Here is a 71,507-nt window from a genome sequence, read left to right as displayed (position 1 = left end):
ACTTCAGGGACGCAGGGATCCTCCGGCTGTCACCGCGGCGGCAGAGGATGGCGGAGTGTCTCCCATTGCTGTCAATGCTGCCGCCAGCCCCATGCGAGATCACACAGAGAACAGGCTGCGATTTGTTTCCCACACTCATGTGAATGACCCCACACAAAAGATCGTATTTGTGCGTCCCGCAACGCACAGTTCTCTCGCGGTTTTCTTGGCCGTGTGAAGCCGGCCTTAGAGGCATGTTAACCCTTTCCAATGCGGTTTCCCAGCTCTTATTTACTTTGGGTGGGAATGAGCTTTGTGGAATCCTTGGAATTACTCAACAAACACATAAAGGAGCCGTCGTGGTGAGGTTATTAGCAAGTCTTATAAAAGGGAGGTCTGAGTGTTTCACATCGGGAAGATATTAGTAAGGACCGTACATGTATAGTGATAAGACTCTGCAGCTCTACCATCTGTGTCATCTCTTCTGCAGACCTCGGCCGGCAGGTCCGACACGGGACTGGAAACGATGATGTATGAGCAGATATGGGACCCTCTCCCCAGCGATACACCTGAAGATACTCATCTAGGCCTTCCAGAGCCTCGTGTGCATTTACAGGGCAAGGTGATCGCTCAAACGTTGAGCGGAGGATGCAGAAGACACATGAGGTGCCTCCGTGTGGGGGAAATTACCCAGGCCCCCAGCTTTTGGGATATTATTTTAGATTCTTGTAGTAGCCTTAGGCCTTGGTAGAATGTCAGCTTGACAACCAGCAATAAACCATAACTGGTGACTAGTCAGGAGATGGGTGATTGATAAGAGAGAGCTACAGAAAGATAGCAGCTGAAGTGACAGTAATGGATAGGTCTAAGCAATATGCTTACCTTGTAATAAAGCCATAAATAGGTTGAATCATTATGAAATGTTAGATGTTTAGACACGTATAAGGAAATATCAGAATCGCTGAAGAATGGAGAATGTTTGGTATCATGATGGACTGATTGAACATGTGGCATTACTGAGTGATGCAAACTAAATATGTCATGTATATGAGATGCTTATAAAGAGACCTCTTGTAACGCCCATAAACCTGAAGTAGATGCATTGTACACTCCATGCCATGTACGGTCTGTCTCTTCCTGCCGATTGGTTTTACTTAAACAATGATGAGTACTCATTTCACTTTGGACGCCGGATGACATACTGACGGGAGGTTTTCCCTAACACTCCGCTTGCCTTCTGCATCCAGCTGTTCTCTGCTCGGAGCGCCCGGCTGTTATACAGATGAGCGCTCCATGCGAGGAATGGAGGACAGAGCTGGACTGCTGTATTCTTCAGGACGCGCCTGTCATCAGGGAGCGGGATGACACACTAGTATCAGCTGTATCCGCTGGGAATCCCTGATGGCTGATCGCACAGCATGCTGAAAGATCAGCGACTTGTTAACGAAAGCTGCCGGATGTCAGCGCAGCTACACACAGCGATTATCGCTCCAAAGACGGCTTTGGGCAATCTGTAAGTGAGAATCAGCCTTAACAGTTAAAAAACCCGCTCAGCCGTTTCCATTATCCCGACCCGGCAGCGCCTCTTTAACCCCTTAACGACGCAGGACATGAAACTATATAGACAATTAGTATCGCCGTCAGCACCTGACCCAGACAATAAAAGCCACGATGTCACTGGTTTCAGTGCGTACGCCGTAGAAACCAGACCCCCCCCCCCCCCCCCAAAGATGGCAGAATTGTGCTTTTTGTATAACGCTCCACTTAGCATTTCTTTCAGTTTTTCAGTATATTATGCGGTACACTAAATAGTGCTGTTCAAAAAGACAGCTCGTCCGGCAAAAAACAACCCGCAGACGGAGAAAGTGGGGAGAAAACAACTGAAAACAAAGATTAAAAAATAACCGCCCCCTTAACCCCTTAGTGACCAAGCCTGTTTGCGCCTTAAAGGGGTTGTCCCGAGGCAGCAAGTGGGTCTGTACACTTCTGCATGGCCATAATAATGCACTTTGTAATGTACATTGTGCATTAATTATGAGCCATGCAGAAGTTATAAAAAGTTTTATACTTACCTGTTCCGTTGCTGGCGTCCTCGTCTCCATGGTGCCGACTAATTTTCGCCCTCCGATGGCCAAATTAGCCGCGCTTGCGCAGTCCGGGTCTTCTGCAGTCTTCTATGGGGCTCCGTGTAGCTCCGTGTAGCTCCGCCCCGTCACGTGCCGATTCCAGCCAATCAGGAGGCTGGAATCGGCAGTGGACCGCACAGAAGAGCTGCGGTCCACGGAGGAAGAGGCCATCTTCAGCGGTGAGTAGAGAAGTCACCGGAGCGCGGGGATTCAGGTAAGCGCTCCGGTGAGCTTTCTTTACCTCCCTGCATCGGGGTTGTCTCGCGCCGAACGGGGGGGGGGTTGAAAAAAAAAAAAACCCGTTTCGGCGCGGGACAACCCCTTTAATGACCAGGCCTAATTTTGCAAATCTGACATGTGTCAATTTAGCATGGAAAAACACCAGAAAGGTTTTGCATATCCAAGCGATTCTGACAGTGTTTTATCGCCACATGTTGTGCTTCATTTAGGCGGAAAAAAAAGACCGATAGAATTTGTGTTTATTTATTAAAAGCGCCAAAATTGGGAAAATTTTGAAAAGAAAAATCGTAATTTTTTCACATTTCCAACTGCAATATCTCAAATATGTGCAAACATAATATAGAAATAGTAACCCGTTGGATTGCAGGGTCCAACTGAATAAATCCCAGGCCCCTTTGTTCATTTGCACGGAATAAAAATTGACTCCCTAAAAATATCCGCCCCTCCCCCACACACACACACACCCCTAGCCCTCCGCGCCCTTTTTGGCGTTCGCAAATCTTAGATAAAAGTAATAATGTGAACTGTGTGGTATTTCCGAAGGCAGGGGTAATTACGGAGGCTGGTTGGGATGGGCACATGGGGCAATAAAACCGGCTATCCCCCCTCCTCTCTTTTCTTGACCTCAGTGGCTGGTATGGGGTGTAATAAGTGGCGCACTGTGAGTCTCCGTAATCTTGCTGCAGTGCGGCGGTCTCACACAGAAGGCGCCCAACAAGGTGCTCCTGGAGCTGCAGGAAGGCGAGCGTTCCTGGGGCTTCATGTAAAGTACGTATTACAGGTAGCGGTCTGAATAACGCCGGGCTCACGCAGCCGTAGGCGGAATCCGCTTGCCGAGGCCCGCAGCGTATCCCATCTGTGAGCCCGGCTGTGACCCTGCGTATGGCTGCGTAATGTACTGCGCATAACTGCCTACTCACACAGACGGTCATGCGCAGTACATTTCTTTTCTTGTTTGTATTTTCCGCACCGTCGCTTAGCGATGACGCGGGTACCCGCAGCCCGTATACAACGTAGTAGCGTATGGGCAGCGGGTATATCCGGGACCATGGAGCACAATGGGCTCTATGCTGCGGATAGTCGCGGTAAAATAGAACCTGCTGCGTTCTCTTTTCTGCGAGTGGATTACACAACTCCGACCCGCTAATGTGAGCGGAATTGTGTAATCCAATGCGATTGATCTGCATATTACCACGGATCAGACGCATGCGGAATCCGTAATTCCTATCCGGTCATGTGAGACCGGCCAAAGGTAGAGCGCTATTCTTTTTTTCGTGCCCGGGGACCGCTCAACGAGGCCACCTGTCACTGCTCCAGGCTCTCGGCCACCGTTGGTCGCTGGGAGCAAGGAGATTTTAAGTTTCCTGGGCTCCCCGACTCCTGCGCATGTGTCCGGTGTTTTACTGACGGTCGCATGCGCAGAATCCGGGTAAGTTTCACGGGAGAAGATCGCATCGGGGTGCAAATACGGAGGCCTCCGGTAAAAAGTTTCAACTATTCTCACTGATCACATCGGTGAGGGGAGATGAACCTTCAATTTTTTTTTAAAACTTTTACGTGATCGCCATTATCCATTGTATAACGGTGAACACGTGATCAGGAACCGATCACCGCGCCCGCCGTGAAATCTCCGGGCTCTTGGCTCAGTTTTGCAGCCAGGAGCAGGGAGATTTTCAATTATCCTGGCAATCCACAGCTTTTTGCGCATGCGTCCGCCATTTTGGCGACAGGCGTGTGCGCAGAAGCTGGGGTAAGGTCTGCGGATAAATCTGGGGGCCTTATGTGCGTACTTTCATCCTCCCTCACGGATATGATCCATGGGGGGAGATGAAACGTAAGCTTTTTTAACTTTTTTTTAAACTTTTTAAAACTAACTTTTTTTTTAACTTTACATGATCCCTGTCATCCATTGGATGACAGTGATCATGTCCCCAGTGACATCCCTTTGCTCTTGGCTACACATGGCAGCCAGAAGCAGAGGAATTTTGAATTTCCCGGGGGTCGAGCCCCTCTGTGCACGCGCCCGATGTCAATGCGCAGAGGGGGACTTAGGTGAGTATTTTCACCTCCCCTCATGGATCCGATCCATGAGGGGAGGTGAAACTAGCACTTTTTTTTACTTTTTAAACTTTTTCGCGATCGCCGCTGTCCAATGGATAGCGGCAATCGCGGTTCACGGTAACACCTCCTGGTTCCCGGCTACCTTCAGGAGCCGGGAGCCAGGAGGTTTTGAATTTGCCGGGGGCTCCCGGGCTTCTGCGCATGCGCCTGACGTAATCGTCTGGCGCGCATGCGCAGAAGGCCGCCGGCGGGTCCGGGAGGACCAGATCTCCGGGGGACACCGCCGACAAGCCAGGTAAGAATTTTCAGCTGCTCTGATGGATCCGATCCATCAGGGCAGCTGAATATCTATCTTTTTTCACTGCTTTATTAACTTTTTTGCGATCGGCGCTATCCATTGGCGCCGATCGCAATGCCGGGGGAGGGGGCCCCGCAGGCCGGGATGACAGCTCCATGCTGTCAGCTACCTGCGGGCACCGACAGCATGGAGCTGTCACGTCCAGAGCCCACGTGGCTTTAGTCTCTGCAGGAAGCATGTTTTTACGTCCTCAGAGAATAAAGCCCACTTGGGCAGGATGTAAAAACACTATGGGCTGGTCACTAAGGGGTTAATCTGAGAACTGCTAATGAGATTGGCAGCGCAGCCCTTTACTGATTGGTGCTCATTAACACACACACGTAATCTGATTTTCTTGTTTTTACCATTTTTAACCCCTTAAGCACCCGGCTGTTTAGTACCTTAAAGGGGTTCTGACATGAAAAAAAAAAAATTGTACTCACCTTGCCTGGCCTGGCCCGATCGCCAGGCATGTCCCCTCCAGCCGGCATCTTCTTCTGTGCCTTTAAAGCAGAGCAGGAGCGGTCAAAAAGACCGCTTCCTGCTCTGGTCCGTCCGTCAGGCACTTCCGAGGTCAACGGACGGACCGCTCACAACAAGCACGTCACAAGCAGTGCTTGCTGTGGGCGGCCCGTCCGTCCGGCTGAACTCCGGAGTGCTGCGCATGCGCAGTGGAGACGCAGCCCGTCCTGACTCCTGTCAGAGGGCACCTCTCCACTGCGCATGCGCGCGATCCCGGAGCGGCGCGGCTGCTGGAGGAAGAAGACTGCCTGCCGGGAGGCATGCTAGCACTTTCTGCTTAGGTTAAGCAGCGCTGCTGATTAGAGCCACCTGATTGGCTCTTCGGCACCACGTGACTGCACAGCGTGCACCAATCAGGTGGCTCTAGTCAGGCTGCTTAACCTAAGCAGAAAGTGCTAATATGCTGCCGGGAGATGACCCCCCGATGTCAACAACAACATGAGACAAGGTAAGTATAAGATTTTTATGCTTTAGCAGCCATTAACCCATGGGTTCCCTGGGTCCATTAGGCAGACCAGGGAACAATGGCTGCTAAAGCATAAAAAAATTATTCATGTCAGAACCCCTTTAAGGACACTTTTGGGGGTTTTACCCATGTGGCCGTTTTACTGCCCTTTTTTTTCCCTTTAGATACCAAATTATTTTTGCTGTGTTTTTTCTGTGACATTTAGGGCGATTTTTTAAATATCTTTTTCATTGACTTTTTTTCTATTTTTTAGTTTTATTGGGGGTAAAATGCTAAAAAAAAAAAATGATTTTTTTAACATTTATAGTTATTTTTTATTTCTTTAGTATATTATGCTAAAATAAAGTACAGCAGCGGGTTCTATTTATTTCGGATGCTTTTTAGTATGTCTGTTATTTTATTCTGTAATATTGTTATACTTCTGTATGGAATCATGTTTTTTACTATCTGTGTCCCCCATGACGTCATGTAACACCTCTGGGGGACAGTCTTTTATTTTTTTTGACACTTTCCCACTGTGGCTGGGGCATCCATAGGAGCCCTAGTTACAGGGAACACACCCCCTGTAGTGACATTAGTCACTGGCAGAGCTGATCAGGGTCTACAACAACCCTGCAGCTCTGCTGTAACAGGGAACCTCGGAGATCACATGACCCACCCCCCGGCTCCTGTAGTGAAGTTACATGTTATTTTCACCTTGAGTACACAGGGCTCATTGTGCACTCGGGGGAGCAGAAGGCAGGAAGGGTTAAAACCCCCTCCTGCCTTCTTCTCTGGGTTATCAGCTGTTACTAACAGCCCGTCCTGCCTCTGATTGACTTACATACGGCGGGCTTTAAGCCCCGGACCAGGTGCCGTAAATTTACAGTGCCTGGTCCTTAATGGGTTAACATGCGATTTGCCGTCATCGGGTTCTCCCGATTCTGATTACTTATGGCCATCATCATTACGGGCATCACAAGAGGATCGCAATCGTCTCATGAGGCAGTCTGGGATTTTGTAAAAGCACTTAGACTTTGCACAAAAATTGGAACAAAATGGGATCTGCTGATTTTTTTGCTCCGTCTGTTTGTCCAATTGAAAATAAAAGTGCGCAAATGTAAATATAGCGGGGAAATAATGCGCTTCCCTCCAGGCTGAGAAGCATTCGTGTCACTACAGCCTGCACTGTTCCTTCATTCCCCTGCTATGACATGAAGGGAACACAAAGCCCACGTATTACCGGACGGCTGATCACCTATACACAGGCAGGTGCCGACGACTACGGGGATATGAGGCGACAAAGCCATGCCAAGTGTGAAGCCCATGCCTTTGAACAGGGTCACACATGAGCGCTCGTTTCCTGCACATGGCAGCATGTTCTGTCTTCAATAAGGGCGCAGCATTCACGGCCCCACATGGCGCTCGCCAGTGTGAAGTTAGACTAATGCAATGTAAATTAAACGCGATTTGTGGTGCCCAGTGATGCCAAGTCCCCGCCAGTCTCGCCACACGACAGACAGTGACTTTACAAATATATACTTCCTAACGAGGGCAACGCTGGTAATAAAGCCGGGGGCATCTGCTGTGTCTGGCGGAGAGGCACTGCCACGCTTGGACCCATCTCATACTGTGTTACTAGGGATACAAAGCCCCATCTGGATGGGGGCCGCAGAGGTGGGCACCAGGAAGTCGCTGCGCCCGCTCACACAGGTTTTAGCGGACTGCTGTAGGCTACATACAACAAAGAATGGAGGGAAATCCAAGAAGGAATCCTGTTTTTGCTCATTACCACTCACCTTCCTATGTTCTTTACGCTGGACATGCTTGTCGTCGTCCTGCCAGTACGCATCTTCCAGGGCCTGCTGTCGCTTGGCATCAGCTACAGCCTTTGCCTCAGCCTTCCTGGCACGGGCAGCAGCAGACTTGGTGTTTTCACCCTGGAACTTTTTGGGCATCCCTTAGCTGTAAGCAAGAGGCATGGCGGTTATTAAACAGGAGTAGCGGAAGGGATCCTACAATTACAGGCTGCTCTCTAATACATACAACACGTCAGTCTCCGGGCCCCAACCTCAGGGGCCACTGCTACAGTACGGCAAGAGCCACAAAGTTCCCACAGGTCACTCCGTATTTCTTAGATCTACAGCATTAGGTGGGAGCCTGCAGCATGACTAAGCCCCCCGCACCCCTCCAAGGCCGCCAGGCACTGATCAGTAATGCATGCTGCTCACCAACAGCCCTGCGAACGTTTTGGAGCAGTGAGGTTTTTGTTGCCTCTGTGCTGCTGCAGCTTGTAGGCAGCGTGTCGCGGGGCGGCGGACCAGCAGGGAGAGGCGAGCAGGAGCGGCTGTGTTCGTTTTACACGTAGAGGACCTGATTTTAATGAACAGATCTCAGAACACCTGGGGAAAAAAACCAGCATAATATAATTGCACTTGTTTCTTAATAGAGCGTCTTGTCAGGGGGACACAAAGTCACTAAACTTTAAGAAACCAAAGTTTGATCAGCTTAGAGATGCCCTCAATGACTGGGATAATGTCTTCAAAGGTAAAGGCCCATTTACACGCAAAAATAGTCTTTTAGACGATTGAAAGATTGACAGTTTTAGCAATCATTTTGCATAAAGTGTTAAAGGACACTGATGTCCATTAACACTTTTATCAGCCCTATTTGCGTGCTAAAGGGCCTCCGGGAGCGGTTTGCAGAGCACAGCATGTGGTCTGAGTTCCTCACACAGCTCCATTGTTCTCGCAAAATACAATGTAATCTCCGACTCCCGTGGAGAACACAGCGTGCGGTCCCTGTTATCTCTCTCTCCGGCTGAATGATGGATTTTAACTACAGAGACCTTTTATGGCTCCTTCACATCAGCTTGGGGGGGGGGGGGGGGGGCGACATCTGGAACCGATTAGGCTACATAGCCTTTTATCTCATGGCACGGGTGTGTCCGGCGCCCATGTGAAATGTCCCTATAACCTCAATCGATAATAAAGCAGCGTCCGGGGTACGAATCTCCAGCGGCGGCGCGGTCCTCTCACAGCGCTCCTTACTATTGCCACAGCTCTACATACAAACCAGCAACGTTTCGACTGAAACAGACTGACTGTGCTCGCAACGTGTAGAGCTGTGGCAATAGTAAGGAGCGCTGTGAGAGGATCGCGCTGCCGCTGGAGTTTCGTACCCCGGACGCTGCTTTATTATCGATGGAGATTATGCGGACATTGGATGACGGGTCCTCGTCTTTAGAGCGGGCATCGTTGCCAGTGAGTGCCCCCTTTTGATCAGAAGGTGGCGTATCGTTGTGCTGCATCTGTAAATGTCCCCGTCAGAGTAGGGCGTGCGTTTTATGCCAACACCCATAAACCTGGCCTTATAGGACGAAATATCTGCTGGCAGCGGGAAGCAGAGAGGCGGATCCGACCGTCTGACTGATGGCAGCGAAGCCAGAGGAGAGCATGTGGGCGCTCAGTATGGAGGAGGCACGGAGACGCACCTCCTGTATTACCTAACGTGATTGTGTTTACGGGGGGGGGGGAGTTATGTTCTTGTTCTTCCTTCATGGTTTTGCACCATGAAAGCTCCATACAGCTACATACATGTGCGCTGCGAGACACCACATGAGCGATGCTTCCCCGCACCGCGCTGCATGCCCTAATTGTTCTCGTTCCTCGAAATGCCTCGCCCATTGTTTGCAGCAGGACAGTCAAACACATTGCATGCCGTGCGATATACAGGCGGGCGCCATGTGATCAATGGGCGGCGAGACCCTGCGCTAAAGTAGGCTGCTAGGCAGCGAACGCTACATCACTAGTGACCGAGTACACGGAAAGGAAGGAGAGGGTCCGGACGGCTGGAGGTGACCCCCGGGGGGCTGGAAGAGCCAGACGATTGGCAGGGAGAAGACTGACGAGGAGGAACAGGTAGGTACTGACATCTACTTCTATGACAGGACCCCTTTAAGTCACGCCAGGTGTTTCTGCATCCGCCGGTAGAACAGACGCTGACAAGCGCGAGGGCTTCTTGGCCCGATACTGCGCTCACCTGTGTGGGAGGAGAATAAAGAAACACAAGTCCGACCTGAAGTGTCTGTTCTCCCCGTTCAGCAGCAAATAACGAGTTAAACTGCGCAGGGAGTGCGAGTGCTGACGGCGACTGTAGCGGGCGGGCAGGCAGCGGTCAAAGGCAGGCAGCAATCTCAGTCCATAGAAAGCCCAAACCTCCATGAAGTAATAGTGGAGCATTAAGGGGTTAATTTCTCTATTTGAGGTTCGTTTATTTTTCGGCTCCTAAAATAAAAACCAACCTAATCTGCATATGCAAATGATTTGACGAGGCTCTAACAAATCCTTTATTGATGTTTACTAGCATTAGATAGGTTGGGTTTCCTTACTGGCAAGGATCATGTGACCGGATAGCGCCACTCGTCGCCTTGAGTCAAACTGTTTTGTAATGGCCTGAGGATGGCGCCCTGTCGTAGCGCCCCCACCCTCATCTGCTCCCCTCCCCGGCTCCCCTGTCGTGGCGCCCACGCCCCAACTCATCTCCTCCCCTACCCTCCCGGCTCCCCTGCCATAGCGCCCCCGCCCCCCCCCTCATCTCCTCCCGACTCCCCTGTCATAGCGCCTCCGCCCCCTCCTCATCTCCTTCCGGATCCCCTGTCGTAGCGTCCTCGCCCCCCCCCCCATATCTCCTCCCCGACTCCCCTGTCGTAGCGCCCCCACCCCCCCTCATTTCCTCCCCGACTCCCCTGTCATAGCGCCCCCGCCCCCCCTCATTTCCTCCCCAACTCCCCTGTCATAGCGTCCCCGCCCCCCTCATTTCCTCCCCGACTCCCCTGTCATAGCGCCCCCCCTCATTTCCTCCCCGACTCCCCTGTCATAGCGCCCCCGCCCCCCCCTCATTTCCTCCCGGACTCCCGTCATAGCGCCCCCGCTTCCCCTCATTTCCTCCCCGACTCCCCTGTCATAGCATCCCCGCCCCCCCTCATTTCCTCCCCGACTCCCCTGTCATAGCGCCCCTAGCCCTCATATCCTCTCCTCCCCTCCCGACTCCCCTGCCATAGCGCCCCCGCCCCCTCCTCCCCAGCTCCCGTCGTGGCACCCCCCTCATCTCCTCCCCTCCCCGACTCCCCTGTAGTGGCACCCCCGCCCCCCCCCTCATCTTCTCCCCTCCCCAGCTCCCCAGTCGTGGCGCCTCCCTCATCTCCTCCCCGGCTCCCCTGTCGGGGCGCCCCCGCCGCCCCCCCCCCTCATCATCTTCTCACCTCCCCAGCTCCCCTGTTGTGGCGCCCCCGACCCCCCCCATCTCCTCCCCAGCTCCCCTATCGTGACGCCACGCCCAGCCCCCCCTCATCTCCTCAATGGCACCCCTATTGTGGCGCCCCCGCCCCCCCCCTCATCTCCTCCCCAGCTCCCCTGTCGTGGCGCCCCCCCCCCCTCATCTCCTCCCCGGCTCCCCTGTCGTGGCGCCCCCGCCCCCCCCCCAATCTCCTCCCTGACTCCCCTGTCGTGGCGCCCCCCCCCTTCATCTCCTCCCCGGCTCCCCTGTCTGGCGCCCCCGCCCCCCCTCATCTCCTCCCCGGCTCCCCTGTCATAGCGCCTCCGCCCCCTCCTCATCTCCTTCCAGCTCCCCAGTCGTAGCGCCCCCGCCCCCCCCCCCCATATCTCCTCCCCGACTCCCCTGTCATAGCGCCCCCGCCCCCCCTCATTTCCTCCCCGACTCCCCTGTCAAAGCGTCCCCGCCCCCCACTCATCTCCTCCCCGGCTCCCCTGTCGTGGCGCCCCCCCACTCATCTCCTCCCCGGCTCCCCTGTCGTGGCGCCCCCCCACTCATCATCTTCTCACCTCCCCAGCTCCCCTGTTGTGGCGCCCCCGACCCCCCCCATCTCCTCCCCAGCTCCCCTGTCGTGACGCCCACGACCCAGCCCCCCCTCATCTCCTCAATGGCACCCCTATTGTGGCGCCCCCGCCCCCCCCCCTCATCTCCTCCCCAGCTCCCCTGTCGTGGCGCCCCCCCCCCCTCATCTCCTCCCCGGCTCCCCTGTCGTGGCGCCCCCGCCCCCCCCCCCCCAATCTCCTCCCCGACTCCCCTGTCGTGGCGCCCCCCCCCCTTCATCTCCTCCCCGGCTCCCCTGTCTGGCGCCCCCGCCCCCCCTCATCTCCTCCCCGGCTCCCCTGTCATAGCGCCTCCGCCCCCTCCTCATCTCCTTCCAGCTCCCCAGTCGTAGCGCCCCCGCCCCCCCCCCCCCATATCTCCTCCCCGACTCCCCTGTCATAGCGCCCCCGCCCCCCCTCATTTCCTCCCCGACTCCCCTGTCAAAGCGTCCCCGCCCCCCACTCATCTCCTCCCCGGCTCCCCTGTCGTGGCGCCCCCCCACTCATCTCCTCCCCGGCTCCCCTGTCGTGGCGCCCCCCCACTCATCTCCTCCCGGCTCCCCTGTCGTGGCGCCCCCCCACTCATCTCCTCCCCGGCTCCCTGTCGTGGCGCCCCCCCCACTCATCTCCTCCCCGGCTCCCCTGTCGTGGCGCCCCCCCCACTCATCTCCTCCCCGGCTCCCTGTCGTGGCGCCCCCCCCACTCATCTCCTCCCCGGCTCCCCTGTCGTGGCGCCCCCCCCACTCATCTCCTCCCCGGCTCCCCTGTCGTGGCGCCCCCCCCACTCATCTCCTCCCCGGCTCCCCTGTCGTGGCGCCCCCCCCACTCATCTCCTCCCCGGCTCCCCTGTCGTGGCGCCCCCCCCACTCATCTCCTCCCCGGCTCCCCTGTCGTGGCGCCCCCCCACTCATCTCCTCCCGGCTCCCTCCCCCGGCTCCCCTGTCGTGGCGCCCCCCCCACTCATCTCCTCCCCGGCTCCCCTGTCGTGGCGCCCCCCCCACTCATCTCCTCCCCGGCTCCCCTGTCGTGGCGCCCCCCCCACTCATCTCCTCCCCGGCTCCCCTGTCGTGGCGCCCCCCCCCACTCATCTCCTCCCCGGCTCCCCTGTCGTGGCGCCCCCCCCACTCATCTCCTCCCCGGCTCCCCTGTCGTGGCGCCCCCCCCACTCATCTCCTCCCCGGCTCCCCTGTCGTGGCGCCCCCCCCACTCATCTCCTCCCCGGCTCCCCTGTCGTGGCGCCCCCCCCACTCATCTCCTCCCCGGCTCCCCTGTCGTGGCGCCCCCCCCACTCATCTCCTCCCCGGCTCCCCTGTCGTGGCGCCCCCCCCACTCATCTCCTCCCCGGCTCCCCTGTCGTGGCGCCCCCCCCACTCATCTCCTCCCCGGCTCCCCTGTCGTGGCGCCCCCCCCACTCATCTCCTCCCCGCTCCCCTGTCGTGGCGCCCCCCCCACTCATCTCCTCCCCGGCTCCCTGTCGTGGCGCCCCCCCACTCATCTCCTCCCCGGCTCCCCTGTCGTGGCACCCCCCTCATCTCCTCCCCTCCCCGACTCCCCTGTAGTGGCCCCCCCGCCCCCCCCCCTCATCTTCTCCCCTCCCCAGCTCCCAGTCGTGGCGCCTCCCTCATCTCCTCCCCGGCTCCCCTGTAGGGGCGCCCCCGCCGCCCCCCCCCCTCATCATCTTCTCACCTCCCCAGCTCCCCTGTTGTGGCGCCCCCGACCCCCCCCATCTCCTCCCCAGCTCCCCTGTCGTGACGCCCACGCCCAGCCCCCCCTCATCTCCTCAATGGCACCCCTATTGTGGCGCCCCCGCCCCCCCCCTCATCTCCTCCCCAGCTCCCCTGTCGTGGCGCCCCCCCCCCTCATCTCCTCCCCGGCTCCCCTGTCGTGGCGCCCCCGCCCCCCCCCCAATCTCCTCCCTGACTCCCTGTCGTGGCGCCCCCCCCCTTCATCTCCTCCCCGGCTCCCCTGTCTGGCGCCCCCACCCCCCCTCATCTCCTCCCCGGCTCCCCTGTCATAACCCTCCTCATCTCCTTCCAGCTCCCCAGTCGTAGCGCCCCCGCCCCCCCCCCCATATCTCCTCCCCGACTCCCCCTGTCATAGCGCCCCCGCCCCCCCTCATTCCTCCCCGACTCCCCTGTCAAAGCGTCCCCGCCCCCCACTCATCTCCTCCCCGGCTCCCCTGTCGTGGCGCCCCCCCACTCATCTCCTCCCCGGCTCCCCTGTCGTGGCGCCCCCCCACTCATCATCTTCTCACCTCCCCAGCTCCCTGTTGTGGCGCCCCCGACCCCCCCCATCTCCTCCCCAGCTCCCCTGTCGTGACGCCCACGCCCAGCCCCCCCTCATCTCCTCAATGGCACCCCTATTGTGGCGCCCCCGCCCCCCCCCCTCATCTCCTCCCCAGCTCCCCTGTCGTGGCGCCCCCCCCCCCTCATCTCCTCCCCGGCTCCCCTGTCGTGGCGCCCCCGCCCCCCCCCCAATCTCCTCCCCGACTCCCCTGTCGTGGCGCCCCCCCCCCTTCATCTCCTCCCCGGCTCCCCTGTCTGGCGCCCCCGCCCCCCCTCATCTCCTCCCCGGCTCCCCTGTCATAGCGCCTCCGCCCCCTCCTCATCTCCTTCCAGCTCCCCAGTCGTAGCGCCCCCGCCCCCCCCCCCATATCTCCTCCCCGACTCCCCTGTCATAGCGCCCCCCGCCCCCCCTCATTTCCTCCCCGACTCCCCTGTCAAAGCGTCCCCGCCCCCCACTCATCTCCTCCCCGGCTCCCCTGTCGTGGCGCCCCCCCACTCATCTCCTCCCCGGCTCCCCTGTCGTGGCGCCCCCCCACTCATCTCCTCCCCGGCTCCCCCTGTCGTGGCGCCCCCCCACTCATCTCCTCCCCGGCTCCCCTGTCGTGGCGCCCCCCCACTCATCTCCTCCCCCGGCTCCCCTGTCGTGGCGCCCCCCCACTCATCTCCTCCCCGGCTCCCCTGTCGTGGCGCCCCCCCACTCATTCTCCTCCCCGGCTCCCCTGTCGTGGCGCCCCCCCACTCATCTCCTCCCCGGCTCCCCTGTCGTGGCGCCCCCCCCCCTCATCTCCTCTCCGGCTCCCCTGTCGTGGCGCCCCCGCCCCTCCTCCCCAGATCCCCTGTCGTGGCGCCCCCGCCCCTCCTCCCCAGATCCCCTGTCGTGGCGCCCCCGCCCCTCCTCCCCAGATCCCCTGTCGTGGCGCCCCCCCCTCCTCCCCAGATCCCCTGTCGTGGCGCCCCCGCCCCTCCTCCCCAGATCCCCTGTCGTGGCGCCCCCCCCCTCATCTCCTCCCCGGCTCCCCTGTCGTGGCGCCCCCGCCCCCCCCCCCTCATCTCCTCCCCGGCTCCCCTGTCGTGGCGCCCCCGCCCCCCCCCTCATCTCCTCCCCGGCTCCCCTGTCGTGGCGCCCCCGCCCCCCCCCTCATCTCCTCCCCGGCTCCCCTGTCGTGGCGCCCCCGCCCCCCCCCTCATCTCCTCCCCGGCTCCCCTGTCGTGGCGCCCCCGCCCCCCCCCTCATCTCCTCCCCGGCTCCCCTGTCGTGGCGCCCCCGCCCCCCCCCTCATCTCCTCCCCGGCTCCCCTGTCGTGGCGCCCCCGCCCCCCCCCTCATCTCCTCCCCGGCTCCCCTGTCGTGGCGCCCCCGCCCCCCCCCCCCTCATCTCCTCCCCGGCTCCCCTGTCGTGGCGCCCCCGCCCCCCCCCCTCATCTCCTCCCCGGCTCCCTGTCGTGGCGCCCCCGCCCCCCCCCCTCATCTCCTCCCCGGCTCCCCTGTCGTGGCGCCCCCGCCCCCCCCCCTCATCTCCTCCCCGGCTCCCCTGTCGTGGCGCCCCCGCCCCCCCCCCTCATCTCCTCCCCGGCTCCCCTGTCGTGGCGCCCCCGCCCCCCCCCCTCATCTCCTCCCCGGCTCCCCTGTCGTGGCGCCCCCGCCCCCCCCCTCATCTCCTCCCCGACTCCCCTGTCGTGGCGCCCCCGCCCCCCCCCCATCTCCTCCCCTGTCGTGGCGCCCCCGCCCCCCCCCTCCCCCTGTCGTGGCGCCCCCGCCCCCCCCCCCATCTCCTCCCCTGTCGTGGCGCCCCGCCCCCCCCCCCTCCCCTGTCGTGGCGCCCCCCCCCCATCTCCTCCCCTGTCGTGGCGCCCCCGCCCCCCCCTCATCTCCTCCCCTGTCGTGGCGCCCCCGCCCCCCCCCCCTCATCTCCTCCCCTGTCGTGGCGCCCCGCCCCCCCCCCCCATCTCCTCCCCTGTCGTGGCGCCCCGCCCCCCCCCCCCATCTCCTCCCCTGTCGTGGCGCCCCCGCCCCCCCCCCCCCATCTCCTCCCCTGTCGTGGCGCCCCCCCCCCCTCATCTCCTCCCCCCGCCCCCCCCCCTCATCTCCTCCCCGGCTCCCTGTCGTGGCGCCCCCGCCCCTCCTCCCCGGCTCCCCTGTCGTGGCGCCCCCGCCCCTCCTCCCGGCTCCCCTGTCGTGGCGCCCCCGCCCCTCCTCCCCGGCTCCCCTGTCGTGGCGCCCCCGCCCCTCCTCCCCGGCTCCCCTGTCGTGGCGCCCCCGCCCCTCCTCCCCGGATCCCCCGTCGTGGCGCCCCCGCCCCTCCTCCCCGGATCCCCTGTCGTGGCGCCCCCGCCCCTCCTCCCCAGATCCCCTGTCGTGGCGCCCCCCGCCCCTCCTCCCCAGATCCCCTGTCGTGGCGCCCCCGCCCCTCCTCCCCAGATCCCCTGTCGTGGCGCCCCCGCCCCTCCTCCCCAGATCCCGTCATAGCGCCTCCGCCCCCTCCTCATCTCCTTCCGGCTCCCCTGTCGTGGCGCCCCCCCTCCCCTCGCGCCCCCGCTTCCCTGTCATAGCGCCCCCGCCTCCTCTCCCCTGTCGTTACTAGACAGAAGTCATCACAGAGGAACCAACGACAAACTCCGCTCTGCTGCATCTATCACAGCGGGCGTTACATGGACCCGGACACCGCTGACAGCAGCGGGCGTTACATGGACCCGCCGCCCGCTCCCCATCACTCACACACCCGGGACTCCTCTGCTTCGCCCGTGCCGCTGCTCGCGCTGTGACGTCACTTAGCGTGCCAACCCGACTCTAGGCCGGCGCGACTTCCGGGGTCGCGTGATGCGCGCGTCATTTCCGGGCACCCCGCCTGGCCGCATATTAACACTAACTGCTTAGGTTAAGCAGCGCTGCTGATTCGAGCCACCTGATTGGCTCTTCGGCACCACGTGACTACACAGCGTGCACGCGGATTGCCTTCAGCAGCCGTGCACTACACACTACACTTAAGCAGCACGGGGTTAGGTTTAGGGTTGGGGTTAGGCTTAAGCTTAAGTAACCCTAACCCCAACCCTAAACCTAACCCCGTGCTGCTTAACTGTACTGTGTCGTGCCCGGCTGCTGAAGGCAATGCGCGTGCACGCTGTGTAGTCACGTGGTGCCGAAGAGCCAATCAGGTGGCTCGAATCAGCAGCGCTGCTGAACTGCGGCTGAAAACAACTATGCCACCTGGCCGCCGCTGGGCCTGCATGCCGGCTCCTCGTGTGTCCGGGTGATTAGGGCGGCCGCGGGTTTCGGTCATGTGATGCTCCTCTATGTAAACCCTGCTGCGTATTCCGCAGCTTAGGCTCATTCAGATGGCTGGACGCAAACCGCTGCGTTCCAACTGCGTCTCTTCTATTCTCCCTGCGTACGATGGCGGATTCGTGTGTTTTGCAAACAATGATGATCTTCCTGCCTTTGTTTATTTTAACTCATTCGATGTTCTGTGCTGGTTCTCCCGTTGGCGTTGCGTCTTACGTCATAGACGCCATTAGCGCTTACGGTACGCGATAAAATAAGGCAGCTGCGATTTTTCTGACAAGTGTAAGTGGGACTGCATCGATTCTATTCACCGCGCGTTAAACGCACGCAATACGCCTAAAACGCCTCGAGAATCGCACAAGTACGCAAAAACCCTGCGGAAGGGCCCCAGTACTGGCCGTGCGCATACAGAGGAAGGCCCGGCGGCGGCGCACAGCGAGCGTCTACATGCGGGTCACGTGACCACACTGCCACGCAAATGTGTCTTTTAAAGGATCCCGCGTGACTTTAGGAGGAATCGCCCAAAAGTAGGAGATTCAGCAACTATGTCTCAGCATCGGTCCACAGCAATCAGTGTTACTAATGTGTCCGTGCCGCTATCAGACGGAACTCACATATTACCATCCCGTGTGACCACACCCCAAGGCCGACGTTACAGGGGCGAGCGCCATAACCAGCCGTGAACCCCGCCATGTGAGGCGCCTCCATGTCACAACTTATTGTCCGCTTGTCTCCTGCAGTCCCCGCCCACCTGTTCTCCGCTTGTCTCCTGCAGCCCCTCCCCACCCGTTGTCCGCTTGTCTCCTGCAGCCCCTCCCCACCTGTTGTCCGCTTGTCTCCTGCAGTCCCCCCACCTGTTCTCCGCTTGTCTCCTGCAGTCCCCCCACCTGTTCTCCGCTTGTCTCCTGCAGTCCCCCCCACCTGTTCTCCGCTTGTCTCCTGCAGTCCCCCCCACCTGTTGTCCGCTTGTCTCCTGCAGTCCCCCCCCACCTGTTGTCCGCTTGTCTCCTGCAGTCCCCCCCACCTGTTCTCCGCTTGTCTCCTGCAGTCCCCCCCACCTGTTCTCCGCTTGTCTCCTGCAGTCCCCCCACCTGTTCTCCGCTTGTCTCCTGCAGTCCCCCCACCTGTTCTCCGCTTGTCTCCTGCAGTCCCCCCCACCTGTTCTCCGCTTGTCTCCTGCAGTCCCCCCCACCTGTTCTCCGCTTGTCTCCTGCAGTCCCCCCCACCTGTTCTCCGCTTGTCTCCTGCAGTCCCCCCCACCTGTTCTCCGCTTGTCTCCTGCAGTCCCCCCACCTGTTCTCCGCTTGTCTCCTGCAGCACCCCCCCTGTTGTCCGCTTGTCTCCTGCAGTCCCCCCCCACCTGTTGTCCGCTTGTCTCCTGCAGTCCCCCCACCTGTTCTCCGCTTGTCTCCTGCAGTCCCCCCTCACCTGTTCTCTACTTGTCTCCTGCAGTCCCCCCTCTCCTGTTCTCCGCTTGTCTCCTGCAGTCCCCCCCCCTGTTCTCCGCTTGTCTCCTGCAGTCCCCCCCCTGTTCTCCACTTGTCTCCTGCAGTCCCCCCCACCTGTTCTCCGCTTGTCTCCTGCAGTCCCCCCCACCTGTTCTCCGCTTGTCTCCTGCAGTCCCCCCACCTGTTCTCCGCTTGTCTCCTGCAGTCCCCCCCCCTGTTCTCCGCTTGTCTCCTGCAGTCCCCCCTCTCCTGTTCTCTGCTTGTCTCCTGCAGTCCCCCCCCCTGTTCTCTGCTTGTCTCCTGCAGTCCCCCCCCTGTTCTCCGCTTGTCTCCTGCAGTCCCCCCCACCTGTTCTCCGCTTGTCTCCTGCAGTCCCCCCCCCCCCTGTTCTCCGCTTGTCTCCTGCAGTCCCCCCCCCTGTTCTCTGCTTGTCTCCTGCAGTCCCCCCCCCCCCTGTTCTCCGCTTGTCTCCTGCAGTCCCCCCCACCTGTTCTCCGCTTGTCTCCTGCAGTCCCCCCCCCCCCTGTTCTCCGCTTGTCTCCTGCAGTCCCCCCCCCTGTTCTCTGCTTGTCTCCTGCAGTCCCCCCCCCCCCTGTTCTCCGCTTGTCTCCTGCAGTCCCCCCCACCTGTTCTCCGCTTGTCTCCTGCAGTCCCCCCTCTCCTGTTGTCTTCTTGTCTAGTTGTGTCTTTGTCTCACTGTTTACTGGATGTTCCCTTGTTTTTCGTTGTATCTTGTAATGCCTGGACAGGTTCTGATTGGGTCCCCAGAGCTCATGACTGTGCCAGTGTAGCATACGCGCTCACGTGGCGTGTTTGTAATGTTTAAAATGTGAATAAAGATCTTTTGAACTAAAAAGCATCTTTCTTGGCAGCTCTGGAGGCTTCGGCCGGCTTCACACTGACCGCAGGCTGAGTGAAAATACAAGATAATGAAACCAATGATTTTCATTCTCACTCAACCCTCGCAGCGCTAAGAAAAATCAGCGCTATCGCCCATTGGAAACATAGGGGGTACATGGCGCTCCCCTCACACAGCTGTGGCAGGGGATTCCTTAATTCCCAGTGGGGACCACAGGGATGAAGGATTCCTCTGTAACAACTGTGACAGAGGTCCACGATGCTATCCCATTGCTTTTAACGGGGCCGGTGCTGCTGTCGCCCCATTGATAGCAGTGGGTTGCAGGCCACCCCCGCAGCGGTGATTTATGAAATATAAGCCCTAGCCTACCTAGACGAGATGTCCGGCTCTTCTCTCCATCCCCGGCAGTTGTCTTCTGGAGGTTGGGGATTGAAAAATCCACGCCTCCAGAAAGCACTGCCTCTGATTGGATGAGCCCTGTGACCAATCACAGACAGCGCTCATCCATTCATGGTTTCATTATCTTGCATTTTCCCTCACTCGCACTATCGCCAGTGTGAAGCCGGCCGAAGGGTACGTTTACATGGGAAGATACAGTGCTCATCTTCAGAGTATTCGGGGGTTGGCACACTCCACCCGCTACCCGTCAGCGCAGTGCCGCTGGTCAGGTGATGTGGAAGTGCAGCATTTCCAGCCTGTGTAAACACAACCTGAAAGGAGGGTTAGGTGGTGAACCCCTCTTTATGGCATCACTATGCCGTAAAGGGGCACTAATAGGGCGTATGTCGGGGAGTCATCTTGCTGTGTTTTTCGGACCGCCCTGCTATTTTCTAGCTTCGGAGAACAAGTCATTGTCCCCACACAGGGATTCCGACTCCCATCGGATGATGTGGAGGTCAGAGATACTAACATTTCATAAGATGATTGTAGATGAACTTCAGGTAAATGATTCGCAGGTGGAGTTGGTGCTTGTGTTCTGGGTAGATCATTAGAGGTAAGTAAGACAAGGAGTAATCTACCCCCAAGTAGAAGGTGATGAAAGAAGAATTACTTACAGACTTACTTATAAAGGACTGCCTACAGCTTAGACCGGCCTGGAAACTCTTTGTGCCACCCTACAAGACGCACCAGCCCTGACCGCCGACTGACACCGTTCTTTGCAGTAAATTCTACCATGACGTGACTCTGCCGGTGATCGGGGTGTTGGGGATGACTGACACAATGTAACAGTGTGCTGAGATGTGTGAGACAAGTATTTGATGGCTTTTGGGAGTTGTAGGTCACTAGCGAGGGTTCCATGAGGACATCTAGTCACATAGTGGTTGCCGTAAGATCAAGTGGTTGTCTTCTCGTCTTGGTGCTGGTACCCCTCCTGTTCTCAGGGGCACATGCCTTGGTGCTGGTACCCCTCCTGTTCCCAGGGGCATTTGTCTTGGTGCTGGTACACCTCCTGTACCCAGGGGCACTTATCTTGGTGCTGGTACCCCTCCTGTTCTCAGCGGCACTTATCTTGGTGCTGGTACCCCCCCCCCCTGTTCTCAGGGGCACTTGTCTTGGTGCTGGTACCCCTCCTGTTCTCAGGGGCACTTGTCTTTGTGCTAGTGCCAATCCTGTTCTCAGGGGCACTTGTCTTGGTGCTGGTACCCCTCCTGTTCTCAGGGGCACTTGTCTTGGTGCTGGTACCCCTCCTGTTCTCAGGGGCACTTGTCTTGGTGCTAGTACCCCTCCTGTTCTCAGTGGCACTGGTCGTGGTGCTGGTACCCCTCCTGTTCCCAGGGGCACTTGTCTTGGTGCTGGTGCCCCTCCTGTTCTCAGGAGCACTTGTCTTGGTGCTGGTGCCCCCCCCCCCCCTGTTCCCAGGGGCACTTATCTTGGTGCTGGTGCCCCCCCCCCTGTTCCCAGGGGCACTTGTCTTGGTGCTGGTACCCCTCCTGTTCTCAGAGGCACTTGTCTTGGTGCTGGTACCCCTCCTGATTTCAGGGGCACTTGTCTTGGTGCTGGTACTCCTCCTGTTCCCCGGGGCACTTGTCTTGGTGCTGGTACCCCTCCTGTTCCCCGGGGCACTTGTCTTGGTGCTGGTACCCCTCCTGTGCCCAGGGGCACTAGTCTTGGTGCTGGTATCCCTCCTGTTCTCAGGGGCACTTGTATTGGTGCTGGTTCCCCCCCGCCCTGTTCCCAGGGGCTCTTGTCTTGGTGCTGGTGCCCCCTCTGTTCCCATGGGCACTTGTCTTGGTACTGGTACCCCTCCTGTTCCCATGGGCACTTGTCTTGGTGCTGGTACCCCTCCTGTTCTCAGGGCCACTTGTCTTGGTGTTGGTACCCCTCCTGTTCTCAGGGGCACTTGTCTTGGTGCTGGTACCCTCCTGTTCTCAGGGGCATTTGTCTTGGTGCTGGTGCCCCCTCTGTTCCCATGGGCACTTGTCTTTGTACTGGTACCCCTCCTGTTCCCATGGGCACTTGTCTTGGTGTTGGTACCCCTCCTGTTCTCAGGGCCACTTGTCTTGGTGCTGGTACCCTCCTGTTCTCAGTGGCACTTGTCTTGGTGCTGATGCCCCTGAGTGTGCTGAGATGTGTGAGACAAGTATTTGATGGCTTTTGGGAGTTGTAGGTCACTAGCGAGGGTTCCATGAGGACATCTAGTCACATAGTGGTTGCCATAAGATCAAGTGGTTGTCTTCTTGTCTTGGTGCTGGTACCCCTCCTGTACTTAGGGGCACTTGCCTTAGCGCTGGTACCCCTCCTGTTCCCTGGGGCACTTGTCTTGGTGCTGATGCCCCCCCCCCCCCGTTCCCAGGGGCACTTGTCTTGGTGCTGGTGCCCCCCCCCCTGTTCCCAGGGGCACTTGTCTTGGTGCTGTTACCCCTCCTGTTCCCATGGGCACTTGTCTTGGTGCTGGTACCCCTCCTGTTCTCAGGGCCACTTGTCTTGGTGTTGTTACCCCTCCTGTTCTCAGGGGCACTTGTCTTGGTGCTGGTACCCTCCTGTTCTCAGGGGCACTTGTCTTGGTGCTGGTGCCCCCTCTGTTCCCATGGGCACTTGTCTTGGTACTGGTACCCCTCCTGTTCCCATGGGCACTTGTCTTGGTGTTGGTACCCCTCCTGTTCTCAGGGCCACTTGTCTTGGTGCTGGTACCCTCCTGTTCTCAGGGGCACTTGTCTTGGTGCTGATGCCCCTGAGTGTGCTGAGATGTGTGAGACAAGTATTTGATGGCTTTTGGGAGTTGTAGGTCACTAGCGAGGGTTGCATGAGGACATCTAGTCACATAGTGGTTGCCATAAGATCAAGTGGTTGTCTTCTTGTCTTGGTGCTGGTACCCCTCCTGTACTCAGGGGCACTTGCCTTAGCGCTGGTACCCCTCCTGCTCCCAGGGGCAATTGTCTTGGTGTTGGTACCCCTCCTATTCTCAGGGGCACTTGTCTTGGTGCTGGTGCCCCCCCTGTTCCCAGGGGCACTTGTCTTGGTGCTGGTACACCTCTTGTACGCAGGGGCACTTGTCTTGGTGCTGTTACCCCTCCTGTTCTCAGGGGCACTTGTCTTGGTGCTGGTGCCCTCCCCCCCCCCGTTCCTAGGGGCACTTGTCTTGGTGCTGGTACCCCTCTTGTTCCCAGGGGCACTTGTCTTGGTGCTGGTTACCCTCCTGTTCTCAGGGGCACTTGTCTTGGTGATGGTGCCCCCTCTGTTCCCAGGGGCACTTGTCTTGGTGCTGGTTACCCTCCTGTTCCCAGGGGCACTTGACTTGGTGCTGGTACCCCTCCTGTTCTCAGGGGCACTTGTCTTGGTGCTGGTGCCCCCCCCCCTCCCCTGTTCCCAGGGGCACTTGTCTTGGTGCTGGTGCCCCCCCCCCCTGTTCCTAGGGGCACTTGTCTTGGTGCTGGTACCCCTCCTGTTCCCAGTGGCACTTGTCTTGGTGCTGGTACCCCTCCTGTCCTCAGGGGCACTTGTCTTGGTGCTGGTCCCCCCCCTCCCCTGTTCCCAGGGGCACTTGTCTTGATGCTGGTGCCCCCCCTCCCCTGTTCCCAGTGGCACTTGTCTTGGTGCTGGTACCCCTCCTGTCCTCAGGGGCACTTGTCTTGGTGCTGGTCCCCCCCCTCCCCTGTTCCCAGGGGCACTTGTCTTGGTGCTGGTGCCTCCCCTGTTCCCAGGGGCACTTGCCTTGGCGCTGGTACCCCTCCTGTTCCCAGGGGCACTTGTCTTGGTGCTGGTACACCTCCTGTTCCCAGGGGCACTTGTCTTGGTGCTGGTACCCCCCCCCCCCCCCATGTTCTCAGGGGCTCTTGTCTCAGTGCTGGTGACAATCCTGTTCTCAGGGGCACTTGTGTTGGTGCTAGTACCCCTCCTGTTCTCAGTGGCACTTGTCTTGGTGCTGGTACCCCTCCTGTTCCCAGGGGCACTTGTCTTGGTGCTGGTACCCCTCCTGTTCCGAGGGGCACTTGTCTCGGTGCTGGTACCTCCCCCCTGTTCTCAGGGGCACTTGTCTTGCTGCTAGTGCCCCTCCTGTTCTCAGGGGCACTTGTCTTGGTGCTGGTATCCCTCCTGTTCCCAGGGGCACTTGTCTTGGTGCTGGTACCCCTCCTGTTCCCAGTGGCACTTGTCTTGGTGCTGGTACCCCTCCTGTTCCCAGGGGCACTTGTCTTGGTGCTGGTACCCCTCCTGTTCCCAGGGGCACTTGTCTTGGTGCTGGTACCCCTCCTGTTCCCAGGGGCACTTGTCTTGGTGCTGGTACCCCTCCTGTTCCCAGGGGCACTTGTCTTGGTGCTGGTACCCCTCCTGTTCCCAGGGGCACTTGTCTTGGTGCTGGTACCCCTCCTGTTCCCAGGGGCACTTGTCTTGGTGCTGGTACCCCTCCTGTTCCCAGGGGCACTTGTAGAGATACCGGAGGGCTACTGGTGTCAGGGAGAGATGTAGGGACAGCTGGTGTGTGGGATCGCTGTTATTTCTGCTTCCCACCATTGACTTCTAGTTTTGGATGTGTGCTTTGTATCTTGCTGCAGTCCGCTTGTTACACTGTGAGTCCCGGGGGGTTCTGAGTACTGAACACACAGTTACTGGTAGCATCCTGGAAAGGTGAGCTCCGTAGTATCTAATCAGCACCCACTTTGTTGGGACTTTCTTACACTTTCAGGTCTCATTCACACGGGCGTTAAGATTGTCGTTAGCCGCGTCATGGCCACAGCACGGCCGAAAATCGCGTGAACGAGAGGCAGCTGTGGCCAAGTCATGGCTGCAACTCCTGTGTTAACACCCATTCAGACGACCGAGTGCAGCGATTATATTCTGCGACCAGAATACCGTTGGGTGGGGGGAGACAGTTCAGCTCTGCTAAACTGCCCCCCCCCCTCCCCTCGCCAGCTGTCAGCAAGGGGAGAGGGTGGTAGCTAGTGTGCTAAACTCCTGCCCTCTCTCCGCTCCTTGTTGGCTGCCAACAATAAGAGGGGGTGGGATCTTGGCATACTAGCTCCTGCCCCCTCCCATTGCAGACAGCCGGCACAGGGCAGAGAGGAGAAGGGATTGGGAGGTAAGCAGACATGCTGCTAATCTCTCTCCCACCTTTCTTCTCTGGCAGCTCCCATAGGAGTCTATGGGAGCTGCCGCCATATTCCGGCCGGAAGACAGTTCCTGAACGATATTTTCCAGCTGGCATAAAAACACCCAGCCGAAATGCGCACCATATGCGCTATCTTTGCTGGCCAGACGTTTTTATGCATCGGGAATATGCCCATCTGAACTGATGCATCAGATGGGCAGCGTATAACAGCCGGCCGTGAAAACCCAGCCGAAGTACACCGGGCCTGCTGAATGGATGCATTAAATCCAATACGTTCCTTCTGATGGCTGGCGGATTTACGCGGGTAAATAGCTGTGCATATACGCTCGTGTGAGGCAGCCTTAACATGTGTCCAAGGCCCGCAGGTCGAGTCCGGCCGCATGTGGTTTTATGGAACCCGTGACGACGTTTAGAAGCAGAAGGACCGTCTCTTTGCTTTTCCTGCAGAATGCAGCTAGCACTTCGCAGAGGTGGCGGCACCAGCACAGGTCGCGGCTGCCATCTTGGATTCTGAGCTCTGGCGCACCTCCATCCTGCACAGCTCCGTCCCCCTACCCGGCACCCGCGCCACGGTAGGAAGCTGGGGGCTAAAGAGGTGGAAGGAGAGGAGGATCCTGAAAGTGATCTTCCTAGTGAGGACAGCCATGTGTTGCGTACAGGTACCCTGGCACACATGGCTGACTTCATGTTAGGATGCCTTTCTCGTGACCCTCGCGTTACACGCATTCTGGCCACTACGGATTACTGGGTGTACACACTGCTCGACCCACGGTATAAGGAGAACCTTTCCACTCTCATTCCCGAAGAGGAAAGGGGTTCGAGAGTGATGCAATACCACAGGACCCTGGTGGACAAACTGATGGTAACATTCCCATCCGGCAGCGCTAGTGGCCGAAGGCGCAGTTCCGAGGGCTAGGTAGCAGGGGAGGCACCGAGATCAGGCAGCATGCTCAGCGCAGGCAGGGGAACACTCTCCAAGGCCTTTGCCAGCTTTATGACTCCCCAGCAAGACTGTGTCACCGCTCCCCAGTCCAGGCTGAGTCGGAGGGAGCACTGTAAAAAGATGGTGAGGGAGTATGTAGCCGATCGTACCACTGTCCTCCATGATGCCTCTGCTCCATACAGCTATTGGGTGTCAAAGCTGGACACGTGCCACAAACTTGCGCTGTATGCCCAGGAGGTGCTGGTCTGCCCTGCCGTTAGCGTCTTGTCAGAGAGGGTGTTTAGTGCAGCTGGGGGAATCATCACGGATAAGCGTACCCGCCTTTCAACTGCCAGTGCCGACAGGCTTACACTCATAAAGATGAACAAAGCCTGGATGTTCCTAGACTTCTCTTCTCCACCAGCGGAGAGCAGCGATACCTAAAGATTATTTTCGCTGCATCCGCGGATGGAAGCATTGTTCTCTATCACCGTAAAAAAAGGGACATTTACCTTTGTCAATCTGTGTATGATATTAGTCCTCCTCCTCCTGCTCCTCCTCCTGAAACATCATGGCATCACGCTGAACTGCCAATTGTTCTGCAGCCCAAAAGGCTCATATAACTTTTTTCAAACAATATTTCTACGTTTCTAACTAAAGCATTGAAACTTCAACATGAACCAATTTTTTTAACAGGGCTGCCTCCAGGTTCTGTTACAAAATAAGCCACAGTAAGCTAAAAGATTAATAGGTTTCACCCGCCCTCTCGGTTGAGCAATTTTTCTGGGGTACATTTGTACTGTTGGTACACTAATTTTGTGGGCCCTCGCCTACACTGTAATCCAAGTAATTTTTATGGCCATCGCCTGCACTCATGGTACACCAATGTGTCAGGGGTTGGCCTACACTCTTGCTACAGAAATGTAACTCGGGTCTGCCTGCCTATACTTCTGCCACAGTAATGCTACAGGGATCTGCCTATACTTCTGCAACAGAAATGTGACTGTGGTCTGTCTATACTGTTACTACTGAAATGTTACTAATACTGGGCTCTGCCTATACTGCTGCTACTGAAATGTGACTGTGGTCTGTCTATACTGTTACTACTGAAATGTTACTAATACTGGGCTCTGCCTATACTGCTGCTACTGAAACGTTACTGGGCTCTGCCTATGCTGCTACGGAAATGCTACTGGGGTCTGGATATACTGTAACTACAGAAATGTTACTAATACTGGGCTCTGCCTATACTGCTGCTACTGAAATGTTACTGGGCTCTGCCTATGCTGCTACGGAAATGCTACTGGGGTCTGGATATACTGTAACTACAGAAATGTTACTAATACTGGGCTCTGCCTATACTGCTGCTACTGAAATGTTACTGGGCTCTGCCTATGCTGCTACGGAAATGCTACTGGGGTCTGGATATACTGTAACTACAGAAATGTTACTGGGGTCTCCCTAGACGACAGACCATAGCGGGTCCTGGTCATGGTGTCTTGGCCTTGTAATGCCACCTCCTCTAAACCCTCCCCCTCTTCCTCCTCCCTCTTCCTCCTCCAACAATGAAAACATTATTGGCAAATGCTTTTGCTGTGATCCGTCTTGCGCCGGTCCAAGAATTTCACTTAAACCGGCACAATAGGAATGCCCCCCCCCCCCACTCCCCCCGTCCCTCTTAATCCTGGCCACAGGTCCGAAAACCAACTAAATACAACCGGGGTCATAATCGATTCTTCCTAGCTGAAGCATTCTGCCGACCGGTAGAGCAATAGCGGCTTCCATCTTGTTGGTACTGATAATAATAATTGATGAGGCCTTTACTTGTGATCATCTTTGGTAATTCCTGACAAAGAGGAGTGGTATAGCCAGAAACTCGCATTGCTAACACTTTGAAATGGTGAACAGAAACCATATGAATGAAGCCTTTCCATATTTCAGCTTGAGATGAGGAGGAGTGCCGACTTTTAGTACCTTGAATATCCTTTTCATTGCTATCAAATTCCCCTCTTGTCTCAGAAAATACTAGCTTTTCCACATAGCTGTTGTCGCTTCCACTTTTGTTCTGTGGCTTTACTTTTGTCCATTGGCTCTTATTCCCATCTGAAGGTTTGATTTTGCCCATGGAGGCAAAATTCAAGGTGGAGGCGAGGAACCGAGCCTGACCCGGGGCCCGCTAACGTGCTTCCCACACAGACTATAGCAGGTCCTGGTCATGGTGTCTTGGCCTTGTAATTCCACCTCCTCCTCCTGCTTGGGGTCAGGTGATCAGCAATGCGCATCATGTATTTTCTCTTGTGTTACCACAGTTATCGGAGAAACTTGTTTGGGCCAAAGGAGAGGAGCGTAACTGCATTAACATTACAGGGGTCTGCCAATACTGCTGCTACATAAATGTTTCTGGGGTCTGTCTATACTGTTACTACTGAAATGTTACTGGGCTCTGCCTATACTGCTGCAACTGAAATGTTACAGGGGTCTGTCTATACTGTTACTACTGAAATGTTACTAATACTGGGCTCTTCCTTTACTGCTGCTACTGAAATGTTACTGGGGTCTGTCTATACTGTTACAACTGAAATGTTACTAATACTGGGCTATGCCTATACTGCTGCTACTGAAATGTTACTGGGGTCTGTCTATATTGTTACTACTGAAATGTTACTGGGCTCTGCCTATACTGCTGCAACTGTAATGTTATAGGGGTCTGCCTATACTGTTACTACTGAAATGTTACTAATACTAGGCTATGCCTATACTGCTGCTACGGAAATGTTACTGGGCTCTGCCTATACTGTTACTACTGAAATGTTACTGGGCTCTGCCTATACTGCTGCAACTGAAATGTTACAGGGGTCTGTCTATACTGTTACTACTGAAATGTTACTAATACTGGGCTCTTCCTATACTGCTGCAACTGAAATGTTACTGGGGTCTGTCTTACTGTTACTACTGAAATGTTACTGGGCTCTGCCTATACTGCTGCAACTGAAATGTTACAGGGGTCTGTCTATACTGTTACTACTGAAATGTTACTAATACTGGGCTCTTCCTATACTGCTGCAACTGAAATGTTACTGGGCTCTGCCTATACTGTTACTACTGAAATGTTACTGGGCTCTGCCTATACTGCTGCAACTAAAATGTTATAGGGGTCTGCCTATACTGTTACTACTGAAATTTTACTAATACTGGGCTATGCCTATACTGCTGCTATGGAAATGTTACTGGTGTCTGTCTATACTGTTACTACTGAAATGTTAGTGGGCTATGCCTATACTGCTGCAACTGAAATATTACAGGGGTCTGTCTATACTGTTACTACTGAAATGTTACTAATACTGGGCTATGCCTATACTGCTGCAACTGAAATGTTACTGGGGTCTGTCTATACTGTTACTTCTGAAATGTTACTGGGCTCTGCCTATACTGCTGCAACTGAAATGTTATAGGGGTCTGTCTATACTGTTACTAATGAAATGTTACTAATACTGGGCTATGCCTATACTGCTGTTACGGAAATGTTACTGGGGTCTGTCTATACTGTTACTACTGAAATGTTACTGGGCTCTGCCTATACTGCTGCAACTGAAATGTTACTGGGCTCTGCCTATACTGCTGCAACTGAAATGTTACTGGGGTCTGTCCATATTGTTACTACTTAAATGTTACTAATACTGGGCTCTGCCTATACTGCTGCTACAGAAATGTTACTGGGGTCTGTCTATACTGTAACTACAGAAATGTTACTGGGGTCTCCCTAGACTTCTGCAACATAACTGTTAGTGGGTCAGCTTATACCTTTGCTACAGGAATATTACAGGGGTCTGTGCATAGTATGGGTGCACTAAGTTTTCCCATCACGGTGTTCTACGTATCTGGCCCCTCAAAAAAACCCAGACTGACTCGGGCATTAAGTGTGGGTCGAAGCCAACCTGTACTTTATCTCACGTTACCTCAGCTATCTGGGGCACTGCAATGGGCTATATTTATGTACCGTCGGTGGCTTCCTGGGACCCACCCATGCTGTGGGTGCACACAGACTTCCCTAAGCGGAGTTGTACCTGCCTGTGACTATTAATGAAAAAAACCCCGGTCTGACTGGGGCATGCAGTGTGGGCCGAAGCCCACCTGTATTTAATCTGACGTTAGCTCTACTATCCGGGGCACTGCATTGGGACAAACAAGAGGAGCAATACAGCGCTAATAAGACGTGTACAGCTACGCTAGCATAGGAGTCCGCTGTAGGCCCGCGATTGCTGAGGGTTTGTGCAGAGGCCTATGTCCTGGGTGCAGTGAAAGTCCGCTTCCTGCCTAGGATTGCTGAAGCTGTTGGCCGAGGCCTATGTCCCGGGGGAACTGCAACGGCGCCAGGTTGGGCCTGTGGAACTTTTTCCTGGCTAATCCAGTCATTGGAGCGGTGAAAGGAAAGGTAACAGATTTACTGAGTCCGTCACAGATGAACTAGCATCAAAGTCCGCTTCATGCCCGCGTTTGCTGAGGGTGTGGGATGAGGCCTATGTCCCGGGGGACGTGCAAGTACGCCAGGTTGGGCCTGTGGAGCTTTTTCCTGCTAATCCAGTCATTGGAGCGGTGAAAGAAAAGCTAAGTGATTTAATGAGCCCGTCGCAGATGAACTAGCATCGAAGTCCGCTTCCTGCCTAGGATTGCTGAAGCTGTGGGCCGAGGCCTATCTCGTGGGCGCGGTGCAAGTCTGCCATGTTTGGCCGCTCAGATTTATTAATTGTTCATTTCTTGGGTTTCCTAGGACCCCCCTATGCTGTTGGTGCATCGCGGTGTTTGACCTGTCTGGCACAAAGACACTGACTGACTTGGGTAGGGGGCAGAGCGCTGACGGCTTTCCCTTGCAGTGTGGATTGAGCTATGCGACACCTAGAAAGAATGAATAGTGTGTGGCACATAGGTTTCCCATTGCTATGCCCACGTTTGCAGCTCCTGACGGAGGTGGCACAGGATTGGAGTTCTCATTGCTTCTGTACAGCATTGTGGGCTATCGCCCCGCCCCTTTTAAAGAGGGTCGCTGCCTAGCCATGCCAACCCTCTGCAGTGTGTGCCTCGGTTCCTCCTCATGGCAGACGCACTTATAAATAGACATGAGGGTGGTGTGGCTATGAGGCCAGCGTGTGGCATGAGGGCAGCTGAAGGCTGCGCAGGGACACTTTGGTGTGCGCTGTGGGGGGGAGGGGGGGCGGTTGGGCAGCATGTAACCCAGGAGAAGTGGCAGCGGAGTGTCATGCAGGCAGTGATTGTGCTTTGTTGGAGGTAGTGTGGTGCTTAGCTAAGGTATGCATTGCTAATGAGGGCTTTTCAGAAGTAAAAGTTGTTGGGGGGGGGGGGCACTCTTGCCGGTATTGTGGCTTAATAGTGGGACCTGTGAACCTGAGATGCAGCCCAACATGTAGCCCCTCGCCTGCCCTATCCGTATCTGTGACGTTTCAATCACTTTCGTAGGTTTTGAAGATTTGCACAAATGGTCATATACAAAAATGCTCGAGTCGCCCATTGACTTCAATGGGGTTCGCTACTCGAAACGAACTCTCAAGCATCGCGGAAAGTTCGACTCGAGCAACGAGCACCCGAGCATTTTGGTGCTCGCTCATCTCTAGTCCTGTTAGATCTAACTCATGGCACTGGCAAGTTGTCAAGTGGGCGGTCTCAATGGGCAACCCTGGACTCTCAATTAAGTCCAAGGTCACCCATTACCAGTCAGCAGTGGGGACCGCCTACTTGACATATTGACAGCAGTGGAAGGTGGATCAGCTGCAGCAGCCCACCACCTTTATTCCTAACAGCCAGTTATTTGTCTTTAACCCTTTATTATCACCCATCGTCCCATCTCCCCAGGTTTATTCCAGTGTTTACATGCAGGAATCCCCAAGTGATGTCATCAGTCCCGGGCGTCTTTAGTGATGTCATCAGTTCCGGCCGTCTCCATTATATTCCATCTACTTTCAGAGATTTATTTTACATGAATGCGGTTCAAGTTTCAGACCCTTCAGGCCACGGTCCCACGGGCGTACCTGACCGCAAATTATACGCACCAATTTTGCGCAAATAATATGCAGAGAATACAATCCATTAATTTCAATGGGTTTGTTCACTTTTCCGTATTTTGTGCGTGCATTTCGTTTACGTGAAAAATACTAAATGCATGAAAATAGCGCACATTACCTTTAATAGTTCATCGACATCAGGGGGAGCATGCTTGCGTTTTTCTGGCTTGTGTAAATGCGCAGCGCATGTGCGCACAAAAAAAATAGGCAAAAATGCACATAAACACAAGCATGAAAAAACGCTGCGCAAATGCCTACGTAAATGCTCTTCCGCCCGTGCGAATGACGTTCTTTGATAGCAGAGATTGTTATGAAGTATGCTGGTGACTCGATGAGGATTGTGACCTCCCCTCCTAATTCTCTACTTGGTGAACAGGTGCGGAGGGTCTGCCTCGGACACCTCCTACAAGGACAGCTAGCAGAGATACTGAAAACTGAAGGACGGATTCACAAAGCGCGCTGTAAACCTGCAGCATGTTATGGTACAAAAAGTGACCTTTATTTGCCCACAGTGGAATGTCCATCCGGCTCCCCGGAGGCCGACGGCTGAAGAGCCAAGTGTATGTGACACGCATTGAAATTTATGGGCTTCTATTGAAATAATGGCTCCCCATGAGCTGCGGGGGGGGGGGGGGGGGGGGTTGGGGGAAGCGGCATGCTGGAATCAGGCAATACAGTTACAAGATATCCCTTTCATGCCCTTCAGCCACTTGGCTCCATTCTGCAAGTGTTTTCCCCCAAAGTGTTTCTGATTTCCAGTCCACTAGGATTCTTGCTTCGAGGTCCGGCGGCAGGAAGGCGAGTCCATGCGGACATTGGATGTGGTGACGGCCCGACGGGCACAAGGCAGTTGTAGACGGAGAGGAGTCAGATGCAGGACTCTCTGGCAACTTTGTTCGTAGGCCAAAAAGTAAAGCAAGCGTTTTCTCCAAGACGCCTCGGGCCTTTCCTCTGCTGAGCCGCCGGATTGGCTTTCAGTATGAAGTGATTATTCTCAGCATTTGGAAACTTGAGGTTAGTCTGAAATAGAGAGCGATAGAAGTCCACCAGTCCGTATGTTGGGAGACACGGAGGCCAATATGCATGGTTTGTGGGTATACCATCCATCACAAAATAGCAAGGAGAACATTCGCAACATTTACTTGGCTATTAACCACTTCCTGTCTTTGCCATTACTGGGGTCTGTCTATACTGTTACTACTGAAATGTTACTGGGCTCTGCCTATACTGCTGCAACTGAAATGTTACAGGGGTCTGTCTATACTGTTAGTAACATTTCAGTAGTAACAGTATAGACAGACCCCTGTAACATTTCAGTTGCAGCAGTATAGGCATAGCCCAGTATTAGCAGTATTAGTAACATTTCAGTAGTAATACTGGGCTATGCCTATACTGCTGCTACTGAAATGTTACTGGGGTCTGTCTATACTGTTACTACTGAAATGTGACAGGGCTCTGCCTATACTGCTGCAACTGAAATGTTACTGGGGTCTGTCTATACTGTTACTACTGAAATGTTACTAATACTGGGCTATGCCTATACTGCTGCAACTGGCAACTGAAATGTTACTGGGCTCTGCCTATACTGCTACCCCCCCCCCCCCCCCATCCATCAACAGAGCCAAATGAGGGGTTTATTCTTTGCAGTAACAGTTGCATTTTTAAAAGGTACCATTTAAAGGGGTATTCCAGGACATTTTGAACTTTTTCTTGATATTCGGGGAACCACCAATCAGATCCCTGTGTCACTGTCGCTATGGTCAACAGAGGAAGCTGAAAGTGCTGACTATAGCGCAGTGGCCTGGGTTGGTACTATGGACACAGTTCCCGTTGAACTCAATGTGAGCTGTGCTGCAGTACCAACCTGGGCCACTGCGCTATGGGCAGTGTTTTCTGCTTTCTCCATTGACCCTAGCAACAGCGGCATTAGGAAATTAGCTGATCGGCAGGGATCCGATCGGCAGATTGCGGATGATCAACTATTCTGCAGCACTGCACATAACTCATCTAAGTTCACTCATTCGGATGTTTTTTCAGGTTTTTTTGTAGTGTTGGGGACAATAAAGTACCTGGAAAATACCCGTGCCAACAAGGGAGAACATACAAACCACATGCACAAGTTTGCCTTGGCGGGATTTGAATCTGGGACCCCAGCAGGTAAGGCAACAGTGCTAACCACCGAGCCACCAGGCTGCCGCGAGCCATCAAATAGCTTGTTGCTTTATCAACAGCTGAAAGTTTATAGATTTGGCAAATAAACCTGATCTGCCGTGAGGGCGATAAGCTGGACTGCAGCTATATATACGGCAGCGTATTCTGTCTGGGGTGTATCGTGTTATACCATATATATATAGAGATAGAGATAGAGATGCACAGAGAGAGAGATGCACAGAGAGAGAGAGATGCACAGAGAGAGATGTGCAGAGACAGATGCGCAGAGAGAGAGAAAAAGAGGTGCATACAGAGAGACACGCACACACAGAGAGAGAGAGAGACAGACACAGAGCGAGACCGAGAGAGTGACAGAGAGAGAGACACGCAGAGAAAAAGAGGCATGCACAGAGAGATGCGCAGAGAGAGACACACAGAGGCACAGAGAGAGTGAGAGTGAGAGAGACACGCAGAGAGAAAGAGGCGTGCACAGAGACACACACACACAGAGACACGCACAGAGAGAGAGAGAGACAGAGGCACAGAGAGAGTGAGAGAGAGAGACACGCAGAGAGAAAGAGGCGTGCACAGAGACACACACACACACAGAGACACGCACAGAGAGAGAGACAGAGGCACAGAGAGAGAGAGAGAGAGAGAGAGAGAGAGAGAGAGAGAGAGAGAGACAGAGGCACAGAGAGAGAGAGACACGCAGAGAGAAAGAGGCATGCACAGAGAGACACACACACAGAGACACGCACAGAGAGAAAGACAGAGAGAGACACGCAGAGAGAAAGAGGCATGCACACAGAGAGAGACACACATAGAGAGAGAGAGACGTAGAGAGAGAGACAGAGACAGAGTGACAGAGAGAGAGATAGACACACAGAGAGAAAGAGGCGCGCACAGAGAGAGACACACATGCACACAGAGGCACAGAGAAAGAGACACACAGAGAGAAAGAGGCATGCACACAGAGAGAGACACACATAGAGAGAGAGAGACATAGAGAGAGAGACAGAGAGAGAGAGAGAGACAGAGTGACAGAGAGAGAGAGAGAGACAGACACACAGAGAGAAAGAGACACACAGAGAGAAAGACACGCCTGCGCATGCGAGATTCTGTACTGCGCTTGTCCGAGGGCTCGCTGTGCGGACCCATCCGCAGTACAGAAGAAACAGCAGGTACACTTGGATTCCGGCCACGGGCAGGGTCTGATTCCGCTGCAGGATCCGACCCGCCGTGTGCATTCGGCCTACAGGACAGTCTGTTGGCAAGGGTTTGACAGAATAAGGAATAACCTTCTGAGGGGTCCCCACACGAATGCAGTGGAGGTCGCGCATGGCCGCTGCTGCTCCGTCCAAATAGTGAAATGAAGTGTGGATCGGGAAAACGTTATCACCCGACTCCCCGAACCGCATCAACGCCATGGAGTGTAATTGGGGCCAATGGATTTCTGCTGTTATGGGAACAGACCGGCCAAAAATACCAGGCGGCTTGTTGCAAACCCAGTAGTGCCAGTGTCCACGTACCTTGTCAGCCTCAGGTGGCATCTCTGTTGATTTGATAGTTGGCACCGTTGCCAGGTCCCGCCACAGTAGGCCGTAGGCTAAGGCCTCTCTCTTGGTAGGTCCTAAATTAGATAGAAGAACTGATCATTATTGATACAACCTGAAAATGTAACCAATCCTGCCCAGTCGTGCTTCGTTACCTGTTAAATGGCTGACGATGAGTCCAGTTATAATGGTGCTAAACGTGCCCAGGGGGCCGTAGTACAGATACGATAAAGAGTAGAACGCATCGGCAATGCCCGACCTGCAGAACAGAGAGCTTCAATGGTTCAGCGTCAAGGTCACAATTCGATTCAGTTTACATTTGTGGTTAATATGAGAACGACAAGCAGCATTCTGTTCACATCGTCGGCCTTCCCTCAGACGTACAATCAGGGGGGTCCTGTGGCATAAGATGCATCTCACAGAGGGCTGGGGCCCCGTAGAGCCCCCACCACAGTAGGTGCTGGACACGGTCTTCTGGGTACTGCTCAGGGAGACAACACCTCCGGGCCTGAGCAAAGTAGCAGAGACATCCGATGCCGGGTTCTTGGGGGAAGACGCTAGGAGCAAGCCAGGGCTCAGCTTATTGGTGCTCGATGTCTTATGTCAAATACAGGGGGTGGACAAAAATATGGAAACACCATACAAAATGCATGGGATTTTAACCATTAGCACTGAGCTGCCCTTTTGATCCCTGTTTGGCTAAGAGCTTTCACACCAAATTTGTGTTTACTTCACCTCTTGCCCTGCTCTGGGTGGTTTTTGGTGCCAGGTGGTAACAGCTGAGTGGCTCAAACCCCTGACCAATGGAACCTTGTTGCTTGGGTGGCTGTTCACATCTGTGTCATATTTCAGTAAGACATGTAGAAACCAATTTTAAGGCTTGCATTACGTACAGTGTTTCCATATTTTTGTCCACCCCCTGTATATAGCTTATTTCTGTTTTGGGATAAGCTACATACCCACCTTGCACTCGTTTCTCCATACAACATATTGGCAGCCTCTGTGCAGTCCTACCCATTGTCATCGGTCCTTTTTGTCATTCGTGTAATAGAAACTAACATCTGTAACTGCAGTTGGCATGAGACGTGAGTAGAGCAATAACCTTGTGGTGCTGGAGGAATCACTTCCTTCAGGTGATACTCCGCGTGTATCGTAGTCTTATCAGTCAGGTGTCTAAGTATTACTTCGATGCATCAGAGACGTAAACATGGGAATCACCCGGTGAGGCTTCTCAGCTCGTGAAGCTGATCAGGAGCCCCCCCAACAGCCAATTACAATGTAATCAGCACAATAAAGTTATGTCTGCATGCAGGTATTCGTGTATCTGGAGCTACAAAGCGCAGAAAGCGGATCGTTCTATTGGAAACAAAACCCTCTTTGGAAGGGACACATTTAGTTCCTGGGCATTATGTGAAGGAGGAGCGTCCAGGGCAGAAACCAGAGAAGGAGAGCGACACAGACAAGGACGCCTGATTGTCACAGGTTGTATTCTCCTCCTGCTGACCCCTGCTTTGTGAGGCGAGACACGATGGCTGCAGGAAGGATGTGCTTAGCGACATTATCCTTAGGTGACCCTCACAGTAAGTACAGAGATAGAAGAGGACTGTGAGGAGCGCGCCGACCTCTTCCAGGGGTGCACACAGCTCTGCAGCCATTCGGTTCCTTGCAAACTCCTTCCCTGCACGGCCTCGGTCACACGAGGGAATCTGCGCAGCTAAATTACACGCACAAAAAAACATCTCGCCTATCAGAAGTGCTGGTAACCGAAACGTCAGACAAGGGGGTTTACACGCAAAAAAAATAAAATAGGACATTAGCGACTGAAATTCCCTGCGGCGCAAAAATATAGGCCTTGACTGAAACGCAGAAGTGTCCATCGGCTCCTATGGGAGCCGGATAACGAGGGGGGTTAGACATTAGAAGTCATTAGGAGGATTTCTACCAACCGAGGGAATTCCGAACAGCAGCGCATATTTTTATAACACGCAGCTCCCGATCGGGAGAATGGGCGATATCACCGCTAATGAAGCTTAGGACTCATCGAGGAAAATCGTCCAATCACGTGATTTTTAGTGGAGTTGGCGGCGATTTTTTGCGCGCAGACTTTTTGCATGATTTGGTCCCTCGTGTGAGCGAGCCCTGAAGGTGCGTTTACACGGAACAATTCTCATTCACAAACCAACGAAAATGAATGATAATCGAGTCTAAATGCGAGCCAACAACCGAATGATGAAGGAGAATGATGAATTCTCGTTTGTTGTTCAGTTCCTGCAGGACTAAGGATCACCGTCGGCTCATTCAGTGTTTGACACAGGGAATGTGAACACCGAACGAGAAGTGAATGAATGAAGAGGAGTCTACCTGTCCTAACAGGCTGCAGGAGCGCGGACGGGCAGGCGATGACGGCAGCAGCTCGCTTGTACAAACGAGAATCATGCCGTGTAAGGAGCCTCAGGTAATGACAGCCGTGTGGCTTCGCTGCACGTGAGGGAACAGCAGATGGCAGCGGCACCTGACAGCCACCTAAACAGGACCAGGTAATCCTGATACAGGGACCTGCTGGACTTCACAGGAGAGAAAACGCCTCGTCTTTGCACTGTTGGCAATAGATTCCGGGTACTTTTACATAGAAAGTGGTAAGAAAGGTAAATCTGGAGCGGTTGCTGATTACAAGCGGCTCTCCCCGCACAGCTCTGGAGAATCAGGAGGTTTACCGTCAATGTTGACCTTGTAACACCAGGTTGTCTTAAGGACCAACATTCAGTACTGATTCATTTGGAACCCCAAATCTGCTGCATAGACAGAAAATAAGAGATAAAATGGTTATGGACTTTAATCTATATATTGTAGAACGTTCGCTAAAGAGCTCCCCCTAGTGGTGGCTGCAGGCAGCCAGAATACTATTATTGAAGGCCTCATGTCCACGGCACGTGCAGATTTTTCATTGGACCTAAAGGGTATTCCCATCTCATTAATCAATGTCCATTGTGTCTAATAATGAAATTAGAAGAGGCAAGTGCTGCGTTTCACTTGTGTACAGGTTTTGTCAAGGGGGCGGACCACCTCCCAGCCACGGCTATGCACCTCATCTCAGATGCTCACAAACCACTCTATAGAGGTGAGTCAAGGAGCTGCTAGGCAATTGTCAGTGTACCCAGAGGGCCCTTTACACGGGACGCCAAATCGCTCAGACTCCAACTTCTCAACTGAACTTCATTCACTTATCATTCGTCATTCAGTCTCTGCATGCAAAAAACTGAACAGAACATGAAACAATGTATCGTTCTGTGTAAACAGGCAGTCAGTAACGTACGAACGCCTGCCTGTTTACTGTGAATGGAGGCAGCCGGAACAATGCCCGCTCTCTTCCATCTCCAGTCACTAGTGATGATGCAAAAGCAGAGGAATGACTAGCGCTGGTGATCACCCGGCCGCCATCTGCGCTCCACAGGTTGTCCCGTGTAAAAGCACCCGAAATGTTCGTTTTCTCTGAGATAACAGTCCGGACTGAAGAGCGGCAGCATCTGGCCAGCGTGTGACCAAACAGCTCGGATGGAGAAGGGGGAAAGGAAACTGGAACAGGTGGGGGAGAGCAGGTCTATAGCAGAGGGGGCCTGAAGGAGGAGGAATTGGGGACGGGAACGAGGCAACAACTAGCGGAGTTGGGTGAACTCTGCAGGGAGGTTTTTACGGTGACTGTGCTATGCCAGCAGCTTGTACAAGGGCAGCAGGAGACGGCACATTCCGGCTGTTAGTCAGGAGCGGAGCTCTGCCCTGGGGAAGCCCAGAAGTAGACAGCCATAGAAGCTGCCCGGGAGGTAAAACAGAGAGATGGAAAGACCCCTTCAACTTTATTCACAGGATTTGGAGCGGTGCATCAGGATAACAGATGAGTGACTGCAGTTAGCATATATTAACCCCTTAACAACCGCCCCATCGGGAAACTACATCCTCAGTAAGTGGGCTTTAATCCTAGAGGACGTAGTTTTATGCATCCTCTTTGGATTAATGCCCACTGGCCTGAGGACGTGACAGCTCCATGCTGTCGGTGCCCGCAGGTAGCCGACAGCATGGAGCGGCCATCCCAGGATGCGGGCAGTCCCCCCCGGTATTGCGATTGGCGCTATCCAATGGATAGCACCGATCGCAAAAAAGTAAAGAAAGTGCCTAAAAAGTTAGATATTCAGCTGCTCTGATGGATCGGATCCATCAGAGCAGCTGAAAATTCTTACCTGGCTTGTCGGCGGTGTCCCCCGGACCCGCCGGCGGTCTTCTGCGCATGCGCGCCAGACGATGACGTGAGGCGCATGCGCAGAAGCCCGGGAGCCCCCGGCAAATTTGAAATCTCCTGGCTCCCGGCTCCTGAACGTAGCCGGGAACCAGGAGGTGTTACCGGGGACTGCTGAAAAGTCAGTTTCACCTCCCCTCATGGATCGGATCCATGAGGGGAGGTGAAAATACTCACCTAAGTCCTCCCCGATGTCCCGGAACCCGAATCCCCGTCTGCGCATGCGTACCCGATGATTGACATCGGGCGCGTGCACAGACGGACTCGAGCCCCGGGAAATTTAAAATCCCTCTGCTCTTGGCTGCCATGTGTAGCCAGGAACAGAGAGATTATACCGGGGACATGATCACTGTCATCCAATGGATGACAGTGATCATGTAAAGTTAAAAAAAGTGTAAAAAGTGAAAAAAAAAAGTGTAAAAGTAAAAAAAAAAAAGTTTTAAAAAGTGAAAAAAAAGTTAAAAAAGCTTGCGTTTCATCTCCCCCCATGGATCATATCCGTGAGGGAGGATGAAATGACGTACCTAAGGCCCGCGGATTTATCCGCGGACCTTACCCCAGCTTCTGCGCACGCGCCCGTCGCCAAAATGGCGGACGCATGCGCAAAAGCCGTGGATTGCCAGGATAATTTAAAATCTCCCTGCTCCTGGCTACAAAACTTAGCCGAGAGCCCGGAGATTTCACGGGGGGCCGCGGTGAGCGGTTCCTGATCACGTGTTTGCCGTTATACAATGGATAATGGCGATCACGTAAAAGTAAAAAAAAGGTGAAGGTTCATCTCCCCTCACCGATGCGATCGGTGAGAGGAGATGAAACTTTTTACCGGAGGCCTCCGTATTTGCACCCCGACGCGATCTTCCTCCGTGAACTTACCCGGATTCTGCACATGCGACCGCCGGCAAAACAGCGAACACATGCGCAGGAGTCGGGGAGCCCAGGAAATGTAAAATCTCCTTGCTCCCAGCAACCATCGGTCGCCGAGAGCCTGGAGCAGTGACAGGTGGCCTCGTTGAGCGGTCCCCGGTCACGTGATAAAAAGGTAGCGATCTACCTTTGGCCGGTCTCACATGACAGGATAGGAATTACGGATTCCGCATGCGTCTGATCCGCGGTAATATGCAGATCAATCGCATTGGATTACACAATTCCACTCACATTAGCGGGTCGGAGTTGTGTAATCCACTCGCAGAAAAGAGAACGCAGCAGGTTCTATTTTACCGCGGATATCTGCAACATAGAGCCTATTGTGCTCCATGGTCGTGGATATACCCGCAGCCCATACGCAACTACGTTGTATACGGGCTGCGGGTACCCGTGTGATCGCTAAGCGACGGTGCGGGAAATACAAAAAAAAAATATATATATATATACTGCACATGACCGCCTGTGTGAGTAGGCAGTTATGCGCAGTACATTACGCGTCCGTATGCAGGGTCACAGCCGACTCACAGCTGGGATCTGCTGCCGGCCTCCACAAGCGGATTCCACCTACAGCCATGTGAGCCCGGCGTTATTCAGACCGCTACCTGTAATACGCAATTTACAAGAAGCCCCGGGAACGCTTGCCTTCCTGCAGTCCAGGAGCACCTTGTTGGGCGTCTTCTGTGTGAGACCGCCGCACCTCATCAAGCTTACGGAGACTCACAGAGCGCCACTTTTTACACCCCATACCCACCACTGAGGTCACGAAATACCCCCAAAAAGCATGAGAGGAGGGGGGTACCGGTGTTATTGCCCCATGTACCCATCCCAACCAGCCTCCGTAATTCCCCCTGTCTTCGGATACCCCACACAGTTCACATTATTACTTTTATCTAAGATTTGGGGAACGCCGAAAAGGGCGCGGAGGGTGTGGGGGAGAGGGGGGATTTTTAGGAAGTCAATTTTTATTCCGTACAAATGAACAATGGAGCCTTGAATTTATTCAGTTCTGCCTTGAAATCCAACCGGTGTTCCCTGCATTACAGGCCTAACCATGTGTCCTATAAGTAGATTAGGGCCACAATGGGTATGTTTTTGAACACAGGACAAAAGGGGGTATCCATTTTGGGGTGAACGTCTTCATTCCTATGTACACTGTACAAAAAAAACAGTTTTTAAATTGACAAAATTGCCAAAAAAATGAAATACGTAATTTTTTCCTTCTGCTTGGCTTACATTTATTCAAATACTGTGGGGTCAAAATACACAAAACACCCCTAGATGAATTCATTAAGGGGTCTAGTTTTTAAAATGGGGTCATTTGAGGGGGTTCTTTATCGTTTTGGACGCTCAATGGCTCTACAAGTGGGCAATGGGGCCTGGAATTTATTCCATTGTACCCTGAAATCCAACAGGTGCTCCTTCCATTATAGGCCTAGCCATGTGTCCATTAAGTAGATTAGGGCCACAAGGGGTATGTTTTTGAACACGGGACAAAAGGGGGTATCCATTTTGGGGTGAAAGTCTTCATTCCTATGTACACTGTACAAAAACAACTGTTTTTAAATTGATACAAATGCCAAAAAAATGAAAATTGTAATTTTTTCCCTACAGCTTTGCTTAGATTTATTCAAAAATTGTAGGGTAAAAATACACAGTACGCCCCTAGATAAATTTGTTTGGGGGTCTAGTTTTCAAAATGTGGTCACTTGTGGGGGTTCTCTGTCGTTTTGGCCGCTCAAGGGCTCTACAAGTAGGCAATGGGGCCTGGAATTTATTCCATTGTACCCTGAAATCCAACAGGTGCTCCTTCCATTATAGGCCTAGCCATGTGTCCATTAAGTAGATTAGGGCCACAAGGGGTATGTTTTTGAACACGGGACAAAAGGGGGTATCCATTTTGGGGTGAAAGTCTTCATTCCTATGTACACTGTACAAAAACAACTGTTTTTAAATTGATACAAATGCCAAAAAAATGAAAATTGTAATTTTTTCCCTACAGCTTTGCTTAGATTTATTCAAAAATTGTAGGGTAAAAATACACAGTACGCCCCTAGATAAATTTGTTTGGGGGTCTAGTTTTCAAAATGTGGTCACTTGTGGGGGTTCTCTGTCGTTTTGGCCGCTCAAGGGCTCTACAAGTAGGCAATGGGGCCTAAATCACCTTCATGCTAAATTTCTGTTCTGAAAGCCACCGACTACTCCTTTCATTTTGGGCCCCATTGTGCATCCAGACAAAAGATTAGGGCCACAATGGGTATGTCTCTGAACACAGGACAAACAGGGGTATCTATTTTGGGGTGCAAGTCTTCATTCATGTGTGTGCTGTACAAAAAAAGCAGTTTTTAAAACGACAGAATTGCCAAAAAAACGAAAATCACATTTTTTTCCTTTTGCTTTGCTTGAATTCATTCAAAAACTGTGGGGTCAAAATGGGCAGTACACCCCTAGATAAATTCGTTAGGGGGTCTAGTTTTCAAATGGGGTAACTTGTGGGGGTTCTCTATTGTTTTGGCCGCTCAAGAGCTCTACAAAAGTGCTATGGGGCCTAAAATGCCTTCAAGGAAAATTTATGTTCTGAAAGCCACCGACTGCTCCTTTCATTTTGGGTCCCATTGTGCATCCAGACATAAGATTAGGGCCATAATGGGTATGTCTCCGAACACGGGAGAAACGGGGGTATCCATTTTGGGCTGTAAATCCTCATTTTCATGGGCAATATAGGAAAAAAATATGTCTTTAAAATGACATATTTGCAAAACTATGAAATTTTATTTTTTCTCCTCTAAATTGAATTCCTGAAAAAAACTGGTGGGGTCAAAATACTCATGACACCCCTCAGTAGATACATTAAGGGGTGTAGCTTTTTAAATGTGGTCATTTGGGGGGGTATCTATTATTCTGACACTCATGAGCCTTTGCAAACTTGGCTTGGTGCAGGAAAACAAAGTGTTCCTCAAAATGCTAAATTTGTACGTCCTATAAATGGTTAAAAAAGACAAAAGTTTTTCAAGTGTGCGTCCAGAATAAAGTAAACGGGTGGAAATATATATCTTATCAAAAATTTGTACAGTATGTTTGGACATATTTGAGATATTACAGTTGAAAATTTGAAAACATGACAATTTTTTCAGAATTTTTCCAATATTGGCACTTTTACTAAATATACACAAATTATATCGGTCTCTTTTTACAAACAAAATGAAGTACAACATGTGGCGAAAAAACAATGTCAGAATCACTGGGATATGTAAAGCCTTTACTGAGTTAGGCTACGTTGAACGACGCATGTCAGATTTCCAAAATTTGGCTCCGTCACTAAGGCGCAAACAGGCTTGGTCACTAAGGGGTTAAGAAATCATTCAGCACACCCCCTAATATTTCATTGCGTTCCATGGTGGACGTTCACTTTAAATAGTGTCTACATTATTAGAACTTATTATGATTTACCCCATTTAGAATTCTGAGCTATTAGAGCCACCCCTGTTTGGATCTTTAGCCATTCGTCACAATAGACAGCCCTGTTGTATATTACATCGGCAGCCCAAGGGGCCCTTCCAACAAGTCCCGATTGTTCAGAGACGGAGAGCCCCTTTCATTTTCTGTTTTAGACCAGCTTGGTACCACCGACGCCACTTTTAATGGATGGGCAATGAGTGATAGGACAACTGTGTTTGGGGGATTAGCTGATAAAATCAAAGGAGCTATCCCATCAAAAATGTTGGTGGTCCAGGAGTATATACAACATGTCCCCAATGTCTGATGGCAGATGTACCTCCCACCATGTTGGTAGTCTAGGAGTATATACAACATGTCCCCAATGTCTGATGGCAGATGTACCTCCCGCCATGTTGGTAGTCTAGGAGTATATACAACATGTCCCCAGTGTCTGATGGCAGATGTACCTCCCGCCATGTTGGTAGTCCAGGAGTATATACAACATGTCCCCAATGTCTGATGGCAGATGTACCTCCCGCCATGTTGGTAGTCTAGGAGTATATACAACATGTCCCCAATGTCTGATGGCAGATGTACCTCCCGCCATGTTGGTAGTCTAGGAGTATATACAACATGTCCCCAATGTCTGATGGCAGATGTACCTCCCGCCATGTTGGTAGTCTAGGAGTATATACAACATGTCCCCAATGTCTGATGGCAGATGTACCTCCCGCCATGTTGGTGGTCCAGGAGTATATACAACATGTCCCCAATGTCTGATGGCAGATGTACCTCCCGCCATGTTGGTAGTCTAGGAGTATATACAACATGTCTCCAATGTCTGATGGCAGATGTACCTCCCGCCATGTTGGTAGTCTAGGAGTATATACAACATGTCCCCAATGTCTGATGGCAGATGTACCTCCCACCATGTTGGTAGTCTAGGAGTATATACACAACATGTCCCCAATGTCTGATGGCAGATGTACCTCCCGCCATGTTGGTAGTCCAGGAGTATATACAACATGTCCCCAATGTCTGATGGCAGATGTACCTCCCGCCATGTTGGTAGTCTAGGAGTATATACAACATGTCCCCAATGTCTGATGGCAGATGTACCTCCCGCCATGTTGGTAGTCTAGGAGTATATACAACATGTCCCCAATGTCTGATGGCAGATGTACCTCCCACCATGTTGGTAGTCTAGGAGTATATACAACATGTCCCCAGTGTCTGATGGCAGATGTACCTCCCACCATGTTGGTAGTCTAGGAGTATATACAACATGTCTCCAATGTCTGATGGCAGATGTACCTCCCGCCATGTTGGTAGTCTAGGAGTATATACAACATGTCCCCAATGTCTGATGGCAGATGTACCTCCCGCCATGTTGGTAGTCTAGGAGTATATACAACATGTCCCCAATGTCTGATGGCAGATGTACCTCCCGCCATGTTGGTAGTCTAGGAGTATATACAACATGTCCCCAATGTCTGATGGCAGATGTACCTCCCGCCATGTTGGTGGTCCAGGAGTATATACAACATGTCCCCAATGTCTGATGGCAGATGTACCTCCCGCCATGTTGGTAGTCTAGGAGTATATACAACATGTCCCCAATGTCTGATGGCAGATGTACCTCCCGCCATGTTGGTAGTCTAGGAGTATATACAACATGTCCCCAATGTCTGATGGCAGATGTACCTCCCACCATGTTGGTAGTCTAGGAGTATATACAACATGTCCCCAGTGTCTGATGGCAGATGTACCTCCCACCATGTTGGTAGTCTAGGAGTATATACAACATGTCTCCAATGTCTGATGGCAGATGTACCTCCCGCCATGTTGGTAGTCTAGGAGTATATACAACATGTCCCCAATGTCTGATGGCAGATGTACCTCCCGCCATGTTGGTAGTCTAGGAGTATATACAACATGTCCCCAATGTCTGATGGCAGATGTACCTCCCGCCATGTTGGTAGTCTAGGAGTATATACAACATGTCCCCAATGTCTGATGGCAGATGTACCTCCCACCATGTTGGTAGTCTAGGAGTATATACAACATGTCCCCAATGTCTGATGGCAGATGTACCTCCCGCCATGTTGGTGGTCCAGGAGTATATACAACATGTCCCCAATGTCTGATGGCAGATGTACCTCCCGCCATGTTGGTAGTCCAGGAGTATATACAACATGTCCCCAATGTCTGATGGCAGATGTACCTCCCGCCATGTTGGTAGTCTAGGAGTATATACAACATGTCTCCAATGTCTGATGGCAGATGTACCTCCCGCCATGTTGGTAGTCTAGGAGTATATACAACATGTCCCCAATGTCTGATGGCAGATGTACCTCCCGCCATGTTGGTGGTCCAGGAGTATATACAACATGTCCCCAATGTCTGATGGCAGATGTACCTCCCGCCATGTTGGTAGTCTAGGAGTATATACAACATGTTCCCAATGTCTGATGGCAGATGTACCTCCCGCCATGTTGGTAGTCTAGGAGTATATACAACATGTCCCCAATGTCTGATGGCAGATGTACCTCCCGCCATGTTGGTAGTCCAGGAGTATATACAACATATCCCCAATGTCTGATGGCAGATGTACCTCCCGCCATGTTGGTAGTCCAGGAGTATATACAGCATGTCCCCAATGTCTGATGGCAGATGTACCTCCCGCCATGTTGGTAGTCTAGGAGTATATACAACATGTCCCCAATGTCTGATGGCAGATGTACCTCCCGCCATGTTGGTGGTCCAGGAGTATATACAACATGTCCCCAATGTCTGATGGCAGATGTACCTCCCGCCATGTTGGTAGTCTAGGAGTATATACAACATGTCCCCAATGTCTGATGGCAGATGTACCTCCCGCCATGTTGGTAGTCCAGGAGTATATACAACATATCCCCAATGTCTGATGGCAGATGTACCTCCCGCCATGTTGGCTCGGCCTGCCTTTTTCCCATACTGCTATTGACTGTACTGCCTATCCATGCAGCCATCTGAGATAAGCCGTGCAGAGTTCCACCAACCTACCTGTTTAACTTAGTATCTCTCTCACCTGGGTGAAGGATCTGTGATGTTTCTTGGTGGGGGCGACCCGTATAGGATACCTTCACTGGAGTTATAGATGGGGCATTTTTCGGCATACATGGGCAACACTCCCATTACTTCTGGTGATGGTGGGTAAAGAGTACCTCCTACTGCTACCCAGAGGGACAGAGTGATGCCAGCGATAAGGCCTGAGAACACACCCTAAAGACACAAAGGACAAGAGCAGTGAATGCAAGTAGAAAAAAAAACACAAGTGAGGTTTTAAAATAAACGGTGCTTTTAGAGGGAACGCCAGTCCTTCAGTGTAAATGCGAGACGACGACCAACGAGAATCAGGGTTTGCAGCCATATACATAATCGTCTCGTTCACCTGCTCCATTTCCACAACTCTCAGTGAACGAGTCAACAACAAATCTGCCTGTCTGAACAGGCGGCACGACCGCGAGGACGTCTGCTGCAAACAAGAATCGCCCATCACTCAAGACGTCTTGGAGAGCGATCAGGATCAATGAAGGGAACGGGCTTCACATCTCACATCCAAACGTCCAAATGGCTAAGATAGTTTGAAAAACCTGTTTCAAACACCCCATTAGAAAATCCTAAATGTATCAAAGGCCATTTCCTGTTCAAAGAGGCTACAAGCATCTGGCTGGGGGACTAAGAACGGCCATCCAGGCATTCCATGGGCAACTCACTGATCAGGGGTGCACAAACCTTCCGAGAGCCACATTAGAATATTGAACCACTTCCAGAGTTCTTTAATGAAACTTCGAGGAGTATTCCCATCTGAGAGCTTCAGGGCGTATCACCAATATAGGCCATAAACGTCCGAGGTGAAGGCTCCACTTCAATGACCACCTATCAAGAGAATGGGGTTCCCCTTCTCCCCCAGTCAGTGCTCCAGAGAGAAGAACATGCATATAGCCCTCCCTGATGTAGACTCTGGCCATTGGGATAATAGCCTAGAACTTCACAACTCTCAAAATACTGCAAGAGCGCTAGATCTGTGAATGGCCACCTCAAAACACTATACTCCTTTCCAGACTGACAAGTGACAAGAGACGGAGACCTCATATGGGTCCGGATATATAGGGGGCCAGATGGCAACAAACGTCTACCATTAGTCCTTGGCCATCCGTGCTCCTCTTGACTCTGACATGCAAACTACTTGTGAGCAGCCAAACACATGGAAGCATTTCTGTGCTCAGAGGATGGGGCTCACGCAGAATCATCATGGGCTACATGTGGCCCCCGGCTTGGGCATCCCTGAGCAAATCCCCCCATGGGAACCCCTTATAGACCACTGCTGATAAGTTCATCATTGTGGGGCCCTTTTGACAAAATAGGATTTCCAATGTGGCCGTCTCTAATGCACACAGTAGACGGAGGACCGTGAACTCCATGGCAAGTTGTTCTGGTCACACGTGTAACGGTCTGCCACCTAGTGTGAAGATAGGCATACCGTTGTGTTGCAGGAAGAGGTGAACATTCCCAGCATAAACGCCCCGAGCAGCGGGCCGCTGATCACCCCCATCACTGTGAAGGAGCCCTGTGTGAGAGAACAGAGTCAGGGCCAAGCAACAAGGGCTTAGTCATACTATCCATCACCCCCAGGTCAGTATAGCCTTACCTGCAGAACGCCACCTCCTAGCAACGATGATAAAGCCGCTACTATAATACACGAGCAACCATAGAACAGGGCTGAGGAAGAGGAGACAGGATCAGTCACCGGCTGCAATAGAAGTGAAGTAACAAAAACAACACGCTGCCCATCTGCAGGCGGGAGGTCGGAGAGCCGGAGCAGCCGATGGGTAGATCGTTGGGTGGGAACGGTGCCTCTATGGATTTTAGCATATTAATTGAAATCTCTCTTCCTTCTGGGCTTAGGAGTCCAGTGGGCGGAGCCATCGGTGACTGACAACCTTCCTGTGTAACTCTGCACACTAATAGTTGTCAATCATTATGCCACGCCGATGACTACAAAGCCCTGAATGAGAAGAGCTGGAAGAGAAAACACTTCACTGGGACTTCTCTAACAGAAGGTTTTATCAGTCTGCTCCTCCGGCGCTCCAACGTGCCGACCTGCCATGGGACGGCTTCCTCGAAGCACCAGTTTTGGTTTTACTCACCAAGTGGGCATGACTAGATTCTCTGAATCTCCATGGTTTGTAATCATTAACCCGTTCATCCTCTGTGCCATACAGATTTACCACAGAGGTGCCTACGGGGTATGAAGCCAAGCCCCTTGCATAGCCGGCAGCGTGCCGGTGTTTGACCACAATCACAGCCAGCGCCAAATACGGCTGTTTGACACCCAGGACCGACATGTAACCCATTAAGCCCAGACTGTGGCAGGGCTTATTAGGGGAAGATTGAAAATATAATATTACCCACAAGACAATCTAAACAAAGAGGAGCAGAACTGGCATCACCAAACCCGGCGTCACATTATACACCCCGCACAGCGGAGGCCAAAAAATGCACAAAACCAGAGCTGCAGACCTGCCCCTCCTTCCAACAGAAAGTGAGCAAAAGGTTGTATTCAAAAACCGTACCAATAAGACTGCGGCTCGTCCTGCCTGCGCTCCCGAGGCTTTGGTACCACAATGAGGGCTCAGAATACGGCAACTCTAATTCTGTTTTTGAATAAAAGGTGTATATATATACACACACACACACACAAACAAACCTATAAACCTAAGATCATCGTAACGGCACTCAGACAAAACAGAGCGAATGCGTTTTTATCACACCATGAAAGCAAGTCTCCCCAAAAAAATGGCGCAATTGTGTTCTTCCTCCATGTCAGCCCACTTTTAACCCCTTGAGTGGCACTCGGAAAATTTCCGGGACAAGCTCCACTGCCGATAGTGATATAGCCCGGAAGATTTCCGGGCTATGTATCACTATGGGAGCTGCAGAGCACAATGCCACAAGCTGTGACAGTGTACTCTGCCTGCACAGACCCACACAGAGCAGTGCAAGGGCTTTGAAAAACCAGCAGAAGATATTGCTAATATGCCAGCAATCTCCTGCTTCTAAGTCTCCTGCTTTGTTTATAGGTTGCAATAGAGACCATCGGCTTGTCAGAAGCAAGCCGATGGTCTCTGTGGCAGGGAGAGCTTGGTGCTTGGCTGTCAGAGGACAGCTAGGTACCAGCTCTTACAGCAGAGATCAGAGAAAACCTCCGATCTCTGCTGTGTTAACCCTTTACATGTGGCAGTCTATGTGACTGCAGCATGCAAAGGGCTGTCACCATCGGACCCCCGGAATGTGATCAGGGGGTCCTGATGGGTCCCTGTGGAAGTCCCCTAAAGGGACAAAAAAAAAAACAAAACAAAAAAAAACACTTGTCTCCCTTTACTTTGTAAAAAAATCAAAAATACAATCACACATGTGGTATCCTTGTGCGTCGTAATGACCCAGAGAAGGAAGTTAATACATTATTTAACCCCTTAATGACATGGCCCCTTTTTTTCTTTTTTCCCCATTTCTTTTTTTCCTCCCCCCTGTTTAAAAAATCACAACTTGTCCCGCAAAAAACAAGCCCTTATATGGCCATGTCAATGGAAAAATGAAAAAGTTATGGCTCTTGAGACGCAACTGCAAAATTAGTTGAAATTCAATGATTAGACCATTTTAAAAAACCTGCCCTGGTGGGCACGACAGGGTGGTAGGAAACCCGCCACTCAAGGGGTTAAAGGTTTTCATTTTAAACGGATTTGCATTACATTATATGGGCATTAAGTGGCGCCATTCAAAAATACAACTCAACACACAAGCCTAAAATGTCTGGTAGTTAGAGGGTTAAAGGGAACCCCTGTTTATGGGAGCCCCAATGTCCTCGTGGAGGATTCCAGTTCCAACTCTTCCATAATCCTCAGCAACAACGCTTCAAAATGGATATTTAGGTAGTTAGTTAAGGCCCAATGTCCGCCAGCACACGGATCCCATCTGGTGAGTCCGGAGCGGTACCCAGCCGCGCCCACGGACATGCAGAGAGACTAACAGTGTCTTACCTCTCCGGCTCCAGCGCTGGTCTCCTCCGTGCCGGCCGGATCTTCTTTCTTCAGCACGGTGGATGCGACCGGACGCCCCGGCGACGTGCCAGACGGCTGCGCAGTCTGATCTTTAATCTCCTGCTCTCCCGCGGATCCGCCGGACGTCCACAGTGTCAGCTGCAGCTGTGCCGCGGATCGGACCGCTGCCATTGACTTCAATAAAGGCCGTCACTGCGGGATCTGTAGAAAAATGGAGCGTGCTGCGATTTCTTCCTCCGATCCGCATGCCGGGGAAAAGAAGTCACGTTCGCATGCTTTAAATTGTCTCGCAAATGCTAATGCACCCCTATGGGCGGCCAGAGCTGCGGGACTGGCACGGATGTGATAATTACAGTCCGCCTGTGGATATAACATGGGTATAAAAGGCTTACCCATAAACATACAAACTGAAGAACCAGGGACTACAGCCCTCCGCCCCGTACGCTGGGCAGCCACAGATTATACAGATTGGCGGGGCGTACGTGCGTGCCAACCAGACAGTTGGTGATTAACACGCCCCCCATTTAACCACTAGGGCGCCGTTCACACTTTACGATTTTTCTTGCGTTTTCTAGCTTCACAGCGGCGAGCACGATAGGGGGCCGTGAATCCCCCTCCATATCGCGCTGCCCACCATGTGATTCCCTGTGGATGAGAGGCATCCTCATGGTAAACAGCCTGGCATCACTTTGGGGATGCAGGGATCCTGGGGGCGGCTGGTGTCCATGGGAGACCTTGCATTGCATCTCGTGTACCTCGGACGCTGTGAGATGCTGCTGCCGACCCCATTGAGAACAAGGAGGCTGGCGGCAGCGATGTGAGAGCACGCCGGGAGATAGAACATGCTGCCGTTAGTTAGCTGTATAGCAGCGCTCATGTATTCAAAAGAATGGGGTTATAGTGGTGCGTCTTGCAGCGCACAATCACTGCGCCATTTTGGTGCCCGCGTGATGGCAGCCTAAAACAACACGAGCCGTTTTTAATGAACCGCATATGGGGGGGGGGGTTGGCTGCAGCTCAGAAACGCACAAAAAGCGCAAAGTGAGAACATAGCCTTATAGTTCCAAGAGAGAAAGTATGTGAACCTCCATGTTAATGACTTCTCCTAGAGCTCATCGATAATACGCAGAGGACGCTGACAAGCGCGCTTCCATCATCTCCCGCATAGATGTTCTCTGGAGGGCTGCAGGAGCCTTGCTAAACGCCTGGCTGTACATTAATCCTCATTACACGGTAACGTTTGCTACAATGTTACTCAGTAGAACAAAGTGTTCTTGTCTCAGTAAGAGAAACAAAGTAAACTTGTAGAGATCACAGCTCTTAATGGCTAACAAGACGTGAGGTTAATAGGGGGAGCTTTCAGGAAACTTGGGTCTCTTCACCAGGCATGGTGCAAACATGGGAATAGCAGCCTGGGGTCCCATTGGCTTCAATGAGTGCCTGTAATTACAATCGCCGGCCACTACACGGGGGGGAGCAGCACTTCCGCCCGGACCCCGGTGTATCCCAGCGGGTGCTACCTGGACGACCCATTCAATGTCTGCTGAGTGACTCCCAGCCTGAGTGGTCGGCCGTCGGTTTAAACACAAAGAGAACTCATTTAGTCGGCGGTTCCAGTGAATGAAGACGTCTGAGCGATCAGCAAACGAGCCAACCGATATCCTCATGCCTGCATAAAACGACCGATGAGCGAGAAGTGAACACATTCTCATCCGTCGTTCTATCGTTACACTGACCCATCATCATTCAGAGTCCAATGATCCAGCGAGGTCTTCTCAACGAGAATCATGTGGTATAAAAGCACCATAAATCCTTCATTAACTCACAGATTAGAGTGCGGGGTTCTGTTGAAGAGACTCGGGGCGGTCTAAAAATGGTATGCTACTATCTCTTCTTATTGTTAGGCATTAAGCAGCATGATATCTACCAGACTTTAGGTATTTTAATATACCATGCCTGTATAATATATCAGGGGTCAGTACAGAGATCTCTCCCATCATCTATTATACCCAGGACTATAACAAGGGGGCGCTCTAATAACTATGTATAATATATCAGGGGTCAGTACTGAGATCTCTCCCATCATCTATTATACCAGGACTGTAACAAGGGGGCGCTCTAATAACTATGTATAGATATATCAGGGGTCAGTGCAGAGATCTCTCCCATCATCTATTATACCCAGGACTGTAACAAGGGGGCGCTCTAATAACTATGTATAATATATCAGGGGTCAGTACAGAGATCTCTCCCATCATCTATTATACCCAGGACTGTAACAAGGGGGCGCTCTAATAACTATGTATAAATATATCAGGGGTCAGTACAGAGATCTCTCCCATCTATTATACTCAGGACTGTAACAAGGGGGCGCTCTAATAACTATGTATAGATATATCAGGGGTCAGTACAGAGATCTCTCCCATCATCTATTATACCCAGGACTATAACAAGGGGGCGCTCTAATAACTATGTATAGATATATCAGGGGTCAGTACAGAGATCTCTCCCATCATTTATTATATCCAGGACTATAACAAGGGGGCGCTCTAATAACTATGTACAGATGTATCAGGGGTCAGTACAGAGATCTCTCCCATCATCTATTATACCCAGGACTGTAACAAGGGGGCGCTCTAATAACTATGTATAATATATCAGGGGTCAGTACAGAGATCTCTCCCATCTATTATACTCAGGACTGTAACAAGGGGGCACTCTAATAACTATGTATAGATATATCAGGGGTCAGTACAGAGATCTCTCCATCATCTATTATACCCAGGACTGTAACAAGGGGGCGCTCTAATAACTATGTATAGATATATCAGGGGTCAGTACAGAGATCTCTCCCATCATCTATTATGCTCAGGACTGTAACAAGGGGGCGCTCTAATAACTATGTATAGATATATCAGGGGTCAGTACAGAGATCTCTCCCATCATCTATTATGCTCAGGACTGTAACAAGGGGGCGCTCTAATAACAATGAATAGATATTTCAGGGGTCAGTACAGAGATCTCCCCCACCATCTATTATACCCAGGACTGTAACAAGGGGGCGCTCTAATAACTATGTATAGATATATCAGGGGTTAGTACAGAGATCTCTCCCATCATCTATTATACCAGGACTGTAACAAGGGAGCGCTCTAATAACTATGTATAGATATATCAGTGGTCAGTACAGAGATCTCTCCCATCATCTATTATACCCAGGACTATAACAAGGGGGCGCTCTAATAACTATGTATAGATATATCAGGGGTCAGTACAGAGATCTCTCCCATCATTTATTATATCCAGGACTATAACAAGGGGGTGCTCTAATAACTATGTACAGATGTATCAGGGGTCAGTACAGAGATCTCTCCCATCATCTATTATACCCAGGACTGTAACAAGGGGGCGCTCTAATAACTATGTATAATATATCAGGGGTCAGTACAGAGATCTCTCCCATCTATTATACTCAGGACTGTAACAAGGGGGCGCTCTAATAACTATGTATAGATATATCAGGGGTCAGTACAGAGATCTCTCCCATCTATTATACTCAGGACTGTAACAAGGGGGCGCTCTAATAACTATGTATAGATATATCAGGGGTTAGTACAGAGATCTCTCCCATCATCTATTATACCCAGGACTATAACAAGGGGGCGCTCTAATAACTATGTATAATATATCAGGGGTCAGTACAGAGATCTTTCCCATCATTTATTATATCCAGGACTATAACAAGCGGGCGCTCTAATAACTATGTACAGATGTATCAGGGGTCAGTACAGAGATCTCTCCCATCATCTATTATACCCAGGACTGTAACAAGGGGGCGCTCTAATAACTATGTATAGATATATCAGGGGTCAGTACAGAGATCTCTCCCATCATCTATTATACCCAGGACTGTAACAAGGGGGCACTCTAATAACTATGTATAATATATCAGTAGTCAGTACAGAGATCTCTCATCATCTATTATACCCAGGACTGTAACAAGGGGGCGCTCTAATAACAATGAATAGATATTTCAGGGGTCAGTACAGAGATCTCCCCCACCATCTATTATACCCAGGACTGTAACAAGGGGGCGCTCTAATAACTATGTATAGATATATCAGGGGTCAGTACAGAGATCTCTCCCATCATTTATTATATCCAGGACTGTAACAAGGGGGCGCTCTAATAACTATGTATAGATATATCAGGGGTCAGTACAGAGATCTCTCCCATCATTTATTATATCCAGGACTGTAACAAGGGGGCGCTCTAATAACTATGTATAATATATCAGAGGTCAGTATAGAGATCTCTGCCATCATCTATTATACCCAGGACTGTAACAAGGGGGCGCTCTAATAACTATGTATAGATATATCAGGGGTCAGTACAGAGATCTCTGCCATCATCTATTATACCCAGGACTGTAACAAGGGGGCGCTCTAATAACTATGTATAGATATATCAAGGGTCAGTACAGAGATCTCTGCCATCATCTATTATACCCAGGACTGTAACAAGGGGGCGCTCTAATAACTATGTATAGATATATCAGGGGTCAGTACAGAGATCTCTCCCATCATCTATTATGCCCAGGACTGTAACAAGGGGCGCTCTAATAACTATGTATAATATATCAGGGGTCAGTGCAGAGATCTCTCCCATTATCTATTATACCCAGCACTCTAATAAGGGGGCGCTCTAATAACTATGTATAGATATATCAGGGGTCAGTACACAGATCTCTCCCATCATCTATTATACCCAGGACTGTAACAAGGGGGCGCTCTAATAACTATGTATAGATATATCAGGGGTCAGTACAGAGATCTCTCACATCATTTATTATATCCAGGACTGTAACAAGGGGGCGCTCTCTATGTCTAGAGGAAAGAAGGTCCCATCACCAACACAGAAGGGGGTTCTTTACTGTAAGAGCAGTGAGACTGTGGAACTCTCTGCCTGAGGATGTGGTGATGGGGAACTTGATAAAAGGATTCAAGAAGGGCCGGAGTGTTTCTCTAGAGTGTTACTATATTACATGTTATAGTCACCGATTACTCGGGTCGGTGATCCGCGGATTATTTTGATCACCAGACTGAAGTTGGGAAGGAATTTTTCCCCCTTAAATAAGGAAATTTTGCTTTTTTGCCTTCTTCTGGATAAACATTAGTGTGTGTTATAAATATATATATAATGGGGAGGGGGGGGGGGGGGAGGGTAGTAGGCTGAACTCGAACAGGTGTCTTCTATCAGGCTAAACAGGTATGTTCTTATGTCCTTCACCCAGAAGTATCGAGGTACAAATTACCCGCTACACGATATATTTAGAGCCTGGTTCAGAAATGGCGCCAAACTGGGCGTGTCACAAACATGAAGAAACCGTCAGTTTGACATCCGAAGCCGTCCTGAACATTCAGTAGCGGATTGTAAATAGCCCTCAAAAATCAACTCTGAGAAGATCCCTGCAAATTGAAGTATCACGAACGGCGCGTCAGCGAGTGCCGAAATCTGAAACCATACCGAATAACGGGAGCAGGAAGGGACAGAGCGCAACGAAGCTGGACCTGGGGATTACCATGCGTGGCTGCTGGCTGACTGCTGTAAGCCATGATGGACAAAGCAGGGTATCCATCAGGCCATGTAAAGTCCCAAACTGTGAGCTACTGAAATCCCCAGCTGACCGACCAAACACCACCGCACAACCAGAAACTCTAAATTTGGTGTGCCAGAAACAGGAAAATGGATCCGATTTTCTTTGGACCAATGGTGAATCCCCCATTTATGTGGATATGCTGAAACAGTTTTACAACCAACACCAGTAGAAAGGATGTACAGCTTTTTTCAACCAGATTGGGCAACGTGCCACATGCAATTTTCTATCTGTCGGGAGATTTAAAGCACAAAGTGTTCACCAATAAAAAACATACCCTGCAGGAGCTCAAGGGGGACATTAGGAACACTATCTGCAGAATTAATGTTGAAGAGCTGCAGGCAGTATCAGCCAACACCATGCAATGTGCCCAGAGTGCATAGAAGTGAAGGGGGAAGTACTGCCAGCATTTGTTGTGACATTTGGGTAAGTCACCTGCTCCTTCCTATCACAGCATTGTGGGCTACTTTCCCATCACCCACCCAGAGGAGAGCATAAAGGGGATGACAGATTCCCTTTAAGGTCTTATGAGATCATCCAAAATCTCTCCAATCCACACACAGTATAAAATACTCACTGAGCCCCTTGGAAATGATTATTAACTTCTTCATAGAAATATGTGGCCTCTTTGGCTTGATCAGGTCCTCCACCGTCACCGCGGCCATGGCGTTAATGCTTGTCGATGCTGTGCTGTTGGGATAGAAGCACGAATGAGACAGCGGAAGAGACTGCAGGAAATACTACTGATCGCACACGAATGCCAATACCTGAGCGTCCCGCTGTATGCAGAGGCCAGGAACAGACCTGGGATCCCCGGATATTGTTCGAAGATCTCCAGCACCAGGAATGGAATGTACTAGAAGAAAGCAGGAATTAATTTGGCGCTTTTCATGGGCTAAATGCCTGTGGTCGCCCCAATATGCCAGCCTGGACTCACAATGTCACCTGATGGAGTTTATTAGAGATTAGTTATTTGTGTTCCCCCTTGTATCTCCATACACTGATATGTGGGCTAGTTAAAGGGAAACGGCCAGCTGAAACATGCTGTATAAGCTGCAGGCATGATGTTGTAGAGCCGGAGGAGCCGAGCAGATTCATAGATCGCTTATGGGGTAAGATTCCATAAAACCTCTTCTTTAGTCACATAAACCTCTGGTCATTCTGAGTTTAGAGGTCTGGTGGGCGGAGCCATCAATGGGCGGAGCCTCCCCAGCGCGTATATTGTATTTCTGCCGCACTTCAGTAGCAGTGAGGGATTCCAGTGACCTCCTTGGTTGTTGGGTACACACACCCCTTTTGAGATGTGCCCGAGTGCTAGTTCATGAGCCCCGCAGCCTTTGACATAACCGCTAGCAGCCCCGTAGGAGGGTCGGTGGCACCCTGCAGCGCCTGCCAGCGTTACAGTTCTACTGTGTTGCCCGCTGTTCTCACCCCCTGCAGGCTGCTGTTCTCTCTTGTGACATAGGCACAGCGCTCCCAGTCACTTAATGTACTCACGCCGGGTCTGACCACCGACTGTCCGCACCGATCCAGCCTTCTAGAATAAGACACGCGGGATGTAGCGGATCTGCCGATCAGGATATACTTCTTCCAGCCTTATTATTGGAGGGTGGATCGGTGCGGACAGTCGGGGGTCACACCACGGCTGAGTACATTAGGTGGCCGGGAGTTGCTCTGCTGATCTCACAACAGGGAACAGCAGCCTGCAAGGGGTTAATAACATCGGCCAACAGGGGCTTCGTAAGGTAGAACTTGTGCACGCCCCCCGCGGGGCTCGTCAACTAGCACTCCTGCACATCTCCAAAGGGGGGCGTGTACCCAACAACCAATGAGGGTGCTGGAATCGCTCACCGCTACTTAAGTGCGGCTGAAATACAATATATGCCACCCCTGCCTACTTTACTGACAAGACCGCCCACTGGACCTTTACCGACAAGACCGCCCACTGGACCTTTACCGACAAGACCGCCCACTGGACCTTTACCGACAAGACCGCCCACTGGACCTTTACCGACAAGACCGCCCACTGGACCTTTACGTCAAGAATATGAGATTTTTATGAACAAAAGGCAAGTTGTCATGGGAGTGGCTTGGATGCAATGAGTTCAGCTTGGGCCCCCCGCTCTACTGCTATTGATGACTGCCGGCAGTGACCTACCTGAAATATTCTACTGCACTGGTGGGTCTCTTAGGTGGCCCATTGATGCAGCGTTATCAGCAAGGGATAGAGTTTTACAGGATTAAGGGCACAAACTGCAAAATACATGCATCCCCCCCAAAAAGAAAAAAATACCCATCTGTTAGAAGCTGCGTTATATAGTAGGTGCCGCTGTACGGGCTCTGCCTGTAACCAGGTAAGTAACCGCAGTCTGAGTGATCGGGGCAGAGGCAGAGGGCCTTGGGTCTGCCAGGCTTAGCAGTAATTGCAGCCCCTGCGCCCCCTATAGGTATATATCATCCTGCTCAGCTCCTCCCGCTCTATAAGCTGCAGCGAGTAGATTGTACTGTATGTGCGATGTCACACATCAACTATATATGAGAATACAGGGGAGCTGTAAGAGATTCCAAGGGTGCGATCCGAGAAGATAATGGGATTCAGAATGGGGAAATGTTATGGTCTTATAGAATAAGAAGAAGCATGACGACGTGCTCAGCAGGAGTGCCCAGCAGGAGCGCCCGCGGTGGGACGCGGCCAGCAGGAGCGCCCCGCGGGGGACCGCGCCCGGCAGGAGCGCCCCGCGGGGAATCCGCGCCCGGCAGGAGCGCCCCGCGGGGAATCCGCGCCCGGCAGGAGCGCCCCGCGGCGGGACGCGCCCGGCAGGAGCGCCCGCGGCGGGACGCGCCCGGCAGGAGCGCCCGCAGGAGTGCCCGCAGGGGACGCACTCTGTACGGGTACTCAGTATCTGCAGATGTAAAGTGGTAACACCAAACTGCGTATCTGACAAGCTCCAGGCTCCTGCAGCGGGCTCACCTCCCATCGCTCCATGTGAAGCAGATACAAGTAGCGCACATAAAAGTCAATTATTACTGTGACAATGAGGCCATAATGGCAGGTAATGGTTTTTATAACAGGTCACAGTCCTGCTGGCTCCCTGAATAAGTGACTAGATAACTACCTGGTCAGGAGCCGAGACGTATCCAGCAAGGAGGGGGTCACAGTTCAGGTAGAAGGTGAACATCACAATGCCACAGATGACCGCACTTGAAATGATGATGCAGAGGCCCACTTGATTCACCAAGATTGCGCTATAAGAAAGAAGACTCTTAGACCCTCATCCAACCGAAACCAAGAGGAGCAGAAGAGGAGCAGTTAAAGGGGTTTTATGGAAATCCAATAATAATGGCCTCGATAGACCACTCTGGACCCCCGCAGACCAGCTCCTTCAGGGCAGTGGTGCTCGGGTGAGCGTGGAGACCTCTGCATGCGAGGCACAGTGCATTTCATCATGGCCGGGCCTCTTATAGCAGCGCCATCCCATAACCAGTTGGTAGAATTATCAGAATTGATCGCTTTGGCGAAGGCAGGTTAAAATGGTGTGCTTGGCAAAGCATTGCTGACGGCTTGATGGACCGTCACCATAAACTAACCCATCTGCTTCCCGAGGTGCCCACCTATAAGGTCCGCGCCGGACGGAGATCAGACCTGTAGCCTTCATCGGAGAGTGCACACCTGGGACTCAGAGGAGACTTTACAGCGCCGGCTCCCTGTCACCTGCCGTAACCAGGGCATAAGTTAGTTTATGGTGCTTCAGGCAGGTAAAAGGTTCCATTCACACTATTATAACTTCTATCAGCAGAGTAGTTTGACAACTTATCCTTATCTGACAAGAAGCTTTAGATTTATGCTCTTCAGCACCTACACAAATAGGCTTGGTACAAGAAGAGCAGGGAGGAACGTCTAGACACATTTTACATGACATGTTCCTGCACTCCTTGGTCCTGTAGGGTAATGGGTCCTACCTAGTGAGGTGGAGGTATGGCCAGGCATGTGCTTGACTGCTTCCATAACTCCCATAGAAGTGAATGACGAGACACGGACAAGCGCAACCACCTCCTCGTCTATTCTCCACCTAGATGTGCCAGGAAAAGCCCTTGTGCTGGGAGGTGGTGCGAGTCCGAGGGGTGGAAACCCAAACCGATACGCACGACTTATTCTATGGAGAAGTGATTAATCGGGCATAAACATGTAGGTAGCTAAAGGTAAGTCTAAGCGATTGGCGTCGGGCGCGGTACTCACAGTTTAGCTTGACTCTCAGATTTACAGGATATGTAGCGCTGAACCTGCGCCTGGTGGACCCCATACATGGACAGCCACAGGAAGGTGCTGCCGCAGACAAAGGTCCAGAAGGTGTACCGCCTGCGAGGGTCTGGATCAAAGCTGCGATAGAGAATATCCCTGTCAGGTAGACATCTGTACCAACTGGTCAGTCAGGGCCCCTCGGGGCCCCAGGCTTTATGGCTAAGAATTCTAAGCATTCTCTTCATAATGTTATCTGCCAAACCCAACTTTACTCCTGTTAGCGCTGTCCGAATTCACAGGTTTACCAAAAAGAATCCATTTTGACCAAACCGGATGTTTGTAGATTTTAGGTAAGGGCAATCTCCGGCGCAGAGTCTGAACTTTGTTTTCAGGTGGAACCAGGTGAGCTGCTGATTGCGTAACCCCTTTGTGAGACGCAGACGGCTGTATACGTCCGGACTACATATACCCCACCAGTTATATAGCCGCCCACAGCATATACTATGTATGGAGCAGGCTCGGGATCCAGAGGCCATCGCCGACCCCCAACAGCCATGATCAGAGGTAACTCAGGGCGCGGCTGCTGGCCCTTTAAATACCACTCTTCGCTCTGACAGTGGCATTTAAATGTCCCCATCAATCAGGTGTCATGGCAGGCGGGCCCCTCTCGAGGGCTCCCACAGCTGCCATGAAAGGATGTGCCTGGGGCACCTTTGTAGTAGGTAGTCTGTTAAGATCCAGTATGGTGCCATATACTATGTAAGTGATCAAACGCTGCAAGTTCAGGTCTCCAATACGGACAAAGAGAAAGGAAATAAAGGTTAAAAAGATTTTCCAGTCATCACATGAAAAAAAAGGGGATTCCCGCCTGCGCCGGGGGTCGGGAAGCAGACAGGAGGAATCCCCTGGGAACAGACCCCAATGACTAGAATGGGGGCCATTTGCCTTCCACTCCGATGTGCGGCTTCCGGTCAGATGAAAGGTCCGGCAGCCGAGCTTTTTCTTTTGGTATTTTGTGCCGGATCTGAACCCACAACGGAGGTCCGAGAGGAGATATGAGAGCACCGGCACCGCACCGGCACCCCACCGCACCCCACCCCACCGCACCCCATCCCACCCCACCGCACCGCACCCCACCGCACCCCACCACACCGCACCCCACCGCACCCCACCACACCGCACCGGCACCGCACCCCACCGCACCACACCGGCACCCCACCCCACCCCACCGCACCCCACCGCACCGGGGGATTTAATGTATTTAATGTATTAGTAATCCTGCATGCTGAAATAACGATTAAATACAAAGCAGCCAAAGCGTCGCATGTTCCCATACTGGTACCAATAAAATAGAGGTCGCCCCGCCAACAACGAGCGCTCACAATAGATCACCTATATATATATATATATATATATATATATATATATATACACACATACACACACACACACACACACACACACACACATTTACTCCACGCATCTGATCTGTTTTAATGGTTTTTCATTCTGTTGTCTGTAAATGAATGCGGGGGGTTGCCATCTTGACCTTGTTGGTTTACAGCTGCCTTATGGGCCATAGGAGACAGTGGACAGGAGGAGACCATTGACTTCAATTGGGAAGTGTCTCCTAAGCATGCTCTATGCAGGGGTTGTTGTACAGTGAGGGGGAGGAGGTGAGCTGTGACATCACCTATTGTGAATAGTTGATCCTGTGTTATCTATATATAGGTGTCACCTATCAGTGTAATCCTGTCTGCACAGGGAGGGGGAGGAGGTGAGCTGTGACTATTGTGAATGGTGGCTCCTGTGTTATCTATATATAGGTGTCTCCTCTCAGTGTAATCCTGTCTGTGCAGGGAGGGGAGGAGGTGAGCTGTGACTATTGTGAATGGTGGCTCCTGTGTTATCTATATATAGGTGTCTCCTCTCAGTGTAATCCTGTCTGTGTAGGGAGGGGAGGAGGTGAGCTGTGACTATTGTGAATGGTGGCTCCTGTGTTATCTATATATAGGTGTATCCTCTCAGTGTAATGCTGTCTGTACAGGGAGAGGAGGGGGTTATCTGTGACTATTGTGAATGGTGGCTCCTGTGTTATCTATATATAGGTGTCTCCTCTCAGTGTAATCCTGTCTGTACAGGGAGGAGAGGAGGTGAGCTGTGACTATTGTGAATGATGGCTCCTGTGTTACCTATATATAGGTGTCTCCTCTCAGTGTAATCCTGTCTGTACAGGTAGGGGAGGGGAGGGGAGGAGGTGAGCTGTGACTATTGTGAATGGTGGGTCCTGTGTTATCTATATATAGGTGTCTCCTCTCAGTGTAATCCTGTCTGTACAGGGAGGGGAGGAGGGGAGCTGTGACTATTGTGAATGGTGGGTCCTGTGTTATCTATTTTTGTAGACCTATTAGTGTAATCCTGTCTGCACAGGGAGGGGGAGGAGGTGAGCTGTGACTATTGTGAATGGTGGCTCCTGTGTTATCTATATATAGGTGTCTCCTCTCAGTGTAATCCTGTCTGTACAGGGAGGGGAGGAGGTGAGCTGTGACTATTGTGAATGGTGGCTCCTGTGTTATCTATATATAGGTGTTTGCTCTCAGTGTAATGCTGTCTGTACAGGGAGGGGAGGAGGTGAGCTGTGACTATTGTGAATGGTGGGTCCTGTGTTATCTATATATAGGTGTCTCCTCTCAATGTAATCCTGTCTGTACAGGGAGGGGAGGAGGTGAGCTGTGACTATTGTGAATGGTGGCTCCTGTGTTATCTATATATAGGTGTTTGCTCTCAGTGTAATGCTGTCGGTACAGGGAGGGGAGGAGGTGAGCTGTGACTATTGTGAATGCTGGCTCCTGTGTTATCTATGTATAGGTGTCTCATCTCAGTATAATCCTGTGCAGGGAGGGGAGGAGGTGAGCTGTGACTATTGTGAATGGTGGGTCCTGTGTTATCTATATACAGGTGTCACCTCTCAGTGTAATCCTGTCTGTACAGGGAGGGGGAGGAGGTGAGCTGTGACTTGTGAATGGTGGATCCTGTGCTATCTATATATAGGTGTCTCCTCTCAGTGTAATCCTACCTGTACAGGGAGGGTAGAGGAGGTGAGCTGTGACTATTGTGAATGGTGGCTCCTGTGTTATCTATATATAGGTGTTAGCTCTCAGTGTAACCCTGTCTGTGCAGTGAGGGGAGGAGGGGAGCTGTGACTATTGTGAACCCTGTGCTATCTATATATAGGTGTCTCCTCTCAGTGTAATCCTGCCTGTACAGGGAGGGTAGAGGAGGTGAGCTTTGACTATTGTGAATGGTGGATCCTGTGTTATCTATATATAGGTGTCACCTCTCAGTGTAGTCCTGTCTGTACAGGGAGGAGAGGAGGTGAGCTGTGACTATTGTGAATGATGGCTCCTGTGTTACCTATATATAGGTGTCTCCTCTCAGTGTAATCCTGTCTGTACAGGGAGGGGAGGGGAGGGGAGGAGGTGAGCTGTGACTATTGTGAATGGTGGGTCCTGTGTTATCTATATATAGGTGTCTCCTCTCAGTGTAATCCTGTCTGTACAGGGAGGGGAGGAGGGGAGCTGTGACTATTGTGAATGGTGGGTCCTGTGTTATCTATTTTTGTAGACCTATTAGTGTAATCCTGTCTGCACAGGGAGGGGGAGGAGGTGAGCTGTGACTATTGTGAATGGTGGCTCCTGTGTTATCTATATATAGGTGTCTCCTCTCAGTGTAATCCTGTCTGTGTAGGGAGGGGAGGAGGTGAGCTGTGACTATTGTGAATGGTGGCTCCTGTGTTATCTATATATAGGTGTTTGCTCTCAGTGTAATGCTGTCTGTACAGGGAGGGGAGGAGGTGAGCTGTGACTATTGTGAATGGTGGGTCCTGTGTTATCTATATATAGGTGTCTCCTCTCAGTGTAATCCTGTCTGTACAGGGAGGGGAGGAGGTGAGCTGTGACTATTGTGAATGGTGGCTCCTGTGTTATCTATTTTTGTAGACCTATTAGTGTAATCCTGTCTGTGTAGGGAGGGGAGGAGGTGAGCTGTGACTATTGTGAATGGTGGCTCCTGTGTTATCTATATATAGGTGTTTGCTCTCAGTGTAATGCTGTCTGTACAGGGAGGGGAGGAGGTGAGCTGTGACTATTGTGAATGGTGGGTCCTGTGTTATCTATATATAGGTGTCTCCTCTCAATGTAATCCTGTCTGTACAGGGAGGGGAGGAGGTGAGCTGTGACTATTGTGAATGGTGGCTCCTGTGTTATCTATATATAGGTGTTTGCTCTCAGTGTAATGCTGTCGGTACAGGGAGGGGAGGAGGTGAGCTGTGACTATTGTGAATGCTGGCTCCTGTGTTATCTATGTATAGGTGTCTCATCTCAGTATAATCCTGTGCAGGGAGGGGAGGAGGTGAGCTGTGACTATTGTGAATGGTGGGTCCTGTGTTATCTATATACAGGTGTCACCTCTCAGTGTAATCCTGTCTGTACAGGGAGGGGGAGGAGGTGAGCTGTGACTTGTGAATGGTGGATCCTGTGCTATCTATATATAGGTGTCTCCTCTCAGTGTAATCCTACCTGTACAGGGAGGGTAGAGGAGGTGAGCTGTGACTATTGTGAATGGTGGCTCCTGTGTTATCTATATATAGGTGTTAGCTCTCAGTGTAATCCTGTCTGTGCAGTGAGGGGAGGAGGGGAGCTGTGACTATTGTGAACCCTGTGCTATCTATATATAGGTGTCTCCTCTCAGTGTAATCCTGCCTGTACAGGGAGGGTAGAGGAGGTGAGCTTTGACTATTGTGAATGGTGGATCCTGTGTTATCTATATATAGGTGTCACCTCTCAGTGTAGTCCTGTCTGTACAGGGAGGAGAGGAGGTGAGCTGTGACTATTGTGAATGATGGCTCCTGTGTTACCTATATATAGGTGTCTCCTCTCAGTGTAATCCTGTCTGTACAGGGAGGGGAGGGGAGGGGAGGAGGTGAGCTGTGACTATTGTGAATGGTGGGTCCTGTGTTATCTATATATAGGTGTCTCCTCTCAGTGTAATCCTGTCTGTACAGGGAGGGGAGGAGGGGAGCTGTGACTATTGTGAATGGTGGGTCCTGTGTTATCTATATATAGGTGTCTCCTTTCAGTGTAATCCTGCCTGTGCAGGGAGGGGAGGAGGTGAGCTGTGACTATTGGGAATAATGGCTCCTGTGTTATCTATATATAGGTGTCCGCTTTCTGTGTCCTTCTGCCTCTGATGATAGTGAGATGACATCTTGAAAAGGTTCTCTGCAGAACAGGAAGTATCTGACTGAATTTTAGTGGTCAGTGTAGAAAACCACAGGAATTTAGTATTTTTTTCATCTTCAGATATAGTGACCTTGGACATTATAATTACACACACACACACACACACACACACACACACACACACACACCGCCCTCCAAAAACAAAATAATATATTATCTAACTATCTCAAAAATTCTTACAACAGTTTAACATCAAACTATTATTTATACAATATGTCATTTTCTGAGGACAGATTCCCTTTCTGCAGGGACTGGACCACCGAGGAGTCTGTGAACCCCCAGTGGGCTCCCGGAATCAGTGCATGGCACTTCCTGCACTACGTACCTCCCTGTGGGCCTCAGTGAGCAGCCGCAGCCCCAGAGGAGCAGGTTAGAGGTCTGGTCCCCCCATCTCCAGGCTGAAGCAAGTCCGTATTAATGAGAGTTGGTGACACACATTGTGCCATCACGTCTGCGCTGGAACCTCCAACTCAGCAAAAACTGAACAGACCCCATTATAGTCAATGGGTCCGGTCGGTGCAGTTCTGTTCCGTCATGGAACAGACCCGTTTGACCAGGAGATTCCCATGTACTGCTCTCCGAACGGAGCAGGAAAACGGAATCCCCACGGCAGATGGGAAGGCAATCGAATTCAAACACAGTCAGCGAAACACTAAGAAGAAGTTGCAGACTTGCTACTTTTTACTAAGCTCCTCCCAATCCATACATTAGATCCACCCACAATGGTGCCATTAAAATACAACATTATATATCAGTTAGTTGTGCAGCTGTATACATTATATATACTTACTCGCCAAAATTAATTCTGGAGTAATTTCTTGCAATATCCAGAACTACAGAAGGTCCACCAACCAGCAGAGCACCACGAATAGCGATTGCGAAGAAACCAGCGATCATCACCAGGACTTGGAATACATCTGTCCAGATCACAGCTTTCATACCGCCCTGCAGAAGACGCACACAAGGTCAGAACCTGGGAGCCTAAGATACGGCATGCAGGCTATACTTCTTGGATTGTGTTTTCTATTGGGAACCTTACAAATAGTGGACTACATAGGATTATCCAGAGAGGTACAGCCCATACTTGTAGCCTTCTGCACAGGTCGGTGACATGCAATCAATCACACCACCTGCAGGTCCCCAAAGTTAAGTTGCATTTACACACAAAGATTATTGCTCAAAAGATGGCTCTTACGCAATCATTTTGCATCATCTACTAATTGGTACTAATGTCTATTAGTACCAATTAGTAGTGTGTGAGCCGCCAAGAGCTGAATTTATTCAGAGGACCGCCTGCTCTTCTCGGAATAAATTCTTTTTGTTCTGCTGGCGGGGCTGATGGCTGAGAACAGCTGAGACAATGCAATCTTCCTGGGCAGAACACAGCATGCGGTCTGTCTTATCAGCTGTTATCAGTGCTCTACAGGCAGAGCACAGCGTGCGGTCTGTCTTATCAGCTGTTATCAGCACTCCACAGGCAGAGCACAGCGTGCGGTCTGTCTTATCAGCTGCTATCAGCGCTCCACAGGCAGAGCACAGCGTGCGGTCTGTCTTATCAGCTGTTATCAGCGCTCCACAGGCAGAGCACAGCGTGCGCTCTGTCTTATCAGCTGTTATCAGCACTCCACAGGCAGAGCACAGCGTGCGGTCTGTCTTATCAGCTGTTCTGCTGAACAATGGTTTTTAACCTGAACTGAAATCCATTGTTCAGCATAAAACTGAAAAATGGGCACATTTACATGCAACGATTATCACTCAAAAGGTGGCTTTTGAGCAATAATTGTTGTGTCTAAATGGGCCTTTACTTCTTAGTCATCTGTATGCAATGGGAAATTAATCAGTAGATACAGGGGTGACAAAAAATATGCAAACACCATACGAAATGCATGGGATTTTAATCAAGAGCACTGGACTGCCCTTCTGACCCCTGCTTGGCTTTCTCACCAAATTAGTGTTTATTTCACCTCTTGCCCTGCTCTAAGTGGTTTCGTCTCAAGCTGCTGACCAGTGGAGCCTAGTTGCTCAAGCAGATGTTGACTTCTGCCTGGCAGCATCTGTGTCGTATTACCTCCACTTCGGACTCTACAGGTCTTACTAATCCGCTTTATGATCGCATGTAACAAGGCATGCATTTCGTATGGCGTTGCCATATTTTTGTCTGCCCCCTGTATGAGCACTGCGTGTGCCTTTTTCTACTTACTATTGTTGTATAAAATGTGCATATCGCTCCTGTAGAAAACAGAGAGGCCCAGATGTCCAGTCCCGTCACTAGGTAAAAAAAGGATTGAAATAACCTAATTAGTTCTAATGTGCAGAAAGTAGAAACAATATAAAACCGGAAATACAAAGAGAAATCTCTGTGTGCGATATACGGGAGAAGGGGCGATGTCCAACTGGGGGATGCCGATGGGGAGTCAGAGGGGCTACGGAGATCTAAAGGAGAAGCTGACGGAGGAGTGAGACCCAGAAGGACTGCGTGCAGGGACCCAGCCGGACTCCGCCAGGACCCCTCCCTGCAGCTTAGGTGAAGGTGGAAAAGAACAGAAATGGAGAGAAACTTCAAGAAAAAGATTAATGGAAACAAGAAATCCCCTAAAAACCTTGGTTGAGGATTAGCGCCGGAGCGTAGATGACGATGCCGGTGTACAACATCTGCAGAAGGAAGGGAGAGCTTTAATCAGCGCACATCTCCTTATTTTGCCCCTTTATGCCCCGTGTGTACTTACAGTTCCCACAAGGAACTGGATTGTGCCAAAAAGTCGAACGCTTCTCCCAAACCGCAATTCCAAATACTGTGTTGAAGATAGAGAAACATTATGAGACGTCGTCCTGCTGGAAGACGCGGCGTGAGCAGATGAACATGGGGCAAAGTTAGCAAAAGCATGGAAGCTACATCGTGGCTCCTGCAGAAGTACGCAGCACTGATGTAAACAGGTAACATAACTCACATGGTATATACTGGTGATGCCCAGTCTGTAGAACATTGGCATGAATATGAAGGCAGTCAGCGCACTGTTTAGGGACTGACCCAGGCACATCTGAACAAACTTGGCACCGTAGCGATAAGCTTCAGCCGGTACTCCAAGCACCTGAACCGCAGACATGAAGCTCGCCGCCAAGGACAATCCGACAGGCAGAGCACTCATGCTTCTACCGCCTGTGAAGAAGTCGTCCGATGTCTTCTGCCCACCACGTGCTAGCGCATAGAACAGTCCAATACCTGTGGATCCCAGGAGCATTGCAGCAAAGACCCCATAGTCCCACAGGGAGAAAGTCAAACTGTCCCGCACATACGGAACATAATCTGCCATTGGACCTAGGAGAGACGAACATCATTAAACAACAAGTAGTCTGAAATGGAGGTCTGCTCACGTAATATAGGTTATGGCTCACTAGAAGCGCAAAAGTAAATCAAGTGCATTTATCAGCATGAGCGGTAAGTAAATCCATAGGTCATACGTGCTCCATGTGCACCGTACAGAATACACGAGGCTCAGCAGTGAAACGGTTAAACAAAATGCAACTCAGTGAAAACTCACCGTGAGGGAAGTCAGACATCCAGGAGTCACGGCTGCAAGAGATTCAGAGAGGGGAGGCAGAGAGAAGGTGCTTTATAGTGCGAGGACGGGCGGAGGGGAGGAGCTCATCACCTTACGAGGATCCAGGTGATACAGGTGCTGCAGCTACAAAAAGGAGATGGTCTGTTTTGGCTAATCTGATGGTGGACAGTAATCTTTACCGTAGTGCTAAACGGCGCCTCCTAGGTGAGGCCCAGATGTTAACAAGCTTCTGGGAAGAGCATTAATAGTATCCGCAACACAGTTACCTGCTGAGCAATAAATTCCTTCTAAAATTAGGATCAATTATCTGAAATGACAGAACACGTGCGGCCGGCGAGGCGTTCCTACATGACACAGAGGAGCTGAGACACCGAGTGTGGCAAGAATACAAGTCACAAGTCACGTCCTTCACATCATACGGACTGGAGAAGGAAAGGCCGGGGCTGCACCAACATACTTCCAAAGTTAGTAGACCTTATTAGCTTTGAGGAAGACTGCAAAAACAAGAATAGGGAAGCGCATGCATTAAATATAAGCCATAACTCAATGCACAGACTCCGGAATCGGATCTCTCAGAATACACTCCCATTATGTAAGGGTTCAGGTCATCGCTGGCGCTCCCAAAGCTCACGTTCCAGGCTCGGCTCTCCGGACAGTTTAGGGGGGACCACAGTAGTTGCACTCCTGATATTGCGGATTCTCCCAAGGACTTCATAGATACAAATATGTAGAAAGTCCCTCTACAGACCCGACCAGGTGGGTGGAAGCCCTAGCCTCCCGACCTTGCCATTCGGCACATCTGCACTAGTTGGGTAACATCATGCCATTTGTATTGTCCCACAAGGGCCAGGCCTGTTCAGAAGAGGCCAGATGTGATACGCATCATCTGAGGAGACAATGGAAACTGGGACAAGTGAATGTGTGTTTTTTACATTTTTTGTGCGATTGTTTGGGGGAGGAGTGCAGCGAGCTGAAGTGGGCAGAAGTAACTCGAGTGGGCTTTCTAACTCAGGCCTAGTCACAGAAGTGGCTACTCTACAGAGAACGATGACCCGTGCGACACAAGTAGAACTTGTAATAACAGTGGTAATCGTTCAACGCGACGCCAGTGCCTCAGAGTATGATGGAATGATGAAATAAAGAGTCCAGACTAACAGAGCTGACCAGAGGAACGCTGCTCTTACTGACTCTTGCAACTTGACAAATTGACTTAAACAATTCTTCACACAGGTTGGAAACACTTTCAGATTCCTGAACTCTCGCTCTCTCGGGAGGTAAGACAGCCAGACTCTGTTATCT

The 71,507-nt window shown here is 51.9% G+C and overlaps 2 protein-coding genes across 3 annotated transcripts in view; both read right to left on the bottom strand.

Moving 5' to 3' along the window:
- Positions 1–16,721, bottom strand: part of CCDC124 (coiled-coil domain containing 124) — a 62,875-nt gene extending 46,154 nt beyond the window's left edge. The window contains exons 1-2 of one of the 2 annotated variants that reach the window (XM_066604771.1): positions 16,588–16,721; positions 7,510–7,675 (exon numbers count right to left, since the gene is read on the bottom strand). In XM_066604771.1, coding sequence (XP_066460868.1) covers positions 7,510–7,668 — 159 coding nt within the window. In that variant the 5' untranslated portion in view covers positions 7,669–7,675; positions 16,588–16,721. Of the gene's footprint in view, positions 1–7,509; positions 7,676–16,583 lie in introns of both variants that reach the window. The other variant, XM_066604772.1, reaches the window with a different exon arrangement.
- Positions 16,722–32,472: 15,751 nt separating this feature from the next.
- SLC5A5 (solute carrier family 5 member 5) lies at positions 32,473–70,376 on the bottom strand. The gene is made up of 16 exons (XM_066604770.1): positions 70,188–70,376; positions 69,597–69,964; positions 69,375–69,440; positions 69,249–69,300; positions 68,849–68,916; positions 67,439–67,593; positions 61,346–61,486; positions 60,225–60,354; positions 57,876–57,964; positions 57,686–57,798; positions 49,043–49,113; positions 48,875–48,961; positions 47,420–47,613; positions 35,858–35,961; positions 35,679–35,779; positions 32,473–33,015 (listed from the first exon to the last, which is right to left on the bottom strand). The coding sequence occupies exons 1-16, from the start codon at positions 70,204–70,206 to the stop codon at positions 32,863–32,865; spliced, it is 1,911 nt and encodes a 636-aa protein (XP_066460867.1). The 5' UTR covers positions 70,207–70,376; the 3' UTR covers positions 32,473–32,862.
- Between the last annotated feature and the right edge of the window lie 1,131 nt (positions 70,377–71,507).

This window comes from Eleutherodactylus coqui, chromosome 5, assembly GCF_035609145.1.
Source record: "Eleutherodactylus coqui strain aEleCoq1 chromosome 5, aEleCoq1.hap1, whole genome shotgun sequence".
In the NCBI taxonomy this organism is placed as follows: Eukaryota; Metazoa; Chordata; class Amphibia; order Anura; family Eleutherodactylidae; genus Eleutherodactylus; species Eleutherodactylus coqui.
Note: the sequence above shows the minus strand (reverse complement) of the source record. Positions and strands in the feature narration are given on the sequence as shown.

Coding starts and splice junctions, on each gene's coding strand:
- SLC5A5 (XM_066604770.1), bottom strand. Junction 69,301..69,374: donor TCCAGTTCCTTGTGGGAACT/GTAAGTACACAC, acceptor TTCCTTCTGCAG/ATGTTGTACACCGGCATCGT. Junction 35,780..35,857: donor CATCGTCAGCCATTTAACAG/GTAACGAAGCAC, acceptor TATCTAATTTAG/GACCTACCAAGAGAGAGGCC.